At 45.2% G+C, this 70,452-nt stretch overlaps 3 protein-coding genes across 4 annotated transcripts; 2 read left to right on the top strand and 1 right to left on the bottom strand.

Moving 5' to 3' along the window:
- Positions 1 to 11,767: 11,767 nt before the first annotated feature.
- Positions 11,768 to 17,403, top strand: GFER (growth factor, augmenter of liver regeneration). Of its 2 annotated transcripts, none has more exons than XM_027863290.1 (3): positions 11,768 to 12,049; positions 13,591 to 13,787; positions 15,830 to 17,403. In XM_027863290.1, the coding sequence occupies exons 1-3, from the start codon at positions 11,828 to 11,830 to the stop codon at positions 15,990 to 15,992; spliced, it is 582 nt and encodes a 193-aa protein (XP_027719091.1). In that variant the 5' UTR covers positions 11,768 to 11,827; the 3' UTR covers positions 15,993 to 17,403. The 2 variants fall into 2 exon arrangements, with proteins under 2 accessions (XP_027719091.1, XP_027719090.1); XM_027863289.1 differs by having other exon boundaries at positions 11,770 to 12,055.
- Positions 17,404 to 25,187: 7,784 nt separating this feature from the next.
- Positions 25,188 to 34,616, top strand: SYNGR3 (synaptogyrin 3). The gene is made up of 4 exons (XM_027863089.1): positions 25,188 to 25,388; positions 32,676 to 32,913; positions 33,362 to 33,504; positions 34,172 to 34,616. The coding sequence occupies exons 1-4, from the start codon at positions 25,290 to 25,292 to the stop codon at positions 34,379 to 34,381; spliced, it is 690 nt and encodes a 229-aa protein (XP_027718890.1). The 5' UTR covers positions 25,188 to 25,289; the 3' UTR covers positions 34,382 to 34,616.
- A 4,869-nt stretch (positions 34,617 to 39,485) lies between these two features.
- ZNF598 (zinc finger protein 598) lies at positions 39,486 to 69,169 on the bottom strand. The gene is made up of 12 exons (XM_027863088.1): positions 68,939 to 69,169; positions 56,912 to 57,024; positions 56,188 to 56,317; positions 49,507 to 49,718; positions 48,270 to 48,487; positions 47,614 to 47,731; positions 45,399 to 45,580; positions 44,724 to 44,808; positions 43,452 to 44,236; positions 41,576 to 41,711; positions 40,334 to 40,478; positions 39,486 to 40,205 (listed from the first exon to the last, which is right to left on the bottom strand). The coding sequence occupies exons 1-12, from the start codon at positions 69,167 to 69,169 to the stop codon at positions 39,858 to 39,860; spliced, it is 2,703 nt and encodes a 900-aa protein (XP_027718889.1). The 3' UTR covers positions 39,486 to 39,857.
- Between the last annotated feature and the right edge of the window lie 1,283 nt (positions 69,170 to 70,452).

Raw genomic sequence — 70,452 nt, 5'->3', positions numbered from 1 at the left:
AGTTTGAAAAGGCCAAGGTCCCCCACTGCATCCTGGGCCATCTCCAGCTGTCCTGATCCATATCTGACCACTGGACCCAGATATCTCTGGAGGTAAAAGTGAGGCTGGTGACTTTGCACAGCCCTCCCTCACTTAAATCCAATTCACTTGCATGTCATGGCATCACCTCCCTGATGTCAGGGTCCTCTTCGAGAATGAAGGACAAACTGCAGCAGCAATCCAGGTCATGCCCACTAACTGCTGATGTCTCTTGGGGTGTTCTAGAACCAGATCAAACCAGCTTTTGATCATTTGTTAAACCTTATTACAAATGACAGTGTGAGCATTTACACCCTGGAAATTAGCAAATACTACAAATCAGGGCATGATTTATTGCTTTGTTGATTGTCTAGATTTAAGGATGCATGGAGATAGTGTTAATAATGCAGGTTAATTTAAACTTAAAAGCAAATTCTACTTTTTCAAAGAGTTCGCTGTTAAACATTTACCATAACCCTTCTGGGGACTTTCTGACAACCTGTCTTGGGCCCTCTTCTGTTCCCCCTCTGCTATATGGCTTGGTGATTTCATCAGCTCCCACAGGATTCCATTATCACCTCTATGCTGACGATTCTCAGATCACTTATCCAGCCCTAATCTCTTTCTTGACCTCTAGTCTCAAATCTCTAACTGACTATTAGGTATCTAGAACTGGATATGCAATCTTAAACTCAACATGCTCCCAAATGAACTCGCTCTCTTTCCCCCAATCTTTTCCCACTTCTAACTTCCAGGGTACCACTGTCCTCCCAGTCACTCAGGTTCACCACTTAACCTAGATGTCCCTCTCTATTCTCACTCTCCTCACCCCACACCCCTACATCTAATCTGTTGCTAAGTCTTATTGATTCGACCTTCCACCTTCCCAAAATCTCACCCTCTCCTCTCCTCTGACCTGGCCACCAGCTGGTGTAGGTCTTTATCACTTCATTCCTGGACTATTGCAATGGTCTTCCGGTTGGTCTGCCGGTCTCAAAGCATTCTTTATTCTAGTTCCTCTTCCACTTTCCTGTCAAATTGATCTTCCTAAATCTAAGGACTGACCATATCATAGCCCCTATCTAATAAACTGCAATGGCTCCCTATTACCTCCAAGATCAAATATGAAAATCATCTGTTTGCCTTTTAAAGTCCTTCATTAACCTGGCCCCTTCCTACCTTTCCAGTTTTCTTACACTTACTCCCACCAATACTCTTTTATCCAGTGTTACTGGCCTCTTTATTGCTTCTCATAAAAGACTTCCATCTCCCAGCTCAGGCCATTTTCACTAGTTATCCCCCATACCTGAAATTTTTTCCTTCCTCATCTCCATCTCCTGCCTTCCCTGGCATCCTTCAGGTCCCAGCTAAAATCCCACCTTCTTTAAGAAGTTTTTCCTAATTCCCCTTAATGCTAGTGTCTTCCCTTTTTTGATTATTTCCAATTTATTTTGAATATTTGTTGTTTGCTTGCCGTGAGCTCCTTGAGATCAGGGACTGCTTTTTTTTTTTTTTTTGCTTTTCTTTGAATCCTCAGTGCTTAGCCCAGTGCCTGACATGTAGTACTCACTTAATAAATGGTTTCTCTCTTATTAACTACATAGCGGAACTCACAAAAAAGATTGTATATGAAACTGTAAATCTCTATTTCATACCTTTTGCTTTAAAAAAAGAATAGTTAATTCGATGCATTATTTTCAGTTGTTTTTGATAGCAAGTATTTCTTCTTTTTTTAATCTTTTAATTTTGTTAGACTATTTCATGCTGACTCATGGAGTTACTGATTTCTCTTTGGTCTTTTCTAACTTTCAGGGAGTATGTGTCTATTACTTCAGTAAGTTTACCACTTCTTCCCCTCCCAGTTTGAATTTTTTTCTTTTCTCTTCTTTTCTTTCTTTCTTTCTTTTTTTTTTTATTAAAGGGGCCGTCCCTTGGCTCACTTCTTAAAGAGGTTTATTCACTTGAATGGCTGTTGCCTCACTCAAAGTGAGAACCTGAAAAGGCCTTAGCTTAAAAGGGCCAAGGTCTCCTACTGCATCCTGGGCCCTCTCCAGTAATCCTGATCAATATCAGGTCACTGGACCCAGATGGCTCTGGAGGAGAAGATAAGACTGGGTGACTTTATACAACCTTCCCTTACTCAAATCAAAGTCAATTGCAAGTCATCTCATCTCCCTGATGTCATGGTCTTCTTCAAGAATGAAGGACCAGGGCAGCTAGGTGGCACAGTGGATAGAGCACCGGCCCTGAAGTCAGGAGGACCTGAGTTCAAATCTGGCCTCAGACCAAACACTTGACACTTACTAGCTGTGTGACCCTGGGCAAGTCACTTAACCCCAATTGCCTTAAAAAAAAAGAATGAAGGACAAACCACACACAATCTAAATTATTTATTCTCCATCCAAGTCTTTCCTCCAGAGCTCTGATTTCGTTTTTTTGTTTCTTAGTTCATTTCTTCTAGGTATCTATGGATAAATGGAACAAATAGAAAAGTCCATTCATTCCTCTGAGTGTCTAGCTTGTAATCACTAGCATCACTGTCTCCTTCCAGGTTGAATCTATTATGATTCTTTACAGTGGTCGTATCTTGTGTTTATTCATCTTTCTTGCCTTGGTTCCTGAATTGGGGCTTTGTTCCAAGGCAAGGCTCTGCACCCTGCTGTGCTTTTGGGTTGGCCCTGCTTGGTCTCAAGTTGAGTCATGTGGGTTCACCTCCAAATCCATAGGTGAAAAGGTCCTCACATTTTTAAGGTACAGGGGGCTGAAACTTCAGGGCCCACAATGGCTTCTTAGGTTGTAATATTAAGTACCTGAACGTGGGGTGTTGTGGTCTCAGTGCTAACGTATGTGGACAAGTTGCTGAGATCAAATCCAATCTCTAACACTTACTACCTGTGTGGACTTGTGCAAATAACCTGACCTCCCTGGCCATTGGTTTCCTCATCTGTTTGAAATGAGGTGGTTGGACTAGGTGGTCTCTGTGGCTGATGAACATGATTGATTGATTATCCTATGATTCTAATTGGAGAAGTAGTATTTTCCCAGGTAGGTCATGCTCCTAGAGTGTACATAGTGATAGAGTGTTTTTCACACCTCTGTTTCACAACAACTGGTTAAGCCCTCTGCTCTGAAGCTTTTAGAGCCCCTCACAGCCTGGCCTCAACCAACCCCCTCTGCTCTTCAGCTGATTTTTCCTGTCTCCAAAGCTGCCATCTGGGCTTCTCTGCTGAGTTATTCGCTGTCATGTGCTAGTTTTCCACTAGCCTCCTGTATGCCATAGTTATGTGCCAAAGTGGATAGAATGCTAGACCTGGAATCAGGAAGACTCCAGTTCAATTCTGGCCTCAGACACTTTCTAGCTTGGGACCCTGGGCAAGTCACTTAACTCAATCTGCCTCAGTTTCCACAATTGTTAAAATTAGGATGATAATAATAGCACCTATTTCCCAGGGCTATTGTAAGGATAAAATAATATTTGTAAAATGCTGTATAAAGGCTAGTTATCACTATTAACAATAAGCTAATAATAAGAAGTCCATGGTAATAGAAGGAACTACTACACCTCTATTTCAAAATTTAGATCAAGAAAAGCTCTGGGTTGGCATTTAATAAGGCCTGAAAAATGGAAAGATTGTTTGAGGAAGAAACTCACCTTAAGGACTGGTACATCCTTAAAGCATGAGTGGGATGGGGGTTGTACCCATGGAGCAAGAGAATCCTCCTTGGTGATAAGTGGTCACAGGACATTGCCTGCTTGCAGATCAAAACCCTCAGAAACCATCTTAAGGAACTGTTTTTTTTTTTTAATTTTTTTTTTTTTTTTGGTTAGGCAATGGGGTTAAGTGACTTGCTCAGGGTCACACAGCTAGTAAGTGTTATGTGTCTGAGACCGGATTTGAACTCAGGTCCTCCTGAATCCAGAGCCAGTGCTCTATCCACCTAGCTGCCCAGGAACTGTTAGTCAATAGTGTCAGCATGGAATCCCACAATGCCTCACCCATGGTGGAGTATGAAAGGAGACTAGGAAGATCTGGTTATATTTTGACTTCTGCCCATATAACAAAAGAGCTACCAATACACCACGTCATGAGCTGAGGATGCTTTTGATTGTTTCCAAGTCAGCGGTTTTCAGCATTAGACCTACAGAGGGGATATTATCAGATTTCCATGGTAGAGGAAAAATATGAAGATAGACTTAATCTGACAAGCCAGATGCTATCAATATGAATGTATGCCCCCAGAGAATTTTGATGGTTACTGTCACTTTTAAATGACTTATGCAGAAGAATACATGAACTATCTACTTGTGTATCTGGAAGACTTTATTGTTCTGGAGATGTTGGAAGACCTTGAGAAAAAGACTGGTGAAAATGAAAATTGGTTAGAAAACATTGGTCTGAAGCTTTTAAATGCAAGTGACAGTTTAATAAAGCTTCTATGTAGGCAAGGTCACAAAATGTCTCTGCAAAGAGTGTGGACTCCATACTATTGTATCCAACTGTTTTACAATGTTACCTGTTACATATTGTATAAGATTTGTGCCTTTGGTCTAATACATCTAATCTTGTCATACATATTTGTTATTATATACAGCTACGTACTATGTTTTTCCACATGTATTGCCTGCTCACAGCATGCAAATATAATTTGAATGCCATGTATTACACAATGAGCTGGAGGGGGCCCCAGTTCTGGACTCAAGCAAACTGGGTTCAGTCTATGGAAGAAAAAAACTCTTGTACTGTGAATTTATTTAGACAATAACTGTCAGTGAAAATTTATTAGATATTTACAAGCACTGCTGCTTGAAAGGAGACCAAACCAGCAAGGTTTCCCATGCTAATTAGAATTCTCCTTGCCCTAAGCAAAGTTACATTTTATGTAACTACATTAGTCTTATATTTTATAGTATTTAAGAAACAAAAGACAAAAATTTCTTCAGCAAGATAAAACAAAGGTACAAAGTTTAAATTCAGGGCTTTTGATTTGCCTAAATGGAACAATAGCAATGTCCATAATGGTGTGCCCTGAAAGAAATATTTTCCTCAAACCAATTACTACCTCTTTAACCATTCTCTCTGAGGTTTTCCCTTCCATTCTGGTCAAGGTAAACTCAAGAGATACTGCTTAAATTTTATTAAACAAAAACATTCTCATTCTCAGACTGCTCACTACCCTAATCTTAAATTGGGCGATCAAGATTTTTACCTGAACTTAATTGATCTTTCTACTATAAGAAATTATTGGGGTTTTGTTTGGAATTTGTTATGGTTTCTATTCAAGGAAGAGATTCATAATATTTTCCATTCAAGAGAGGCCAAACTCTTCAGACACCATCATAATATTATTTCTTAATGTTTCCTAGAAAACATTAAGGCAAAAAGATGCCTTAGTGGATGTGTTTCTAAAGTCCTAAGGGAACTTGGTCTATAATGAGAATGGTCAGGCTCTTTCTCATTGCCCTTGGCTCATGTGCCCCCATCCTAGGGCCCCAAGAAAAATTCCTTAAAACTTGGGCATGACTCATGTCTAGGGTCTCCCCAAAGGGCACCACAAATATATTCAATGTACAACATGTACATCATGTATAAAACTTAATTTCCTCCACACAAAAGTAATGTTTTAAACACAAAAGACTTATGAGGATGCATTGCCAAAGATTTAAATTATGAAATTGTAAATCATGACTCCTATTATATTTTCCCAAAGGTTTATATTTAAACAAAACATGAAACAATTTCTTTAAGGTTCAAATCTTCCTGTAAACTAGGGCTGATGGCCAATTTCTCTGAGAAGGGTATAGTTGCAGAAACATCCCCCTGCTGGCAGAATGAGGAACTAAGGACTATCTGATGCCTGATAGTGTCACTCCCTAAACGTCTACTCTCATAATTACTCTTCTGTTACTTACAGGAAAGTCTGGGTAGCCCAGACTCCCCTAGGCAATAGATGTGCCCACTGACATGTGTGAACAGCTATCCAAGCTGCTGGGAGGGAAAGGGTCTCCTACCTCCTCCCTCCAACCAGAAGTCCAAGAGAGATGCTCCTTGAGTCCTCACACAATGAACAGACAGGAAGTAAGGGTCCTAAAGGGCTGAGTCACTACCCTTAAGGTCTCAGTGGGCTGCTCTTCTCAGCTCAGCCTCCAGTCCTCTTTAAGGTAGCTTCCATTGTTGTCGTCACTGGGCCTCAGGAACCAATAAGGGGATTCTTCTTCATCACAAAGCTCTTCAGCACTGAGCCACATGTGTTACCAGAACTGGTCAGGGAAACTCAACTCAACTGTATGCATGCTCCCTGGAATGGCCTCCACACACCTATCCCCACGCATGTTACTCCAGTCTAATCTCCTTCTCAATTAGATACCTGAATATACACTGTACTATGTAGCTGAAGTTACTATACGTGACTGTATCACAAATCATTTAATGATGCTTACATGTGTATTTCCAGATATTTGTCATTTTCAGGACCTGCAACTCCTTTACTGGGGATATAAAGGGAATTACATCTTGCCCCCAGGACATAGAGTCATTGTACTAGTTTGCATCTCCAGATGTTGTTGTTGTTGTTTCAGTCATTTGGGATTTTCTTGGCAAAGATACTGGAATGGTTTGCCATTTCCTTCTCCAGCTCATTTTACAGATGAGGAATGAGGCAAATAGGATTAAGTGACTTGCCCAGGGTCACACAGTAAGTATCTGAGGCCTGAATTGAACTCAGGTCCTCCTGACCCCAGGCCTGGTACTCCATCCACTGTGCCACCTAGCATTTCCAGATACATTTCATTTAAAGAGTTGGGAGATGGAGGGTAGTAACATCAAAGGCAGGATGACATGCTTTGAAGTTAAGAGAGAAGTGACTTAATAGAGCCCCAAAACACGGTAGTTCTCTAGTCTCTGTGGATGCTAGTTTTGGGCCTGTCAGGATCAAGCCATGTGAGCACTGGACCAGTATTTGACCTACACCTCATTTCAGTCTTCAGGGTGGGGATTACAGGGACAGATCAAGATCTAGCAAAACCCATTTTTCTTTTTTTGGGCAAGGCAATTGGGATTAAGTGACTTGCCCAAGGTCTGTCAAGTGTCTGAGGTCATATTTGAACTCAGGTCCTCCTGACTTCAAGGCCAGTGCTCTACCCACTGTGCCATCTAGGTCCCCCAGCAAAACTAATCTTAAGCAAACTATGTGGAGTATAGCCAAGGAAAAGCCCCAGGAAGGAGGGAATCTTGATTCCAACGGCTTCTATAGCAGGAGTTCTTAGCCTGGGGTCTGTGAGCTTGTTTTGTTTTTGATATTTTTGATAAATCCATTTCAATAGAGATTTCCTCTGTAATCCTATGTATGCATCTTATTCATTTAAAAACAACAGTCAGAAAAGGGGTCTGGGTGTTCAACAGAGGCCAAGGACACCAAGAAGCTTAAGAATCCCTGTTTCAGAATGACTGGCAAGTCTAGCTCACAGCTGGTGCTAGGCAGGGGAATGGCTGACACTTGAATACTTTCCTTTTCCTTATACTGAAGACAAAGGCATTAATCAACAGAGACTGTCCACACATGCCCTGATCTCTGAGTGAGCAGGGGCAGGTGGGGGCAAAGACAATGACTTCAGCTAAAAAAGGGTTTCATCATTTCAGATGGAATGGGGCTAGGGGCCATAAAATCATAGCTGGAAGGTTCTTCATGGACCATCTAGGCCACCTCATTTTACAGACAAAGAAACTGAGGCCCAAGGAAGTTTTGACTTACCCATGATCACAGGTAGTAATGGTCAATAAGCATTTATTAAGTGCCTACTATGTGCCTGTGCTAAGTGCTGGGCATACAAAGAAAGACAAACAATGGTCCCTGCCCTCAAGGAGCTTACAGTCTAAAGTGAGTAGTAAGCATTAGAGACAGTATTTTGTGACGGCTGAAGAAACAGTTCACCTTTTACTTCATCTAGAATTTGAACCCAGGGCCTCTGGCTTTAGAGCCAGTGCTCTTTACATGACACTATCTTCTTTAAGCATAGTATATGATCTATGTCTGCTAGAAGCTGAGAAAGGCTTCTGGTTCTGTTACCATTTTTCTAAATCCATTAAAGGTGTATTAGACTATGTCCCTGAATTAGATGTGTCAATGAGGAACACAACTGTGATGTAATGAAGGAAAGCAGACAGGAGGATGAAGGCCCAGTCCATTGCTGTGATGAGTGGAAACCCTAATCCCCACCTTACATAAAACAGAATGTTAATTAATAAGGGATGGATCTGAGGGGTGGTCAGCTCTGATGGTTAGAAAGGAGCCCCAAGAGCTTGACAGTTACTTCACAGCACCCTCTGCTTGTTAGGTAGTGCACAGGGCAGGCGAAGGTCAAGTCAAATCTACTGTGCCAGGCATTGTTCTAAGCAGTCCCCACCCCTGAGTAGCTGAGGACCTAATCGGGGATCGTAGGGTAAAGCAGAGCCCTCAACTGACAAAGCACGGATCACAGTTCTAAGGCTCTGCATCAATCACTTCCCACTCAGCTGGAGGCTGGTTCTTACACTGCTTGTGCAGTCATGCTGTTTCTCCCTCCCAAGGCCCCTGGTGATTATTCAAACAAGATTCCTGGAGGTGTTGATATGACAGCCCAGAGACCTGGGGTCATCTAGCCCCTAGCATTGACTCACTTTCGGATCTAACACCAGTTAATTTAACCATCTGTGCTTTAATTTTCCCATCTATTAAGTTGGCAAAATCACTACCTACCTCCTACCCTGGCTCCCTGGGACATCCATTCATTTGAATATCCATTGAATGAGACATTTATCGGCTACACTATGTTTGGTGCTAGGGATGAAGACAAAAGAGTAAAAAAAACTGACAGGCTCTGTCATTCCCACCATTGTGATAAAAAGAAACATAAATCAGGGTTAACACAGGATAGAATGTGCTGTGATCAAAAGAAGGATCCAAAGTACACTATCTAGAAAAACTTGAGAAGAGGTCAGTTTCAGTGGAAGAATTCAGGACAGAATTTTGTACACAGTGGTGCTTCCTAAGTTTTCCTTTGCGTTGTAAGACTTCATGCAGGAGACGGCACCTGAGTGATACTCTGAAAGAAGAGAATTTTAGACATGAGGAGTGCTATTCAGGCATGAGGAATGGCCCTTGCAAATACACAAAGAGAGGAAGATGCGCGATATGATCAGGGAACAAAACTAGCAGTCCATCATAACTTGAACACAATGTGTGAAATGGAACAATGTGCAATAAGGAGGGAAAGAAGTCAGACTGTGGAGGATCTTAAAATGTCAGAGAAAGGAGTATGCATTTTATCTTACAAGTTAAACCAAAAGTTGGACAGAAGAATGAGATGATTAGAGTGCTGCTCTGGCTGGGATGCCCTCTCTTCTTACCTGTTTTCCTTTAAAACTGAGCTCAAGCATCACCTTCAGCCTTTCTGATTCCTTCCAGTTGCTGGTGTCCTTCCTCAAAATGACCTCATTTTGTCTATGTTCCACACATACCTTATTATGTGCATGTCATTTCTGGTTAAAATGCAAGTTCTGTTAGGACAGGGCCAGTTTGACTTTTGCCATTGTATCTCTAGCAATTAGTACAGTGCTGGCATGCACTAAGTTCTTAATAGGCTTATTTTTTTTTCTTACCTAGCCTTAATCACTGATTGGGTTGTTGCCTCAGTCAAACTGAGACCTGTTAAAAGACCTTAGCTTAAAAAGGCCAAGGCCTTCCAATGCATTCAGAGTCATCCATCTCCAGTCATCCTGATCTATATCTTGCCACTGGACCCAGATGGCTCTGGAGAAGAAAGTGAGGCTGGTGACTTTGCACCGCACTCCCTCACTTAAACCCAATTCACCTGAATGTCATGGCATCACCTACCTAATGTCATGGTCCTCTTTGAGAATGAAGGACAAACAACAACAATAGGTTTGTTGATTAAGATTACTTTGGCAGATGTGTGAAAGATAGGAGAGGTGAGATATGGGAACATATTAGGAAACTTACAATAAGCCAGGGATTGAATTAGGGAGGTGGCAAGAATGGAAGAGACGAAATATAGGCGGTATCAAGGAGGAACACTGGACAGAACTTGGCATTTGAGTAGATGTGAAGGATAAAGGAGAGGGAAAAGCCAAAGATGGTGCCAAAGTTTTGAGCATGGATGATTGGAAGGATGGTAGTCTCAACAAGAGAAATAGAGTAGGTGAAAGGAAGATCAGGTTTAGAGGGGAATATAGTGAGTTCAGTTTGGGGCATGTTTGAGGTGTCAATAGAGCATTCAGGTGGTGATGTGCAGCATGCAGTGAGATATGTGGGTCTGGAGCTCAGGTTAGAGATCAGAGATGAATACATAAATAAGGGAGGCAACTAAATAGAGATGATAATTAAAGCCATGTATTGGGAGAAGAAACCCAAGGATACAGCTTTGGTAACCAGTCACACTTAGGGGGAAGGGAAAGACCATAAACCAGACAAGTAGAACTGACTGCCTCTTCAGAGATTAGGAAAGTAAGCTCCTAGAAGGTAGGGGCTCTATCAATGTTCATCTTTATAATGTTGCCTCAAATATAGTAATAATAATAGCTAATGAAATCTAATACTTTATGGTTTGCAAAGTACTTAAATATATTTTCTCATTTGATACTAGACCATAATAAATGTTTGCTAAGTTGTGCCATACTATCAATCAACCAGCAAGCACTTATTCAGCACCTACAATGTGCCCTTGCATTGTGCTGGGCGGAGGAGATACAAAGACAAAAAAATGGCAGGCCCTGCCCTCAGGTGGTTTACGTTCTTTCAGGGGTGGCAACATGAAAACATATTTAGAAATAAAAAGTAATTTTGGGGGTAGGTACCATTGGCCCAGTCCCTGCCCTCCAAGAGTCGACAATAGTTGTGGGTGGATGACAAACAGTAGGATCGTGGAATTTTGAGTTGGAAAGGCCCTTAGAGATCAAATTTAATCCAACCGTCCCTACATTACAGGTCAGGAAACTGAGGCCCTAGGTGGGAATAATGGCCCAGTCACGCGGCTATGAAATGGCAGGGATGGACTTTAGCTCAATGTTAACCAGCCCCTCTGGGAGTCACAGGACTCGTTATAGGTCGCAAAGGTCTGCGACCGAGAGAACGTTCGGAAAGAAGCCCGCGTCCATGCCCCGCCCTGCCCCGCTCGCGCTGACGTCACAGCCCCGCCCCATCGTCACGGCGGCCGTTGCCGGGCGCCTTGGGCTGCCAGGACTGAAGGCCCTCGGCTGGCCGAGGGCGTGAGGGGCTCAGTGTGCGTAGTACGATCGATCGGCCTCCGGCCTGTCGGGTCCCTAAGGTGGGACCGACCATGTCGAGGCTGGTTTCTGGAGGAGGGAAGGGCTAAGAGAGGGAAAAAGGGAAAGCGGGCCGCGTCGCCCCAGGGATGAAGGCGCGTCGGTTGCCGACGGCGGAAGGCGGGGCTCGACCCCCCAAAGCCCGGCGCTCCAAGTCCCAAGACAGGTGCCATGCCAAGGAGCGGCCTAAGGCCCCGCCCAAAACCCCAGCCCAAGCGCGCCAGCGAGGCAGGATTGGCCACCATTCCACGCTCCTCTTCTACTGGAGGAAGCAGAAGAAGGATCCTGCGTCGGGCCAGCAGGAGAATGGGGCGCCCGGGGCCTGCTCGGAGAATACCGAGGCGGGGGCGGGGCTGTGCCCGGAGGCCGGGGCGGTCTCGAAGGCGGGGCTGGGGCTGAAGCTGGGCCTGGGGCTGGCGTGGAAGTTGAGGGAGGCCGCCCGCCTGCGCGCCTACAAGGCCGCCTGTCCCAGCATTCCCAGGGTGACCAAGATGGCGGCGCCCGGCGAAGGTCGGCGTTTCTCGCCCGCCAGCTTCTTCTCCTTCCTGCCGGGTGGCGCGCGGTCACACGAACCCAAGGAGGAGGCGTCGACGGAGACGGCTAGTACCGTCGGGGAAGCCGCCGCCCGAAAGCGGCCCTGCCGGGCCTGCGTCGACTTCAAGACGTGGATGAAAGCGCAGCAGGCGCGGGAGAATTCGGAAAGCGAGACCCAGGTCGCGGTGAGGCCCTGCCGCCTGCGGGGGGGCGGGGCACTGCTGGAGGGGAAGGGAAGAGCCCTCCCCTAGGCCACGAGTCTGCAGGCTCCTCCGCCCCCACATCTGGGGGACCCCTGTTTTCCCCTCCCCAGGAGTGCTCGCCAAGCTCACATGTCAAAGCTACATTTGCCCACTTGCCCCCCCCCCCCCCCGGGGCCAAACTGCTCCTGTCACTCCCTGCCCCCATGGACACACATGTCCCCATCTCTGGACCCCTCCTCCCCAGCTCAATGTCTTTTCCCAAACGTGGATATCCCCATTCCCTCTTCTAGGGTCAGGCTTCTTTCTTCCTGCCACACCTCTTCCTAATTAAATAAACCCCACATCTGACTCATCTAGAGGGAACCTTTTCAGCCTTGTTCTTTAGAAAAGGTTTTGAGGCACCTAGTTTCCCACCCTCCCTCAGATCCCCCTACCATCAGCCCAGAAAGCCCAAATTTTCTTCTAGGTTCCCATTGGCCTGGTTCCCCATAGAATCCCAACCTAAGCAGGACACGGGAGCTGATAGAATGAGTAGAATTATCTTTTTTGTTGTTGTTATTTTTAACCCAGCCACCCCTTTTTGTCTGAAGTAGACAAAAAGAAAATAGAATTTATAGCTTGAAGTATCCTTAGACATTGAAGCAGATAGGTGGTTGGCTCAGTGCATAGAGCACTGAACCTGGAGTCAGGAAGACTTGGATTCAAATCCAGACTCACTTAGTTGCTGTGTGGCTCCGAGCAAGTCACTTAACCTCTGTCTGCCTTATTTTCCTCAACTGTACCTCGAAGGATTGTTGTGAGAATTAAATAAGATAGTATTTGTAAAGCTGTTAGCACAATGTCTGGCACAGTATATTTGCCATGTATATGCTTATTCCCTTCTCCTTCCCCTTCCACTTATACACAAAGCAGTGTGGTGTAATGAAAATCGTTGGGCCTTGGAGTCAGGAGACCAACTTTATTTCAAACATGTGCTGACTGGATAATTCGCATACTCTCAGAGCCTCAGTATCCTGTTCTGTAAAATGAGAATAATACTATTACCCCTATATTATTCAAATTATTATTACAGGAGGAAAATTGAGTTCTGAAGAGGTTAAATGACTTGCCCCAGGGGTTAGTGTGGTTTGGTGGGAAGAATGCTGCTATACTTAGAGCCTAAAGAAGCCCAAGTTCAAATCATGCCTCTCCACTCCAAGATAGGCTGGGGCCTTGGAGACCCCAAGGCCTTGCTGCCTCCCTTCCCATTATCCCTCTCAAAACAGCAAAACACTGCTAGTGGTGCTTTGAGACAAATCCCCTTAGAGTATATTTTTGGCAGTGTACTCTCTTGTTCTTTTGCTGTGCCTAAGAGTGAGTTTGCCTCAAATAAAGTAGAATGCTCTTGGCTGAGATTTTCAAGTGATTTAAAACTTTTCTGCTGGTTGTACAAAGTGGGTTGTTGTTAAAATATTGGGCCTAGGGAATTAGCCTGAAATCTCATTTCTAAGCCTTCATCTCCCTTCCTTCTTTCCCAGTTAGAAAACAAGTTGCCAGCTGATTGCCCTCTGGATCGGGAGGAGCTGGGGCGAAACAGTTGGGCTTTCTTACACACAATGGCTGCGTATTATCCAGACTGCCCTACCCTAGACCAGCAGGAAGAAATGGCCCAGTTTATACATCTATTTTCCAAGTTTTTCCCATGTGATGAGTGTGCTGAAGATATAAGGAGAAGGCAAGTTGTGTATGAATGTGCCACCAGGCTGATTTACCATGTTTTGTAGGCTGGGGGGGAGAAGGGTTTGGGAAAAGGAAGGGTTAGATACTTATGAAATACTTCAACTAGTTAGTGACGTCACGCAGAGACAACATTCTAAACCTTAACTGTAGGGGCCATGTGAATCTTATACAAGGTCTTAGTGCTACATCTGAAGGGTCCCAACTTGGACCCTAGTATAAGACAGCTCTAGCCTAAGAAAGAGTAGAAGTTTACGGGGCCCAAAATGATCACCAGTGGTAGAATTTAGGGCCCAGAATGATCACCAGTGGTAGAATTTAGGTTATCTATCTTCCTCAGGCTCTTCTTTCAAGCTTGTGTACTACCTAGGAACTGGAGGTGGGTTAAGGGGAGGTAGAGGTGATGGACTTTTGGGATCACATTTATCAAGGTTTCACTTCTTCAACCCTGGGGTCTGGTTGCCCCCTGACTCTTTAATTAAAAAAAAAAACAGTGCAGAGGAAAAACTTCCCAATGGTTAGACCTGTCCAAAAGTGAAATGGGTTGCTCTGGAAAAGTAGTGAGTTCCTCCCTCATTCAAGACCTTCAGACAGGAGGAGTTCTTGGTCCAGGTCCAAGTTGAAATAGATGACTGTTATGGTCCTTTCTAATTCTAAGATTTTGTGTTTCTGTAACCCTGTCTTCATCTTCATAACTGGTGACTATCCCAGAAAATTTCCCAGAGAAGATTTCCCTTTTCATGTCCACTTTGAAAAACAATGATATCAGGGGACCATTTAAGAATTTAGGAGATTAAGTATTAACCAGTTTCATGGTTTTAGCTGAGCCTGAAGCTATTTCCTTTAGTCTACCTATTTCCTCACTTGGATATGATTCAAATACCTGGCAGTAGAAGCCAGGAGGTGACTTTTGCTCAGTTCTTGTGAGCCCAAAGTGTTAGAGGCCTCCCTACCAGAAATGATCAGACTTTTTAAAAGCTTAGCTATTAGTAGGGATCTGCCACTGCTACTTACGCTTTTTGTAAAAGAGAATGTAGTTGGCATTGATGTGCTGGGGCAGAAGAGAGTCCACCGATGTTCAGAAAACAGAGCTTTGTTTGCTGAGTGTATGTTAACTTGACCCACCCCTTCTACTCTCTGCCTAAAGCCCCAGGGAAGAGTTTAAGAGAGGTACCTTCCTGGGGTTGGGAGCTTGTAAAGTTCTATAATATGGGCTAATGACCTGCCTGAGGCTTCATAGTTCTCTTTCCAGGGGTTTTATAAGATGCATTCTGGATACGCTTATAACATGAAGGTATTAGGAGAAAATACAGGTTTCCTAAGAGCACTCTGTGTTTTTAAAGGCCTATGGGGATATTGAATAGTGTTTTCCAATAAATCTGCCAGATTCTTTTTGCTTTGATCTATGTCTGAGGCACCTTTCCACACATTGCTTTTGTTAAAGTGCCTACAGGGGAATTGAACCTAACTGTGCAGGGTTCCTCTGTGATGTCCAAGGACTTCTTCTGCATGGGTGGCAGAAGAATCCATGAATAGCAGGGTCGATCATTGATCCAGGGAGAATTTGTCCCTTCAGAGTCCCAGAGGGCTCGGACCCAGCGTTTTTGGGTTGACCCCGCCCTCTTAAGTGAAATTTGCTATTCCATACCTAGAATAGCAAAGCTTCCGCAATATGGTAAGGGCAAAAAGTGAACTGTTGTTATCAGCCAGAGCATTTCAGTCTGTCATCTCTGTCTGTCCCCATGTGGAGAAAGGGCAAATATTGTAGCTCTAGGTACTGTTTGGGCTCCATTTTCCATTTGAAAAGCTGCATTATAGATTAGAGGATCCCAAGAAAAATTGATCTCTCCAGTGTTGTATGGGGACTGAGAATTAGGGCTTTCTTAGAGAATCAGATGGGCTGGATCATGCAGGTCCCAGTGTCTCCTGGAGGGGAGGGGTTCATATCCAAGCTGTGTCAGGGATAGCATCGGTGGGATCCAGGCTTCTGTCATACCCACTCTTTCTTGATCCTCCCTATGCTGCCCCATTCTCCTGCAGGTTGAGCAGAAACCAGCCAGATACCAGCAGTCGGAACAGGTTCACCCAGTGGCTCTGCCGCCTACACAACGAGGTGAACTTGAAGCTAGGGAAGCCTGCATTTGACTGTGCTCGTGTGGATGAGCGATGGCGGGATGGCTGGAAGGACGGCTCTTGTGATTAGAGGGGCAGGCCCCCAAGGGGAGGAAGGCATAAACCAGACTGTGGCTTCCTCCCTCAGGACTTGCTCAATGTGAGATTATTAAAGGGCAACGCATGGCGTGTTGCTGTCAGTGCCTTGGCTGACGATGTCTGTGAGCTTCGTGGGCTGACAGGTTTCTGAGGAACCTCATTCCCCAACTTACTTCCTCCTTTTTGATTCAGGAATGAACCAGTCCTTTGTTTCCCATCTCTACTGAGTCTGGTCTTTTGCTGCCAATGGTCAGTGGCAGCCCATACCCAGGGGCCTGGCTGGGATTTGTGATAACTTTCTACTAAGCAGAGCCTCTTTCCTCAAAGCTCAGCCCTCTCCTGTCCACCTCTGATAGGGGACACTACAGGTATCTATGACCTTTTTGTCCTTGTCTTCCTTCCATGTCTGTAGCGGGATCCTGAAGGGCCTGGGGCTCTGAGTCAGGATGAGTATGGCTGGCCAGAATCCTCATCAAAGCCCTTTGCTGCCAGCCTCTGTAAGTGAATTCCCTGGCTGAGCTCACAGACAGCCTTCCTCAGTCTTTGTGTATCCACAACACAGGATGATCTTAGGAGGGGCATGGAGCCTGGCCTGAGATACAACTCTCTTGTAGTTTGCTTTTTTTGGAGAGAAACCTCAGGTGAAAATGTCTCCATTCTGGTTTTTTTTTCCTCCTTAAACCATTTCAAGTTTTTCATGTCACGATTCTCCTAATGTGGTTCTCATTGCCTGCAGAGAGTCTGGCTGTCATGGAGCTGAATATGATTTATTTTCTGTAACATGATTAAGGTCTTTGTGGTTTGTATGGGCTGGTGGGTGCCAGGCTCAATTCAGATGTGCCCCAGGGCAATCTCTCTGTGGTAGAGTCAAGAATAAACTCTAAAGTTGCTCTGATTGCGGCTTTTGAAGCTACTGATATGTTATATGACAGCCTGGATTGAGAGCTTTTTGCAGGGGGAACACACATCAAGTTCCTTCTTGGTCTGCAGACATCTATATATGGGGGGCATATAGATTTTAGATCAGTCTGGTAGTAGGGTCCTCGTTAATAGGCGTTACCCTGAACAATTGTTCCCCAGGAATTGTCTGTTCCCTTAAGACTGCTGCTGTTATTCATCACAGGAACTTTAGTATTCCATAATTGTTTGGCTTCCCAGTCCTGGCAAAGCCAGTCTGGTAAGGTCCTGAGTTTGCCAGAGTGGGGGGGAGTGGGGGGGGGACGACGATGACTTTGGTGAGTGTAGGACTGCCTCAGGCAGCAAGGGATCATTGATCCCAGCCCCAGCTGAATGCCTGAGATCTGAGAAATTAGCAGGGTATTATCTCATGCCCTTCAATCTGCTGTCATCTCTGTTGACTAAAGAATAAATCAAATGCTTTATTCTCTTTAGTTCAGCCTGAATGATGTTGGAATTTTTCGTAAATCTTGGAGGAAGAGGGCCCTGCCAGGAAACAGGGACCAGTGACCAATGGCTGTGAAAGAGTTGTGTGTGTGTGTGTGTGTGTGTGTGTGTGAGAGAGAGAGAGAGAGAGATGATCAATTGATCCATTGATCAGTGTTTGGGAATTGGGCTGCTTGTGCTACCCTCCCCCCACCTGAAGTGGTGGTGGTTGATTTTTTTTTTTTTCTTAAACAAAACTTGGCTAGAAATCACAAGAATATCAAAAAATCCAAACGTCTGAGACAGAGAATCTTGACCCTGGGGTAGCTACAGATTGGTCACAGATGGATTTAGCTGGAGCAGCTTATGGCTTCTGCTTCCATCCCCAAAGACCCTCCCAGCTAGCTTGAGGATGTCCAAGGTGGGGAACTTGTCACCTTCATCCCTCCTCTAAGTACCTGCTTCCATGCCTTGCATCTACATCCTCCCCTGTCAGCTTCCTAATCATAGAATCACAGACAGTCCAAGTTAGAAGAGACCTTAGAAAATATCTAATCATAATGCCACATCTAAACCTCTCTGAGGTTTACAGAACTCTTTCCTTGTGGTGGCCACGCTATGAGATGGAGTTATGTTTGTTAGGGCCAGGAGTAGAGTCTGAGCTGTGGTTTCAGTGGTCTTGGAGGCTCAGTACAAGTCAGAGGTAGGTCTACTAGCACTGCTTTTTGTGAGTTAGGTAGTGAGAATTATCCCCATTTTACAGGTGAAGGAGCTAAGCTTTAAGAGAAGTTGTGATTTGCCCATGGGCAAAGAAGTATTTTTTGGAGCTGAGATTCAAAGACTTCTTAACTATAAATCCAACACTCCATTTTACACCCCAACATTGTCCTCTAATTTTCAGAGGAAATGGGCTCAAAGAGGGGCAGGCATTTGCCCAAGCTTACCCAGCAAGTTAAAGCTTGGCTGCTTCACCTCCGGACCTAAGAGAAGCAGAAGCTGTGTGGTGGCAGTTTGCATTGATAAGTAGATCCATTTCCCTTTCCTTAGTCTTCTGTAAGGCTCACAAAAAGACTATTGTATCCTACTTTCAAAGCCCAGGATTTTCCACTATATTTCTTTTGGGTGTCTGGGTGCCTTGAGTTCTCAGATGATTTTCAGAAAGGAGATAATAGAGACTTTGAACCCAATAGTAACTCAGACCTATCCCAGTTCAGGTTTTCTCTTAACTCACCTTTTCATAGGCCCTTTTCCCTGAGCTCCCACCACCACAGCAGAGTCTTCTCACCACAGAGTACACTAGATTTGAAGGTAGAAGACTTGAGTTTGAATCTCTGCCAATTAGTACTTGTTTCTGACCTTGAGCTAGTTACTTTATTAATTTCTTCCTCGTGCTTAAAATTAGGGAATTAGATTAGGTGATCTTTAAGTTCCCTTCCATCTTTCATACCTAATGATATGATAAAAAACATTTTTATACATAAGGTAATAAAGGAAAATTTACACTTACTGAGAGTGGTCATCAGGAGGTGACAGTGGAATTGTCCTTTAAGGAAGAGACAGTGTTGTATGCCAGAGAGAACAGTAGCAAGAGTCTAGAGGTCTTAGTTCTCGTCCAGGCTTTCCTACTGCCAGCAATTCACCTTATCTCTCTTTTGTTTAAATAAGTGTTTATTGATATTTTCTGTTTCTTACATCACTGTAGGATCCTGCATATTTCTCCCCCTCCATCTTCCAGAGAGCCATTCCATTTGACAAATAGTACTTTTTGGAGAGGGGGAAAAATTAGTATGGTTGATACATTGAAAAAGTCTGAGAATGTGCAATGTGTAACACCTGTGGACCTTCCACTTCCACAAAGGAGTGGGTTGGGTGTGTTTTCTAATATCTCGTCATTTAAGACCTGCTTGATCTTTATAATTTTGTTACATTTAATTTTGATGTTTCAGTGTGTCATTATTCTTTCCATTTACACTGTTTAGTTACTGTGTATATTATTTTCTCAATTCTGTTTCACTCTGCATCAGTTCATATAGATATTTTCTATGCTTTTCTGCCTTCACACACCATTTCGTACAGCATAGTAATATATTCTTTTACATTCAGGTGCCACTATTTGCTTACCCATTCTCCGGTTGATGGGTACCTACTTTGTTTCCAGGTTTTTGTGGGTGTGTGTGTGTGTGTGTTTTAGTTCTCAACATTCACTTCCATAAGGTTTTGAGTTTTAAATTTTCTTCCCCTCCCACTTCTCCCTCCCCCTCCCCCAGACAGCATACAATCCATGTTAAGCATATTTTCCCATTAGTCATGATGTAAAGAACAATTAGAACTAATGGGAGGAGCCACGAGAAGGAAGCAATAAAACAAAACAACAAAGGAAAAGGAGAGCAAATGGTATGCTTCCATCTGCATTCAAATTCCATATTTCTTTCTCTGCAGTTCTTATCTGTCACAAAAATTGCTGCTATAGATATTTTGGAGTATAAGGAGACTTTTTTCTTATAAGTGGCTTCCTTGTTGTATAAGCGCAGTAATGGAGTCTATAGTTCAAAGGATATGGACATTTTAGTCACTCACTTTCTCTTTATAGGTTTCAGTTTCCTTCTTTATAAAATGAAGTTGGAGTAAGTGACCTAAGGACTTTTTCAACTTTGACATTCTATGGTTATCTAGGTCGATCTCCATCCCTATTCTGAGGGCTGAAAAAGGAACTTGGCCTTCATCTATATACTCCTGATGGAACAGTGTGGGAAGACTGGCCCTATGTGACCCATATGTGCATCTGATTTTGCATCATGCAACTAATTGGGGCTAGGTTTGTGCCCTACAGAAAACATTGGGAGATCTTTTTCCTATAGGTGGAAGAAGAGAGGAAAATTACCTCCACCCAGTTGAATGCCAGGTCCCTGTGGAGTCCCGGACATAAGCAGTGTGGTATACAGAAAAACATATGACCTAGGAGTCAGGAAGGACCTGAGTGTTGATCCCAGCCCTGATATCTGGCCATGGATAATAAGTATTTCTACCTCTGAGCTTGCATTTTTATTGGAAAGTTGGATTTATAATCTTATCCTACCTCTCTAGTGGGGCTGTTATAAGGATCAAATGAGATAATGAATAGAAAAATCACTTTGTAAACTGGAGCTCTGTGTTCAAAGTAGGCTTCAGCCTCTGACTGATCTGGGAAAATCTAAGGTAGGAGCCTCATATTTTTTTGGTATGAAGGGGAACTTCCACTCAGGCTAGGGCTACCTTGAAGGGAACATTTCAACTGCCAGTTGGGGTTGGAAAACATTCTTTTGAACTCATCTTTGTTCTTCAGCCTTCCCTTTACTAAATTTCCCTGTTCCTTTTAAGGGCACCACCATCCTCAGTCCTCCAGGCTTTCCCAATGAAATCCCTTGACCCCTCACTCTCTCTCACACTTCATATCCAAGCTGTTGCCAATAACTCTGAATTTCACCTTTGCAAAATCTCTCAAATAATGCCCCCTTCTATCCTAACACTGCTACCACCTCGGTACAGGCCCTCATCATTTCATATCTGTACCACTGCAATAATTTGCTGGTGGATCTGCCTGCCTCAAGGCTTTCCTCATTCCAATCTAAATTCAGCTACCAAAGTGATTTTCCTAAAGCATAGGTCTGACTATGTCAATCCTCTATTCAGTAAACTCCAGTGACTCCCTATCACCTCCAAGATCAAATATAAAAGCCTTTTTGACATTCAGATCTCTTCATAACCTAGGTCACCTTTCCTCTCACCTTTCTAGTCCTGTTAACACTTTGTACCCTTACATGTGTCTTATCTGGTCACACCGGCCATCTTGCTGTGCCTTGCATAAGACACTCCATGTTCTGACTGGAATTTTTACTGGCCATCTCTCATACCTGGATTGTTCTCCCTCTTCATATTTGCCTCCTGACTTCTAGGTCTCACCTAAAAATCTACCTTCCAATTTATCTGCATATAGCTTGTTCATATTTGTTTGCATGTTGTCTCCCCCCATTAGACTGTGAGTCCCTTGAGGGCAGGGACTGTCTTTTTTGCCTTTCTTTGTATCTCCAGCATTTAGTACAATGCCTGGCACATAGTGTAGGTGCTTAATAAATGTTTGTTGACTGACTCTTGGCAACGGCCCTGTCAAATTCAAATTCGTAGAGGTAATAGACTTTCAGTTTTGTGTTAAGGACCTAGTAAAGCATAATATTTAATAACAGGCAACATTTATATAGTGCTTTAGGGTTTGCAGAGCAACTTTACATATCTCATTTGATGAAAGGCCTGTTTTGGATAGCAGGGAATGGGGACTTTGGTCACCTTGATTCAGTATCCATCCCTTTCCCTACAGTGCCTAGATCAGCCCACCAGACAGTTGTCCTGCTGTCCACATCCTTAACCTGTATTTGACTCTGCCTCTCAGTCTGAGGTCTAGTTTCTGGAGTACGTGAAGTACCAGATTTTTAATCAGTTTAACAAAGGTTAAGTGCTTATCACATGAAAGGCTTGGGGATACAAAGCAAAAAGGAAATGTTCCCTGCCCTCTAGGAGCTTATATTGATGGGGAGTGGGGAGAAGAGGGAGGAGACAACTTGATCACAGTTAAGTAAATATAAGATAATTTGAGGGAGAGAACACTATCACTGTAGAACATTGAGTAGCCCCTGAGCCATCTTGGAGAAAGCTAAGGGCTCTTTGAGGTGATGGCATTGGGGGGCTGCACATCCAGGCATGAGATGTGCAGCAGCATTTGGAAATGTTTAGGAAATAGTGGGCAGGTCAGTTTGGCTGAAATGTCCACAGGAGAAGGCTAATACATGAAATGTCTGGAAAAGTTCATGGGAATTAAGATTGTAGTTCATATTTTATCCTAGAGAGACTAGGGAGCCACTGAAGAATTCTGAACAAACAAGTAACATGGTCTGACTCGTCTTGGAAATACTCATTTGGCAGCTGTGTGGAGACTAGATTGGAAAAGGGAGAGAGACGAAGTAGGGAGATACATTATGAGGGTATTGCAATAATCCAGGTGATAGTCGATGCAATCCTGAACTTAGGGTAGGGTAAGTCTTGGGATTGGAGGGAAAAGGGCATGGATGCAAGAGAGGGTGCAAGGAGAACTGACATCTGATTGGATAAAGGGTGAGCAGGAAAAGGAAAATGGGCAACACTTAAATTTGCCATCTCTCCAGAAAGCCCTTTGTAAACCTTAAAGCACTATAGAAATGTGAACTCTTACTAGGATCAGGGGGAGAACAGAGGTGCAGTGACTTGCCCGGGTTACATGAGTAGTAAAAAAAAAAGCTGTAAATTTGAATTTATAAATCCAGTGCTCTTTCCACTATATCACAGTTATTAAGGACAGAGTCTGCCCTTTTGGGGCAACCTCCCACCACTGCAAGTACTCAGATCATTAGCTTCACTAGTTTCCTTTCCATCCAGAAAAGAATCAAGGGTTGGCACATCCCAGTTCGGTCAGCTCAGGGACAATCAAGAGGAATCAAAAGTAGCTTAAGATGTTCCCAGTGGGAAATCATTGGCTGGGGTCAGAGAATGGTAGACTCTTCAAGAACAGGTAAAAATGTCATTGGATAGCGTGGAGGAATAAAGGCACTGGTAAGATGCTGCTTAGCTTCAGGTGGCAGAAGGATTTCATGCCATGGCATGGTGGGCCCAGTACCAGCAGGTCCCTGTCCTGTGAAGTGTGCTGTAGAATTCAAGAGCCAAGAGATGGCTTCCCTTGGCCAGGATCAGTGCTCGTCATATTGATTCCTTCCATGGTCCCCAAAATGCTGACTCTCTGATTTTCTTCTGCCACACCCTTTCCCCTCCCAGTGTAGCCTCATGCTACAAGGACTCAGGTAAGCTCTGGAAAAACAAGGGTTAAGAGTAGTTAGAAAATTTGCCAAATGACCGGTCAGTTTGTGGAGTGATTGGTCAGTTTTCAGCCCTAAGGCTTTCGATCCCTGAAATCCCTACCCTACCTTACCTGCCTCTCAGATTTCAGGATGCCTGATCCCTTCCAGGGTGTCCATTGTCTATTCTGTTTGATCTCACCCACTTTTCCTAACTCAGATCTACTCCAGAAGCATCTTTTATAGAACTGGCATAGGGATTATCCATGCATGACCCTTCTACATATGTATGCATATATATGTGTTTGGGGGTGGGCAACCACATGTGTATGCTTTAGCCCAGCCATTCAGCATCATCCGAATTTGTTCCTGTCCCTTTGAAATGTGGAAAGTGAAAGAAGAACTGAGAAAAAACTTGGAAACCACAACTCAAATCTTTGTCATCCCTGAAGCTCTGGTCTCCTCTGAGGGCTAGTTTCATATCCCTGTTTTATTGGGTTGTAACTGAACTGGAAGATACCTCCTGGTCTCAGCCAAGCAAAAAAATTCACCCACACCATCTAAGGAAGCTAGCTTTACTTGGGATTGGAATCCCAACACACTCCCAGGACCCACCAGAAATTGCCTCAAAGGTCCAAAAAAGTCACTATCCTGGGGAATGAGATACTGGAATCTGCAAGTCCCTTAGTCGTAGTGGAAACTCCCTCCCCCAACAGGACTGAGACTTGTTATCCCAGGCACAATTGGACACCTTGCCTGCACACTTGAGACACATGTTCCCACAGACCCACACCTTGTCAGATGCCATTTCTCCCTTGCCATCCATCCACCCAGATCTCCTTTGGCTGTGTCTGAAAAGTGGAGCTAGGAAGAGAGAATGGGGATTACCCAGGACCATCTTAGGTGTAACAAGAGAGACCAAAATTGTCATTGGACTTCTGCAATTCACTTAGATGAGTCAGTTGTGGAACCTCAGAGCTTCTAAGAAATCAGCCCAAACCCCTCATTTGCAGAAGAGGAAACTGGGACTTAAGAAGTGACATTCAATCAAGGTTAGAGTTTAAGCTGCCCAGCTCCTAGCTGCATGTAGTGAGAAAGTTCTTGGCTGTGTTAGGAATACAGGTAGACTTCCAGATTTGGGGGGAGGGGCTCCAGAAGTAGAGGGTGGTCATCTGACTCCAGATACAGAGACCAAGTTGTAGGGTGCCATTTTGGAGAATGCCCAAGTAGTTAGGGGTCTGACCTGGGCCTTGCCTTGGCTCGCACTGGGCCTAAGCAAGTGCCACTTTCTTCCCATGTGAAATGAGTGGGACAGGCTCCCCTCATTTCCGATGCCCCTCTTTCCTCATTGCAGACTTCTTTCCTGTTTCCCACCTCGTCCTTTTCTGCAGAAAGGCCTGTCTCAGTTCTATCCATCACCAACCTATTTGGAAAGTGACCAGTACTAACTAAAGCTGGGTAGGGGGAAGGGAAGCAAGTGCCTTCACCTCTAAATAATAATGCAAATAAACATCTGTAGGTATGAAGGAGGAGGCTAGGGAGGGATACTTAATGGGGAATGGTTAGTAAGGAATATCCAGGGGTGGCCGGTAGGTCAATGGGGAATGGTTAACGGAATGATCAGTGGAGAATAGTAAAGGTGTCCCTTGGGGGTAGTCAGGAGCAAAGTAAGGATGGCTAGTGAGGGAGGGTCAGCAGAGGTGGTTAGGGGATAGAAAGGTGACCAATGAAGAATCGACAGAATGGCCGGGGGAGGGGGGAGCAGTGAAATTGGTTAGGGTGTTTCAGTGGGCTATGACTCAGGGAGTGGACCTGGGTGAGCGGGGCTTCCAAGACCTATGCTCAGAGCAGGCCGGGGGGGCGGGGGAGGGGGCGGTTCTCCCTCCGCACGCTCCCGTGGTCTTTGTGCGCACGCCCGCGGAAGGGGGCGCGCGCCAGGTTGGGGACTCGCGCTGCTCTGCTCGGGCGGCGGCGGCGGCACTGTCGGCGGCATCCTTAGGGGCTCTGTCAAGGGCCGGCAAGACTGACCGACTGACACACACAGAGTCGAGATGGAGGGGGCTTCTTTCGGAGCCGGCCGGGCTGGAGCCGCCCTGGACCCCATAAGCTTCATCAAACGTCCCCAGACCATCTTGCGGATCACGGCCTGGGTAAGGGCGCTCACTGCCAAGCCAGGAGGGCCCCCTGGAAGAGGTTGGGGTAAATGGACCTGGGCGGGGGCGGCGGGACAGATGGAGTGAGCCCAGGATCTGACTTCCCCGGGGTTGGTGCTGTCCTGCCCCGGAGAAGACACTGGAGGGGGTGGGGGGGGGGAGAGACAGAGACTAGCGTTCACTTTGCCCCGTAATGCGTAGGGGGAAGGGGGGGGGGGGTGGAACATTTGAGGGGTCATTGAGCCTCTAAATGGAGAGTCAAGTGTGAGCAGGTACCGAGTCGCTGAACCTGGGGTGGAAGGACCCTGAGCGCCCCCCTCCCCCCCGCCCCTTTCCTCATTTCCTAACCAACCTGGCTGTCCCTCCCCACCCAAGCCCTCCTTTTCTGGATTCGGGGGGCGGGCGGGGGGGGGGGGGGGGCGGTGAAGGACCGGCAGACATTTTTTCTTTCCTTTCCCATCCTGGCCCATGCACACATACATGTGATGAGGATTGGGGGTGGTGCACCGAATACATGGGTCCTTGTAACACCGGGTGACTCCCCCACTACCTCCCACCACCACCGGTACACCTAGCAAGAAATGATCTACCTTTCCCCTCTTCCAAGCAAAGCCAGGGATGCCCTCACTGAGATCCCAGATCCCTCTGAGACCCTTTGGGAGGGGCCCTCAGAGGTTCTGATGACGTCACCACCCAAGGGCTAGACCCAGGACTTGGGGGCGGGGGCAGCTGCTGGTCCAAGGGTGAGCTGTCCGCCAGCTTCAGGAAGAGGCAGAGAGAAAAAGGGAGGGAGGGTATTTGGTGTCACTTAGTACTCTAGGACCCTAAGGAGAGATCTCATTCACCCCACTACCTCTCTCTTAAAACCTTTAGTTCCCTCTTCCTAATGGATGGTCGGCATCTTACCACCTCCCCACCCTTCACCCCCATCCCCTAGATGTACCTATGTTGGTAAGCTCCGTCAGCAGGTTCCAGATTCATGTGTCTGAATGATCTCCTCCCCCTGACTTTCTGGTTTAAGTCTCTCCCTCTGGACAATAGGCAGGGTTTATCTCCTTGAAAGGTGAGCAACCTTCTTCCTCAGGTAAGCCAGAATTGACCTCACTGAGCACTTCAGGATGAGGCAGAGGAACATCTGACAGCTTTTCATCGTCCCCTCCTCCCCCCACAAAGGAATAGACAGAATCCTCACTATATCTCCTCATTCCCACCCTTCCTTGTTCCCAAGCCATGTGTTAAAACATGTATGTGTCCATGAGTTGCATGTGTGTTCATACTTACGGAAACTTGGTATTGAGATCCAGAGTAAATTAGGAAGTGGGTAGTTTTTCATGTAGCCCCACCCTTCCCCTTCTCTCAGGTTCCTGTTTTCTGAGAGCCTTTAAGGGAAACAGAAGCTGAAGGAATATTAGAAAATTCCCTGAGCTGCTAGGGAAGTGAAGAGGGGAAGGTGACTGATCCTGTCTCTTTGGCAAGATATTTCTGGGTTGAGGTGTCCAGGCCAGGGCTGGATAGAAGGGTAGTGATTGGTAAAGTGTATGCTACCTCTTCCCCAAAAGGGGATCATCCCTGAGGGTCAGGGCCATGTCTCTCCGTCAGAATGGGTACTCCTAAATCTTTTCCTTTTCCCTCTACATTTCCCACCTTCCTACCTCCAACAAGGTCATTCCCACTGAAGTGGGCCTGTCTATAAAGTAAAAACACAATTACTTGGAATAAATATTTATGAAATCCAGGTATAATGTCCTCGGCTAGGTGCTGGGAGGAATACAAAGAGAAAACAGAACATAGTCTACTTTTAACGAACTTACAATTTAGAAGGAGACATGGGACAGGAAGATAACCAAAAAGCCAACAGTAACAGGTGTATGAGAGTGCAAATGGAAAAACAGGAGTCATTAAGAAGGGAATAACTTCTCCCAGCTGGTGGAATCAGAGAAGACCTCTTAGAGGAAGAGGCCCCTGAGCCTTGAAGGAAGGGACTGAGGAATGGTGTGTACAAAGGCCTGGTTTGACTGATGTGTGTGAAGGGGGGGGAGGCAATGGGTCTCAAAGGTAAGTTGGGACCTTGAATGCAAGGCTAAGGAGTTGGTAGGTAATCGTGTAAGCAGTAGGGATCCATTGAGGAATTTTGAGCAGGGCAGTGATCAGACCTCTGCCTTCGGAGGATTATCCTGGCATCAGTGTTAAAGAAGGATTGGGGAGGAGGACACTTTTGGGAAACATTACAGCAGTGCAAGCAAGGGATAATTAGGGCTTGATTTGGGGTGGGGTCTGTGGGAATGAAAAGGAGGGGAAAGATGAAAGGACATTGCCAACTCAGACTCCCTAAGACCTAAGATCTGTGCCTTGGGAGCTGCTGAGAAGTGATCAGGGCATTTGGAGGAAGGATCAGAAGTATAAATGCCTTCCCTAGCTAGGGACTTAAGAGACGGGGTAGCTCTAGGACTTCTGAAGGAAAATCCATTCAGCCTTGAGTTTTGTTCTGCTCCAGGTGGTCCAATGACAAATTCCAACATTCATTTCTATCCTTGATCCTTGATCACCAGGGCAAATTTTGCCTCAGAACTACTAGCATCCTTGGTTTCTAACATCTTGTGATTTTTGACTGCCATTTTTCTCAGAATCTCAGGGACTTGCCCCTTCCCCCTTGGGAAGTTTCTGAGGAAGATTATCATTTCTCCATCCTGTTCTAGTCAGCTGAAGACCTATCCCTTAGATGTTTTGATAGGTCTAGGCTGCAGATTTGTATCAGAAGTGCCTGGTTTTAGAAGTTCCTGGTTTAATGAATGTTAAAAATAAATAAATAAATAAAAATTCCTACTTGGCAAAGGGCCTGATGACATAGCTTTTTCCTGTAACCAGACAGTAAAATGAGGGCATGAAATTTATGTCAGAAGCTAGTGCAGTTTGGTGGTCAAGGTCCTTGGAGTAGATGCATAGCTATTGATTTCAGGCGAAGGAAGGGGGAATAGAGTTCTGAGTTCAACTGGAATGGGATTGCTTGATCAAGGAGGCCATCATAGAAGAGATAGAAAAGGACCTCCCAGGCGAAGGGTTCTACCTACTTCTGCTGCCCAGGTTAGGCCAGATGCCATTTGTGTCAAACAGGGCAGAGGACTGGGGAGGAAACGACAGGGTTGGAGTTTCCCGGAATCAGCTTTGCTGGGTCTGTCCAGGCAGGGATGCCATCTTACCTTGGCAACAGTAACCTTTCATGCAGGGAGGCTGTTTGGGATAAATCTAACCCTAACCCTTTCCACCTCTTGCAGAAAGTCCTCTCAGATAGGAAGTTGGGTTGACAGAGGCTGAAACATTTGGGTGCAAGTATTTGCATAACCAATTACAAAGTTTTCTATCTTTTCAAGGGTCCAAGGGTGGGGCTATCTACTCCAATCCCACCCCCTCAACCTAATTGCTTTGGATTGGGGATGAATGGGAGGACAGAGCCATGGGGAATTATGAGGGTTCACACGCACAGAGACAGACAGACAGACACACACACACACACACACACACACACAAACACACACACACACACACAGAGGTCAAGGGCCAGGAATCAGAAGACCGACCTGATTTCTAATCCCACTTCTGCCACCTTTGGACAAGTCACTTTCCCCTCCCCTTCCCCAGATCTTAGTTTATCTGTTTGTAAAATGAGGGATGTCCTTTCTAACTCAAATATTCTATGGGTGAACAAGAGAATGAACAGAGAGGGAAGGATAAGTGTATCATCCTTTGGAGCTTTCTGGAGACACCTGGTTTGGATAAGGACCACTATTTCCCATCTCCCCACATACCTAAATGTTCTTCTAGAAAAATCCAGTGGTTTCATTCTACTCAGTACCAGGCAACAGGGACATTTTCAGATGTCAGAGATTACAAATACAGATTCTAGAGATAGTAAATTCAAATATTAGCCAAGAAGAATCCATGTGACAGAGATAGTGAAGCAAAATGTTAGAGATGAAGAATCCAGGTGTCCAAGAGAGTTCATCCAGATGGCATCATGGCATCCAGAATGCCCCCATCAGGGGCAGTTAGGTCAGATGTCAGACACTAAGGATCCAAAAATCTGAGATTAACAGTCCAGATGTTGGGGACAAAATTCAGATGTCATTGTCAGCTGCAAGGGAGGGCCATGTGCTATAGCATCACAGAATCACAAAATTAGAAGGGACCTCAAGAGGCATCTAATCCAAAAAAAGGATCCCTCCTACACCATACTCAACAAGTGGTCATTCACATTTTGCTTAAAGTGAGAATGGGGAAACCCACTCCCTCCTGAGGAAGGAGTCCTACAATGGATAGCTCTAATGGATAGGAAGTGATCCCTTATATTCAGCCTAAATATACTTCTCCACAACCACCCATTATCCTTCGTTCTGCCCATCCTGGCTCCACATAAAAGTACACAAAATATTTCAAGACAGATATGTTGATTTCAATTTAATAAATACTTATTAAATGCCACTGTGATACAAAGACAAAGCTATCCGTACCTTCAAAGAGGCTTACGTTTTGTTGGGGATAGGGGAAGTATGTATGTTGTTCAGTCCAGTTTTACTCTTCATGATCCCATTTGAGGTTTTCTTGGCAAAGATGGTGAACTGGTTTGCCGTTTCCTTCTCCAGCTCATTTTACAGATGAGGAAACTGAGGCAAATGGTTAAGTGACTTGCCCAGGGTCACATAGCTAGTGTCTGAGGCCTGACTCCAGGCCTGGCATTCAATCCACTGTACCACCTAGCTGCCCCCAAAGCATGAATACTGTATAGTAAATATGAAGTAATTTCCAGAGGTTGAGAGTACTAATAACTGGTGGGGGGAGGGGAGGGTAAGATGAGGAGATCATATAGGAGAAGGCACTTGAGTACCTGTGCTTTGAAGGAAGCAGGGAGGGAAAGTGCATCTAAGAGGTAGAATGTATGTAGGGGAAATAGCCAGTATGCCAGATTGGCTAGAAAGAGACAGTGTATAAAGACAGGCGAACCCATTCAATTCTAAAGGTGTGGTATGACTAGGACAGAGTAGAACTATCACCACCTTTCTGCCTATCGTTACAGCCAAAGATTGCATTAGCTTTCTCCTGCCTTTTGCTAGCATTGCTACTGACTGATCAGATATTGAGCTTGAGGACCACTAAAGTCCCTAGATTTTCTTTCAGATGAACTGCTATCTAATCATGCTGTCTTCCTCTTATACTTATGCAACTAATTTTTTTAATCCAATGGCATTTGTCCCCACTAAAGTTTATCTTATTAGAACTAGCCTATTGAGATTTATTTTTTATTTTACTTCCGACTCTTCCAATATATTACTGTTCCCTCTAAGTTTTGTGTTACTGGGAAATCTAATACACGTGCCAGCTGTACCTTTAGCCAAGTCATTGATAAGAATGTTAAACAGTGTAGGGTCAGAGTCCTAGGGGCACTCTACTAGATACCACCTTGATATAAATCCATTAATGACCATTGTAGGGGTCTGGTCATTCAACCAGTTCTCCTTGCACCTAATTCCACTCCAGCCCATGACTCCATCTTGTCCATTGATAATAGCATGAGACACTTTGTCAAAAACTTTGCTAAAATCTGAGTAAACTATGTCTCCTGTAAGCCAGTTGCTACATACCAGTTTAGTAGTCCTGTCAAGAAAAAGGAAGGGAGGTTAGCCTGGTATGATTTTTTCTTGGAGCCATGAAGGCTCTTTATTATCATCTCCATCTCTAGATAGATGTTCAGTAACCATCCTCTTGAGAAATGCATTCTAGAATCTTGCCAGATTTCCAAGTCAAGCTCGCTGTCTCATAGTGCTTTCTCTTGAGTGCGAGAGTTCTCTCTCTCTCTAATTGGAACATTTGCCCTTCATTATTCTCCACATCTCCCATACTCCATGATTTTTTTTCTTTAATTTTTTAATTAAATCAATTAGTTCAGATTTTCTCTTCCCTCCAATCCACCCCACCACTGAAATAGAGGAGAAAAGAAAAAAACAAAACCCTTGTAACATGCCTAGCTATGCAAAACAAATTCCTGTGTTGGTTGTGTCCAATAAGTACGTCTTATTGTGCAGTCTTGAGTTCTATCATCACTCTGTCAAGAGGTAGGTAGCATGCTTCATCATTAATCCTCTGGAATTATGGACACTTAATTGTGTTGATCAGAATTCTTACAGCTTTCAAAGTTGTTTGTCACTCTATAAATTGTCCTCCTGGTTCTGTTCCCTTCATTCTGCATCACTTCATACAAGTCTTCCCAGGTTTCTCTGAAACTGACTCCTTCACCATTTCTTATGGCACAGTAGTATTCCATTCCATTCACATATCATAATTTGTTCAGCCCTTTCCATATTGATGGGATGTGTTTCCAGTTCTTCGATACTACAAAAAAAGTGGCTATAAATACTGCTTTCCAGAATGGCTCCAATTCACAGATCTGCTAACGGTGCACTGGTGTGTTGCTCCAACATTTGTCATTCCTACCCCCAACTTCCAAGATTTTTCAGAGATCACTGACAGTGGCCCAGCAATCACATCCAACAGTTACTTCAGTACCATAAACCACAATTCATCTTGGCCTGATGACTTGAACTTATTGAGGACAATGTCTCACCATCTCCTCAGTTGTCTGGGGTTTTGACTTCCTATGTCATTTTTGTCCTATCCCTTTCAGTCTGGATATCAATCTCCTTGGCAGAGAAAGCAAACAAAAGAGTCCAGGAGGGAGGGAGCACAAGGTTAAGAGAAGATTGTTGTGGAAGGCATGGCAAGGAGTCAGGTCAGGCAGGAGAGGGAGGGAATAAGGCAGGAGAGAGAGGAGATCCGCTCGACAGGGAACAAAGCTTCCTTTGGGACACTGTCCTATCTAATCATTAGCAGCTAGGTGGCCCAGTGGTCCGTCCACTGGGCCTGGGGTAGCTCGGAGTAAGACTTGGAGCCTTACCTATTGGCAGCACTGACAAGGTGCTTCAGCTACCTCCTTCTCAAAGGCTTCACAAGCTAAGGAGAAATGCCCAGCCAATAGGGTTCTTGAGTTAGGAAGCCTTAGAGGGGCTAGCAGGTGGATGGATAGCAAGGCTGGTCTGAGTATGAAGAGAAGGTACACTACCATCTTAATCACCCCAAACTTGGGGTGTACCTCCCCACCAGCCACATAAGGCTCCAAGGGCACCCTTCTCCATGTCTTTGGGTCACTCTGGGCCAGGAGCCAGGCTGGAGAGAGCCTCACACTTGCCCAATGGGCATGGGCCTTGCCCTTCAGCCAGCCTGCTCTTTCACCCTCAGGTGTTCTCCATTGTGGTGTTTGGCTCCATTGTGAATGAGGGCTATGTGAACAGTGAAAGCACCCCAGAGCTGCACTGCATCTACAACAAGAATGAAGGTGCTTGTAACTATGGAATCGCCATTGGCATCATTGCCTTCTTTGCCTGCATCTTCTTCTTGGTCCTTGACCTCAACTTCCAGGAGATCAGCAGCGTCAAGGACCGGCGGCGGGCAGTGCTTCTGGACCTGGCCTTCTCAGGTGGGAGTCAGGAGGTCTTGATAAGGACTTCTTTTTGAATACGGCATGAGGGAGTCTTGGGGTTCAGGAGTCAAGGTGGGATATTTGGATTATGGAAATCAAGATGAGGACTTGGAAAGAGGTTAAACATTCTGGGGTTGGGTAGTCAGAGTGAGGATTTGAATTGGAAGTTTGAGATGGCAGTTTTGGGTTGGGGTGTGTGTCAAGATGGAGGTCTTCGGGGTCAAATTAGGGGATTTGAGGACTTCTGAGAGGTAGGCATTTAGGTTTGGAATTCAGGGTGAAGGGCTTGGGGTCATTGTGAGAGTTGAGGTATCTGGGGGATGGTTTGCAAGAGGTGGGGATTTGGAGTGGTCACAGTTGGGGTTGGGGGGACAGAGTGGGGAAAGGAAAGGGGAGAAAGCTCCATCAGCTGCCCCCATCTGAGTTATTCCCACTTTGGCTTCAGGGCTCTGGTCCTTCCTGTGGTTTGTATGTTTCTGTTTCCTGGCAAACCAATGGCAGCAGACCAAGAAGAGTGAGGCAGTAAGCCAGGGGGCAGATGCAGCCCGGGCAGGCATTGCTTTCTCTTTCTTCTCTATCATCACCTGGGTGAGTACGGGACCAACATCCCCCAGCCTTCCATCACTAAGAAACCAAGGCTGATGTGGGACTTTTGTGTGGTGCCAGAGATAGGGCCTGGGGCTGTGGGATGGGGATAGGGGCTTGGGGCTTGCCCACAGCACCATCAGGAAAGCCACTCAGCTTACCCCATAGGGACCAGTGAGTCACAATTGCCTCACCACCATCTCTCTTCCTATCCTCTCCATCTGTTTCTTGGTCTTCTGCCACTATATTCTCTGGATGTCTCACGGTTTTTCTATATCGTAGCGAGCACCTAATCTAACCCATCTTACAGATGGAGAAATTGGGGGATGGGTAGTGATTTACCTAAGGCTAAACAAAGAGAACCAGGACTAAATCTCAGATGTCTTGACTACTACCCATCGAACAATTCTTTCCACTAATCACTGCCCAATTTCTATCTTTTGCTTTCTCCGCCTCTTTTTGTTTTGGTATCTAGTCTCTCTCCATCTCTCATGATCTCCATTTTCCCTTATCATTATAGCGGTTCCCTACCTGACAGCTATGTTTCCTTTTGCTGTTCTGGGTTTCCTAAGGGGGCTGACCCCCTTTCTTTGGAGTCCTTTGTGGCCCATTCAGGGGTTCTGGCTGCTGCTGTTACATTAACCATCTGCATTCTGGACCTCCCCCACAGGTGGCCCTCATGGTGAAGGCGCTGCAGAGATATCGTTTGGGCACCGATATGTCACTCTTTGCCACGGACCAGCTTAGTGCAGCCCCTGGCACCGGCTACCCTGGATATCCAGCAGGCAGTGGCGTCGAGGGCACTGAGACCTACCAGAGCCCCCCATTCACTGAGACGCTAGACACCAGCCCCAAGGGCTACCAGGTGCCAGCCTATTAGTAGAGCTGCCCACCCCGTGCCAGGGCCTCGGGGTACCGTGAGCATGTTTGGGCTACAGCTATGGCCTGTCCTTGTGGGCCAGTCTTGTGGACTCTGTACAGTGGTCTCGGTTCTTGTCTCACCTCTAAGGGTTAAGTAAACAAAATAATCACACAGTGTTCCCTCTAAGTCTGAAAAGGAAGGAAGGAAAGAAGGGAGTTGGGGAAGGAAAGGCCAGGGGGTGGGAGGGAGGGAAAGGAGAAAGGAATAAAAATGTATATAGGAAGGAAAGAGGCACGAAAAAGAAGGCTGAGAAAGAAGGCAAGAAGAAAGGAGCAGGAAGGTGGGAAATTAAGTGAGGAAAAGAGAATTAGGTGCATGCTGGAAGGGAAGAAAGCGGCCAAGTATGTTCCAGGAGGTAAGAAAAGGTGGAAAGAGGGAGAAATGAAGAACCGTACTCTGAATACAGAATGGCCTTAACAATTAAAGTTAGAAAGTGAGGAGGGCAAAAGGGAAGCAGTAAGCATTTTGTCAACATTGAAGGAAGGAAACATAGGAGAGGAAGTTAAGATAGCATGGAATCATGAGCTCTCATTGGGAACTGCTGAGCCCAAAGCTCCCTGGATCTGTGTAGGATGGGTGCTACTTGCCTCCTTACCCCACCCGCAACTGTGCCCCTCTAGGGGGCAGGCCTCTGAGTCTTAGTACCTTCTGCTCAGGGCCAGCTTCCACCCACAGGCTTTGAATCAGGACAACCTGCTGAGTTGGACATTCTGAATTTCCCCAACTCCAGTCCCTGGCTAGAAGGGGCTGACCCTTCTTCCCCCACCCTGATCTTATCTCCTTTGGCCTTCTCTAATAAGTTATCAGAATGAACCAAACCCACCTGGGCCCCCAAACCCTGCCCTGCTGGGGAGAAGACTCAGGGTTTCCAGGGTGCTCTGTCCCATCCCTCCCCCACAGGCTAAGGTGTCTGTTCCCCATACTGTGCCAGGCCCCACGGCTTCTCATTCCCAAGTCTGAAGGAAAAGGTCCAGCTGAGGAAGGGGAGCCCCATGACCCCTACCCAGGGAAAATCAATTGCAGCAATATTTTCCTTAGAGGGAACACTGACCCATTTTAGCAGCACAAAAGGTACATGTGTCAATATTTTAGCCAATAATCAATTTAAACGGTTCCTTAAATTGATTGTATGTGTGAGATACTGTCCATTGGGTATATTGTATTTTTCTATCTTGCTCTCTGTGTATTACGGTGATCGCAATGGGCTTTCTATGGATGTCAGGGCCATTCTCAGTGCCCCTGAGCTCACTCCCCCAGATCCCCAGGTCACTTGGTAGTGACGTAAAAGTTGGGGCTGCTGCAGAAATGTGTGCATGCCCCCAGAAAAGGTAGGAGTCCAGGTTCCTGGGAGGGTATTCCTGTTAGTGCCTCAGGGATACCTTCCTCATGTCCTCCTTTGCTGGGCTAGGGATTCTGCTCCCCAACTAGCCTCCCTGCCAAACCAGGCCTAGGGCCACAACAGAGCTGGGGAATGGGAGGTGGCCAAGAAGAGAAGTTGAACATGGTGGTTAAGCACTTGGCCTTCTATCAAGGCCAGCCTGCCTGGGATAGCACTGACCTGTCACCTGCCCAGTGCTTTCTGGGAGGGGGGAAATCATCTAGGGCTTTCTGCCTGAACTTAACACCCCAGACCCCTGCAGATGGGTCTGAGTTGACAATATGGTGAGATGTACCAAAGGTGGTGGCAGCAGCAAGAGCCCTGCCCCTAGGCCTGGCCCAATCCCTACTGCATGACCTGGACAATGTCCAGCCCTACAGAGTGCCCAAGTTTCCATCCAGGGGATCCTTATAGCAATTTTGGGTGTGGGTAGTACTGTTAAATAGTGTCTGTTATAGTCTGTCTTATGTGCCAGTGGTTTGTCAGGTAGAGTAGTATGCCCAGCGATATGGAATGTAATTTACTATATTCTTATGGACTCATTAGAGAAATCCTAGAGTTGTTGGTGTTATAGCTATAGAACATGCTTTAGCCTTCCTGTATTAATTCCCCAGATCCTTGCCTTTCTTCCCAAATTAAGTACCCCACCCCCACCCTCCATCCATTTTCCCTTGGTCAGTAGGGGCCAGTGTTCATCTTTAGTCAGGGCCCGGCTCTACCATCTGAAGCAAAGCATGTCTACATACCGCTGCAATTCTGAGCATCACGCCAACATTCCCATTATTGGCTTCTGCTCTCACAAGCTGCTGGAGATCCTCTAAGGGGACCTTCTCTGAAAGGAACAAGGAGTCAGACGTCGACACCGACACTCCTCTTGCCTCCCTTGACAGCTACAAATAAATTCCCAAGTCCAGGCTTTGTGGGAGCAATCACTTTACAGAGAGGATGCAAGTGGAACCACAGGCCCCTATGAGTGACATACACGCCCATTGCCTGGCCTGGGTGGGGAAAGTGTGAGAGTGCTTGTGGAGGGTGGGAGGAAATAAGGACATAAGAGAAAAAGGAAGGCGAGGGGTCCAGATTTAAATGAAAAATTTGACATTTAAATGAAAAATGCATTTGACACATCTACAGAATGTCCAAGGAAGGCCCCCTTCCTTTTCTGCTTCCCAGCCCTGTAAACAGTGCATGCACATACCAACTGTACCTACCATACTCTCAGGTTGAGAACTGTGTCCCTGGCTCAGCAACGTCTCTTCCCCACAGAGAAGCAAGCATTCACAGAAACTTTCTCAACAGCAGGTGCCAACAGGTTCAGATGATGAACTCTGTTTACGTGAGAATGATTTTATGGGCTAAGTCACCTCATTCCCATCTCAAAGAACCCATCTCTACCTTCAACTTCCATTCCCATCTAAAAGAACCCATCTCTACCTTTAACTTCCACCAACTGTCCCCCACAGCAGGTGGGCTGGTTGGTCACTGGCAAGCAACCAGGGGGTGCTCCCTCCCAGCCCACCCTCCTGGCCTCTTCCCTCCCTGTCACACACAGAGTTCATTAGAGGGACCACTCACTCTTTGCTGGAGCTCAGCAGCCTGGACTCTGTTGCATTTAACCCTTCAATTCTCTACTAGTTTTTAATATCAAATGGATACCAAATGTGGTTTGCCCATTTAAGTTTTGCAGATACCTCTCTTCAAAGGCAGGCTGCTTCCCAAAGCTGCTGTTGTAAGTAAAACTATGTACATTCTAGTTTAGAGTGGACTGTGTATGGAACCGTCAGAAAAAAAAAATGTTTACAATTTTTTTGTATATATATCTCTTCTGAAAGAACAATCCGTGATAGTGTATTTTCAGTGTCTGTGTCCCAACTGCAACTTATTTTCAATAAAGAGTGCAAATGAACTGTGTGGCCTGGAGACACTAGGAATGCATTTTTCAGCAAGCAGAGCAGCAAAGTGAAGTGGTCATGAGCTCTGGACTGGGGTTCTAGCCATAGCTCCATCACCAACTTGCTATCCTGACCTTCATTTGGCAAGACCCTAAAATGAGGGGGGTTGGGCAAACTGGGCTCCAAGTCCCCTGTTCTCCAGCCCTTGGGCTCTGTAGTACCCAGTGATTCCAGGTAGCACCAGCAGGGACTGTGGGGGTTCTGCGGAGCCCCTCCCCCTCTGCCTCTTTGCTCAGAATCTTTGTGGGAGGAGGATAGGAGGCCTATTTTTTAGTAAATGGGAAAAAACGACAGGATAGTGCAGTAACTTTCAAGGGGAAAACACTGTTTTAAAAATGAAGGTGGCTTTTATAATCAAGAACTAGGCTAAGAAAAATTGGTGTTGTCCTAGATAATCTAGAATGGGAGAAAAACCACAGGAAATAGTGTCCATTTCATGGAATGGTTAAGTCTGAGACTTCTCTGACTTAGCACAGACGGGTCCTTGGCCAGGCTAGGAGACCCTGCTCATGGAGTACTCATCCTTCCTTCTCAGCTACTTGCTGGACTCCTATTGAACCCCCGCATGCCTCCCCCCCAGGCCTGTAAGAAATGAAGCCTCAGCAAAGTAATGCTCATTAGTGGATATAAGAAGCATCTCTCAGAAGACAGCCCAGCCTTGCACCAGGTCTGCAGCCAACTATATCAGCACCAAAAAGATGGAGCTGGAAATATTACTAAGACCCCTTCGTCACAGCAGTCTCACACATGACCACTTTTATTAGCAGTGGATGGGGATAATCTGGGCCCAATGAAAACAAGTTCTCAACTCACCTATCTCTAAGCAATGGCCAAAGACATGGTATAGAGTGGGGCCTCACAGAATTTGCTACAAATGCTACTGCTCTATCTCACGGTGGGTGGGCCTGTGTCCTGCCTAGGAACACTAGAGGAGAATAGGTCAGGAATCACTCTGTTCTGATGGGCCAGATCTTGGTCTTCCCCAGCAGAGAACCTATGACCTGACCTGGGGATGCCTGGGAAGAAGAACCAGGAGCCACCAGCTCTGACCAACCAGGGTTCTTCATTCTAGCACAGACTTCACAACCTGGGAATATCCATACTCTCTTAGTGAAAAGGAGAGACTAGGACCACCAGGCAACAATGTGCAGCAGTTTTTAATGTTCCAACTCAACCGCAGCAATACATCCAATAATCAGAAAGATGGCTGTTTTTAAATACAAATTAAAATAATCATGACCACTGCTGAAAGAGAAAAAGAGAGACGGAGAGAAAGAAAAGAGAGAAAGAAAGAAAGCTCAGAACAAATATTCTACATGCTGTACTGCAAAATAAATGGATTTGAAGATAAACTGTCTTATTATAAAAGGTCAAAGAGGTTTTTCGATCCCGCATTTGGCTAATCCTGTAAAGATTATCTCAATTCAAGTAGCACAATTTTATTCCTGCTTTCCATTCTGAATGTTCTTTAATCACAAAATTACCAACTGTTTACACACTGCACAGTCTCACTCCCTCAACATAAACCCCACTTCTCTCTCCTCACGGAAGCTCCTCCAATCTGTGTGACTGCAGGTGGTTTCTAGGTCTGCCCCAGTGTGGCAACAACGCAGGCTTCAACCCCAGGGATAGGCCCCCAGGCTACAAGAACTATTTCCCCTCACCCCCCCCCCCCCCGCCCCCAGTCACTTGATAAAAAGTAAAAGAATAAAGAGCAAGATCATCCCCATTCTGGGAGGAAGGCAGTCTTTACTTGGCTCCAAAGAAACCCAACTGTATTCCTGAACGGCGGGTGGTGGCGGTGTACTGAGTGGTGCAAGGTAAACCTGGCAGATGACCCCATCTGACTCTCCCTCCCCTGCCCAACCTGCTAACCACTCCGAGTGGCCTGGTCTACTTCTCCTGAGGCATTTAGTACTCTGGCGTTTTGGTTTCTGCAAAGGGGAGGAGAGTGTGTGTGTAGGGGGTGTGCACTGGCCCTGTGTGGGACTGTCCCTGGGGACAGACAGCCAGCCACACCCCTGGCAGCTGTGGCTTACCAGACCTTACTTCAAAAAAGTGCAAATAGGTGGTGTGGAGATTGTTCCGCTGGTCTTGATGAAAGCTAACTGATAATTCTGCTGATGGCTTGCAAGGAGGGGAACTCTTCATCTTCAATATGCAAGGCTCTGTGGGTGCCCAGGTCATCCTGGGTCAGCACCTGATGGCAAATGGGGCAGATGCAGCAGTCCAGTTCAGAAGGGGTGCTAGCTGGCCAAGCACTCTTCTTGTTCTTTCTAGATTTGGGTGCCCCCTGCTTCTCCTGGACCCGGAAATCATTGTGTGCTGACAGCAGCTCCTGCTGCTTGGCTGTGTCAGGCAGAAGCACCAGGAGCTCACTGAAGATTTTTCTGAAGTTCTCCCCAAGGAGTTCCCGGCAGCTCTTATAATACTGTGCTGCAGAAATACGACCCTAAAGTCCAGGAAAAAACAAAAAACAAAAAACAACCCAGCACAATTTCATTTTGTTCCTAGACATCAGACCAACCTAATTCCCCACTTCTCTCCTCCCTCACCCCAACAACTTCATTGCCCACTCACCTGTCGGAATTGCCCTGAATGGCTTTTAAACTTGTTGAATCTGGACTCATCACTCTGAAGGAGCTCCTTTATGGACTGGATGAGCTGCATGTTCCTTTGTTGGAAATTCTCAGGTATCAAATAAGTCCCTTGACAGGGACCTTGCCTGATATAGAAAGGGAAGAGGGACAGGGAAGGGAGAGGAGAGAGATGAGGGGAGAAGAAAGAGGAAAGGAAGAGATAGGAGGAGCAGGAGTAAACATTAATCTCTGCCTATTATCCCTGGCCTCACCCTGGAAAATAAATGAAAAGAATTGTTTTTTAAGAGCTGGAAGACCATCTCCTTCATTTTAAGGAGGAGAAGTTATGAGAGGCACAGAGACGCTAGGTGACTGACTCCCCAAGCTCTCACCCAGTGAGTTGGTGGCAAAGCTGGGACTAGAACCCAGGTCTCCTGCTTCCCAGGCCAGGGCTCTTCCCCTTCCATGCCATGGCCCTGCTTCAGGGGCCCTGCAGTGGGGCCTAAGGCAGCTGCATCTGTGTCCAGCACATCTGTGTCACAGCCTTCCCACCCCACAGTGGTCTGGTGACGACTGAGGGCCTGTGTCCTCCTCTAATGGGAACAGCTGGTGAGCATTTCCCTGCTGAGCATGCGGGAGGGAGGGCCCAGGGGAATACTATCAGAAGAGTGACAGCACCTGAGAACACAGCTGCTGCAGCTACTTCTGGGGCATTTCCTTCATCCGAAGGGCGGACCGAGGAGCCAGAAGTAGGAATGTACATCCGGGGCTTCCTCTGAGTCACACAGACCCCACACCAAGAATCACTGAGCAAAATGAAATCGGTCCTCTCCAGGAGAGCTTCCAGCGACAGGGCTGGGGACAGCAACATCCCAAATGAAAAGGTTTAGTGGAAGCTGCGTTCTGACACAGAGTACAAGTCTGTTACAAATGACAGCGAGGAGAAGGAAACAGGACCTGTTTGGCAGAGCAGCTGTGACTCCACCTCCCCAGCCCCTATGGGTGGGCCAGCCCTGCCTGGGTGGCAAGGACAACACTTCAGGGACACTCAGAGATGAGATGTGTTCCCTTGGGCGGCAGCAGGAGTAGCACACCTCAAGCGCTCCCTGCCCACTCATTCACAGTGAGTCGTACGGTGACCCCACGGTCTCAGTTCCCTGCCCACCTCCTCCCTCCCTTGACACACAGGCTCAGCTGAATGTGGAGTGAGCAGGATGGAGCACTCCTAACACCTGTAACTTACTCTTTCATGGAAGTGGTGATGGGCTCGGAGATGCTGTTGGATGGGATGATGGTAAAGCCCGGAGGAGGCTTACTAATGGGTGGTGACAGTCCTGGAGGTGGTGGGGGGCTCTTTAATAGCACCACAGAGTTAAAGCCTAGAAAACCACAAGAGAAGAGGAAGACAATATGAAATACACCATAGGGCACAAATGGGTGGGGGTGGGAACATTTGCTTCCCCCTTCCCCCACCTGCTGCCACCAGAGCAGGAAATGCCAGATTTCTGGGACTGACAGGTAACAAAGCAGGCAGAACACACTGGAGCCCAGAGAAAGGTCCCATAGCAGCAAAATGACTATTAGTACAAGAAAGCCAACAAATGGCACCATGAGGTCACAACAGAGTCTCATGGATGTCTCCAAAACACAGCGGTAAAAGCTACCCCTTCTTTTAACCAAGCTAAATGTACAGCTGGGAGAGGCACCAGGTAGTGAGACTGTCTTCAGTGTGGTCCTCTACCCCATGTTCTGCGTTATTATGGAATGACAGGGAGGTCAGGCCTCTTTCAGGCTCCACCAAGATGTTATATGGGCCTCTGCTGTGGAGAAACAGAGGTCACTTTCTCAAAGAAGTTCTGGGGATAGCGCAGGCCTCTTCAGCAAGCAGAGAAGGAACCCATTCCACTGGTCATGGCTTATCAGTATTTTTTTAAGCAAATACTAACTTGCTGTTCTGAGCTGTAGCATGTCCTCAAGTACACAATATTTTTGTTACAGAGCTTGTAACCTGTAGGCAGTGTCTATGCCCACTGTCCCCACCACATAACAGAGCTGCCTCCCTCTAAAAATGAAAACAGCAACAGACTCACACCAAGGCCCAACCTCTCACTACCAAAAAGAGAGACTCTGCATCTCAAAGTGACATCCTGGTGGGGAGCCAGCTACTTCTGCCCTACTAATTCCTCTTACTTAGTGAGGCTTCCATAAGAGGCAGAAACACATGGAACTCCCCCCAACTCTTCATTTCCATTAAACAGCATTTCTTTTTAAAATCCCCATAACCTCCCACAAACATCTTACTGCATACTCCCCTACCAGAAAAACTCACTGACATGCCCAAAGCCCCCACCCCAGATAAAAGGATCTAACATTGTGTGTGTGTGTGTGTGTGTGTAGGTATGTGAGTGCACACACACCTGGATGCACACAGGATCATGGAGGTGGGAGTGTAACACATCTCCTTGCGCCTTCTTGGGCACACACAGCCCTTCCTTTCATGCTGAACTAAAATGGAGAATTTGGGCCCCAGTGGGCTTCTGTAACCTGGCAAAATGTTCTGCAGCAACCCAACCATCATGAGCCAATGTGATGAAAGAAAGAAACGTGGAGATAGTTACAAATGGGAGGTGACCCAAGGTCAGCACAGAGGCCACGGCAGAGGTGTCCTTTGCCATGCCTGCAGGGCTCCAGGACCACAACTTTAAAGACGGCAAGAACGTCAGGAGTCACCTGGTCTACCCTCTTCCTATTCCAGGTGAGGAAACTACGAGCCTCAGAGAAGTGACTCCCCAGGTTACACTCACTGCTAGACTACCAGGTGGGACTTGTGAGACCAGGGCATATCTGTCATTCCTTAGCTGGAATTCTCCATCTAGACAGAACAAATCTGCCATTCTGCTGGGAACACACCCAGTAGGTCCCAATGTTCCAGGTTTCAAACATGGCGCTGAAACGAAGCAGCTCTGCTATCCAAGTGACAGGCACTGACTAACAGATGAATTTCTTGACCCCAGAGGCCCTCAGGACTAACCCAGCACCCTGGCCAACTCCAACTCCTCCTCCTCTTCCTCCTCCCACCCGCTCCTGCCCAGGCGGGACCACTGCCTGACTACTGTTACCTGGTGGAGGTTGCATTCGGGGAGGCCCCGCACTGCAGAGAGCTGGGAAGTCTTCCTGAGGTAAAGGGCACTGGTTAGTCACTGGTGGCTTTGTGAGCCCTGGAGGCTCCCTGGGGACGCTGCCAACATGGGCTGCCTTTTCTGAATGACCATTCACAATGGCCACAGGCTTCTCTGACCCATTAGCTGTGAATGCAGGAGCCGGTGCGTGTTCAGGGCTGGGCGCTTTTTCTCGCCAAGCTGGCTTGGCAGTCGCCTCCAGCATCGGTGGCTGGGGTGGGGGCGATGCCGAGTTCTGTTTCTCAGCTCCTGTCTTCTTCTTCTTGCTCACCTTTATAAAAGGCTGAGAGGAAGAGGCAGCCAGCAAGGAGGAGACATCAAACATGGTGGGTGCGTTCCTGATCTCTTGGGTGGTCAGCCCAATGCTGTCATCCTCATCATCAGAGACCAGGGCTTTGTTGTTCTTCTTGCTTGCTTTACCACTTCCTTTGGTGATCAAAGAGGGTTTCTTTGTGAGCTGGCTGGAAGTGGCCTGGACAGGTGCCACTGGCCGAACAACACTCTTACTGGAGTTATTGTTCCAGGCTGAAGTGATGCTGGACACAGCTTTGCTGGGCCTCATTTTTGACACGAGGGCTGGAAAGTCCTCTTCTTGGAAGGCTGAGGTCTTCTTGGCAGTGACTGTATAGGTAAGTGACATCCCCGAGGAGACAGTGGGGGCTGAGGAGGAGGAGAGGCTTGGAAAGTCTTCTTCTTTAAGTTTGACTGAAGCTGGCTGGAGGGAACTGGGGCAGAGCGAGAGATAAGATGTCACATGACCCACTCAGGCCTTCGTCAGGGAGGAGGGAGTTGGGAAATAGCCTGAACTTGGTTTGCTCCACAGAGGGGAGGAGACCCACTACAAATCCCTTTTTATGCAAGGCAGGAGGCAGCAGAAGGCAATCACCTGTCTAAGCAAACCTTCACTCCCCAGATGGGACCCTACAGAGAGGAGAGATCCCAAAGCAGAGACCCCTTGGATGGGACTCAGGCGGAAAAGGGACCAAAGGAGTCATGTGCAAGTCAGACTTCACATCTCCTTTAGAAATCCTGTAGGAATCTAGTCATTAAACAAAGAGCTCATGTTTAGGCCCCACCCCCCAGCTCTTGGTCAGCTACCAGATCCCGGCTGTTAGAGGCAAACCCTAACAGGCACCAACCCATCCCTCTATACCCCAGGACCTTAACTAATGCTTCTGACAAGCGAGAACAGACTCCAGCTGCCCCACATACCTCTGCAGAGCTCCCCCTGCTGACGAGCTAAACGAGACAAAGTCCTCTTGGCTTGCAGGACCATTAGCAGTGGCCTCTTTGGGAGCTAGGATCAAGGACAATGACTTGTAACATGAAATTATGGCAAGTGCCAAAAACCAGAAACTGTTCCTATGAAAATCTCTTAAGTGGTGTGCACCAGTCTTGGGACCTTAAAATATACCCTTCTCCTCAAAGACTCTCATGCAACAGATGTCAGACTCATCAGGAATCATGACTCAGAAAGGTTCATGAAGAACCTATTCTGAACTTCTATTTCAGGTAGAAAGGTTACATACATAACCTAATTTTACATTTCACATTGTATTGGTTTTAAAAATAAAAATAAAGGATGGCCGCACATTAGACTATATTTGACTTAACACCTCTTCCTCAGAGGAATGTAATCCCTTTGCTGAGTCTTTTTAAAAAGCCTAAAATTTCAGCTTCACATAATAAGATTTCCCATCCTGGATCAAGCAACTTGACTGCAATTCATTCAAAATCTATTTTCTGCTACACAGCAGAAAAGCTGTCCCTGCCTGTGGAAAATGTTCCCAACCAAGGGCCAATGCCACGAGTTCTCCTCTTTATGCTGAGAAGCCCAGGCAAAGGAGGGAGTGGTGCAGGACCTGCCTGCTGGCCACCACTGATCACCTGGGGCCTCAGCAGAAGGCTTGGGGGCTCTCCTCGAGCTCCGAGTTTCTTCCGAGTCCTTCCCCTCGTCCTTCTTCACTTTGCCGCCATCCTCTTTATCCTCAACCCATTTCTTTTCTTCTTGCCTACGTGCAGCTACTGATGCCCTCACTGCAGCTGCTACATCTCTGTCTTCTTCTTCCCTGAGGTGCAGGAGAAGGAAAAGGAGAGCCCTTTAGGGTCACGAAAAGAACCTGAGGGCTGCTATGAAACACGTCTCCAGACAAGGCCTGAGCTGTGGCACCATCTGCTGGAAAAGATTGGGAACTGAGATTCTAAAAAACTTCTCAGGTGTTCCCCTGCCCTCCTTCGAGAACATGGGAGGATGTGGCTAGGACCCCAGATAGGAAAGGGACAGGAACGTGTAGCCATACTTGAGATTCCAGGCCAGACCTCCTTGTGGGTCTGGTCTTTTTCCTCTTTCTCTGCCTCATTCCATCCTTTAGTCAATGACTCCCCAAGTTGCCAGGTGATAGCACCTCCTGTGTCTCTACCACTGTTGCCAGTCCTTGCCCAGATGGCCCTTAGCTCGTGCTAAGACAAAAATGGGGTTTTTTCTCAAAAGGGCTTTTGTAGTCCTTTTGGGGAAAAGTAACACCAGCTCCAAATCCAATGAACTGATGAAAATATACAAATATACAGAGCCCAGAAGTGCCAAGTTACCAAGACCCAAGTCCATATCCTAAGATCCCACAGCTTGGCCTGCTGGGCTGCACAGACTTCTCAGATGCAGCTCTTATGTGGCCCTGTGACAGAACACCACTAGCCCATGCTTTCCCTAGATGGACCACCTCTCAGCTCCAGGTATCTCTTTCCTGTCAAAGCTGATGTCTTTTCTGCCCCACCCTCAATTCCAGAGCATTGGTGCTTAGGCTTTATCCACACTCCAATGACTTCTCACTCACCTCCCCTACAAAAGAGGTATTTATTTAGCTGAAAATCCTCTACTGTACAAAACTGTACATGTGTTAACATAGGCCCATAAACACTTCTCAACAATAGTAAGGGAAAGGTTGTATGTACAGGCCCTATACAGAAGTGGGAAGGACTGATGGTTAACAAAAAGGGACTTCCACTCCTACAGGTCTCAGTGTGTCTATCCAACAGTCAAGAAGTCAAGACCCTCCTGGAGAAGGTTGGAGCTTAACCTGTGAGTGGTGTCATTCTTTTTACCTAGAATGTTTCTTCAGGGTGTTAGGGAGAAAGCAAGCAGTAGTCTGATTCTCCTCATAAGCACACCGTCCGTGGAAGGACAAGAAGCGCTCAGAAACCTTCCTGGTGGGTGTGCCCACAGGTGGTCTGCATCAACACCAACAGCAACTTATTCCAGGAATGAAGCACTGGGCAAAGAAAGACTCTTGAGGAAATGAGGTACAACAGACAGAGCAATGGCTCTGTAGACAAGAGAAACTGGGTTCAAATCCTGGCTCCAATGCTCACTAGCTGAGTTCCTTTGGGCAAGTCACAATCTCATCCGTAAAATGAGGGGGAAGGACCACATGAGAACCCCTCCAGCTCTGCAGCTACGATCCTATGGCCCGAATTCAAATCTTCGTCTGTCACTTACTGCCTGTGTGACACTGGGCAAGTCATTTACTCTCTCTTGGTCTGTTTCCCTGTATGAAAACTGAGAGGGCTAAACTAGAGGTAGGTTTCTGAGGTCCTTTCCCACTCAAGTCTATCATCAAAAGTCATCAGTTGTCAAAAAGCAGTGGTTCTGTGGCTGGTGTTCTTGCTTAACTGTTTTTCTTTAACAAAGGGGAGGCTTCAATTGGGGAGAAGAGAAGGCACATGTCCAAAAAATTAATGCTGTAAAAACAAAATGCAATCAATAAAACTTAGTATTTTTTTTTAAGGCAGGGGCTCTACTAGAGACAGAAACTCATGTATTTGGGGATTTACGATTTACTATGAATCTATTCACAAAACTATTGTGGTTAGCCTGGTTGCTAACTTGCCATTTAACCACAGGTCAAGTCATCTCACTTCTGTGAATTTGTTTTCTCATCTATACAAGGAAAGGATGGAGCCAGTCTCTACATGCCGTCCGAGTCTAGGATTCTCTCAGTTTGTACAACATGGAGCCAAAGTGGCCTTTTAGAGTCAGAGCCCCTTAAACAATACACCCAGGGGGCTGCCAAGAGAAGAACTTCAACAGAGAGCAAAAGCCTCCCACCTCTTATACCTCCAGCTTCCTCGGCGGTTCTGCTGAGCTCCACGCCCCCCCGGCCTGTTGGCCCGGCTCTGCCTGTTATGCCTGTCCACTTCTTCATAGTCATCCCCACCGACAACACCTGAAAGAAGGCAGAGGGCCTGTCACTCCATCTCTTCACCCTGGCCAGAACCGGCCCCTCCCCATCTCTCACCTGGTTCCCCAGAATAGCCCAGCAAACTCTATGGGCCTGTTTGCAAGGCCTCCTCTCCACTCCCTCCCTCAGATACTATGGATAGCAGATGGTCCTTTATAACAGCTCCAGGAGAGCAAGAAGATGAAACCCACCCACCCCTAAACAGAGACTAAAGACATTCTGAATCGCTGCTTTAGTCTGAGAATATGCTCTCCTGTGGTGGGGCTGATAGGCTGCAAAAACCATGATAACAGAGAGATGATTGCACTGCTTCTTCCAGTTCATTTTAAAGGCTTATGAAGACAGTAAACTAAATCTAATTGTCTTCCTATGAACATAGCATGAAAACCTAGGTCATAATTATCATGCTAGAAAAATGTAGAACCAGACCCCATGCAATGAAGCTCTGATCCTGTAGGCCAGGACCCCCAGTGGGCCCCGAGCTCCAGGACCCTCTGAAGGACAGACAGCCAGGCACACTCACCCTCACCCCTCCGAGCGTGCCTGGGGGCATAGCTAAATTGCAGGTCAATCTGCCGGTTCTGCCTGGCCTCTGCTCGGCTCTTGCTGTGGCACGAAGTCTTATGCGCCTTGTAGTCGATTTCTGTACGGAAGGCGTGAGTGAACTGCTCAGTGTTGCACCTTCCCTCCTCACAGAGGAAGTGCTTCTCACGGAAATGCTCACGAAGGTATTCATAGTCACTGAAGAAAAGTAAAAAATGGGGATTGATAGGGTCACTATATCAATCCCCAACAGCACACCATGGCACCAACTAAGGCAACATGCAAGCAGCCCCTGCACGAGCTTTTCCTATGCATCTCAAGGAGGGAGTTCTACTCAACTTACTCCCAATCACGTAGGTACATCAGCACCCAAACACACAGCGGAAGAAGTAATAATAATTATGGGGAGCTTATTCTATCCTCAACATATCAAGAAGACCATAAATATTCCTGCAACAGACCAGATGGGACCGGTCTGAGCTCTTCTCATCTTAACTGCAAAAATAACACTGGACATTTACACAGCTTCCCTCTACCACAAGGACCACAGAAATGTTTTATAAGCACAAGCTCGTTATTTTCCACAAGACTTTCACAGAAACAATGCTAAAACATATCCATGTGCATCTTCAGGAGGAAAAAACTTTTCCCTTTCCCCTAAACCTCAAGGCTCTCGTGCTGGAGCTAGTCCAACTACATGAATTAATGGATCTAGGTTTAATTCTTTTTAGTCCTGTTCATAAATCTGAATAGAAAGAAATTTGGGGTTTTTTTTTTCTTTTCTTTTTTTTTTTTTAAAAACACACTAGGAAAAGACAGGGGACTGACAGAAAGTAATTCTGTTCTCTGAACTCACAACTCAGTTACAAAAAGCAGTTTCAGCCTTAAAACATTTTATATTCCCAACAGAAATAAACATCAAAGGATCCTGACTTATGACTAAAGTGGAATCAGTCAGGGATAACTTGGCTCAGCTGCTCAAATTTCTAAAGACAAAGACTTCAGGAAACACTAAAGCCACTCACCCTTCTAGACTCTGGGTACACCAAACCCTAACTTCTGCACTAAGTAGGAAAGAGAATACAAGAGATGCCAATTCCTCATAATTAATCTTCAGCGTAGAGCCCTTACACATCTAGTTCATATTCATGCTCCCTGCCTCCCTCCAATCCTATCTGTGCTCAGTCAGTCCCTGATGGGGCTGCTTTTTCACCAACCTGTAATACTCCTGAGCGCCATCTGAATCACAGAAATGGCAGAAATAGTGGTCTCTCCTCAGGTGTTTCAGGAGCTCATCGTTGTCCAAATAACGCTCATCACAAAATTTACACAGAGGATGTCCCCGGTGGGATGTGTCATCTGGGTCCCCATGGATCCGATGCCGGGCAAGGTCCTTGCGGGAATACCATTTGCGCTCATAGGTAAAGATCTTGGGGAAGAAGAGTGAAGGCATGTGAGGGCAGAAGAAAGGACCGGGAATGCCTTGCAGAATCACCTGGCAGAAGGAGCCAAATAGCCTCTCACCTTCACCACTGATTGCTCAAGCTCTCAAAAAACGTTTTTGAAGACCATCTTCTAATCTCCGTTCATCACAGACTTCAGAAAGAACGCGTGGCTGAATACAGATATAATTTTCTCCAAGAAGTAACATAGAAATCCCCACTCTACGTGCTCCCAGTGCATGACGTGGAGCCTAGAATGGTCTAGGCTTTGGGCGACATCCATCTAGATACTAAAGAATTTTTGTATCTGAACTGGCCAGCTTTAAATCAAGAGTATGTTCTATCAAGCATCTCCCAGTAATCCAACTCCCTGCCCAAAAGTAAACTACCACACATTAAAGCCAGAATGGTACACTATGCAAAAGGTTGGTTTTATAAGCTACATCAAGGAAGCATATGCTCAATTCAGAGAAGGATTCTGAATGACAACTATATTGGACTTGAAAAGACCATGGTCATCTACATGGTATATGGCCCACACTTCCGTTTTCCAACTAAACTCACGCTAAATGAGCCAGTGTAATGAGAACTCAGAGAGAGCAGCACAGGCAAGATCTACAATCAACCCCATGACAGAGAAGGGCTATGTAATACAAGACATCTGCTGGAGGAGCCAAGGGGTCATTCAGTGGCCAGCAGGTGGCCTGTGTTCACAATGATTTGTCACAAATAAGAAATAACTCAGTAAAGGCGGTGGAGCAAGGGCTTTCTTTGGTCCAAATCAGTCTATCTAATGGGGAGTAGTGAGAGATAAGTCTGAAGGTTATTACAATACTCCAGGTAAGAAGTTATAAGCAAGGATGGTAGTTATGTGAGTGGAGAGAAGAAAATGTATACGAGAAATGCTGTGGAGGCAAAACTGAAAGGACTCGGCAAACGACTGGGGATGGGAAGGCAGAGTTAAGGGAGAATGGAGGGATCCTAAACAAGAAGGCTGGGAAAAGGAACAAGTTGATGAAGACTTCAGTTTGGGACTGGCAGCTGAGAGCAGTTAACAGCACAACCAGGTGGAGATGTGCTTCTGCACAGTACGAGGTAACAGGGCCAGAGTTCAGGCATTTTTTTTTTTTTTTTGCGGCTGCCTTACGTTCCTGTGGAAGTATCAATTCATCAAAGGGGCAATGCTGTATGGTATGAGTCACTACAGCCCAAATCTCCAGTCCTACTGCCTACGCTGACCATAAGCACTCACATTCCTAAGATCAGCATGATCTATTTCAGGATCTACCCCTCAGCACCCACTTCTGGGGTGGGGTGAGGTGGGTGCTGCAGTATTCCTCTTCCATCACGAAGCTGGGCTCCCCATCGCCGCCATGAGAGTGTGTCAATGGCACCCCTTTGTTTCTCTTTTAGGGTTCCAATTCTTTTACAGTATGACTAATGTGAAAATGTGTTTATCAAGATTGTACATACACAAGCTATATCAGATTGCTAGCTGGCTTGGGGAGGGAGGAAGGAAGGGAGAAAAATTTGGAACTTAAAGTCTTATGAAAACTATTTTTATAAGTAATTGGAAAAAATAAAATACTATTAAGTGGGGGAAAAATAAAGAAATGACAAACAGGATGATTTCAGAAAAACCTGGGAAGACTTAATTGAACTGATGCAAAATGAACAGAACCAGTAGAACATTATACACATTATAAACAGCAATACTGTAATGATGATCAACTCTGAAAGATTTAGTTACTCTAAATCAATACAATTATCCAAGACAATTTCAAAGGACCCATAATGAAAAATGCTCTCCACCTGTAGAGAGATTTAATGAACTCGTGAGTGCAGACCGAAGCGCTTTTTATTGTTGTTTTTTTTTCCCCCCAACACGGCTAACGTGGAAATGTGTTTTGCATGGCTTCACTATCACTGCTTACTTTCTCAATGTGTGAAGGGAATAGGATAGGGACAGAATTTGCAATTCAAAATTTAAAAAAAAAAATGAATGTTAAAAAATAAGTATTTTAAAAATTAAAAAAGAAAGTTCTACTTTTCAATCTAATTTCCATTGCAATAGTATCATTTAAAAGTTTTATTTCTTTTTTAAATCATCCCAAGTTTCTTGTTATAGTTCTAGGATTTCGAGGCAATCTGCAGAATTTACTATCTTGTTCTGTTTTTTGTTGAGGGTTTTGGCTCACATTCCTTTAAAGTAGAAGCTCTTAATCTAGGGCCCATTTGGTTTCTTTCGTAATTTTGGGCATTTTATTTTATGCATTTAAGAACGTTATTTTAAGAAGGAGTCCACTGGCTTCACCAGACTGCTGGAGGGGTTCAGGACAAGAAAAAAAGTCAAGAAAGCTAAACAAAAACATCATTCCTTTCTGGGGAAATTCTTACTTATTTCTCCTTGTCTTTATAAGCTTGGAAACTAGGCTAATGACAAGCCCTATTCCCTTTTCAATACATTTATTTTCTTCTTAGCTTCCTTGGATTGGGGGACATAGGAGTTCAGCTGGGTCCTTGCACTGTATAAACTCCATCAGGAAGATTCTTTCTCTTAACTAGCTCTGAATTATGGCATCTCTATGCCCCACTGAAATCAACAATGCACACCCTACCTCCATCCTATGTCTGGGCACAGGGTGGAAGGGGGAGAAGTATGATTTCCCACTTCTTCTGGAGCACAGGGGTGGGGGAGGGGGAGCGCTCGAGGTGGTGTGGAATACCATGGGGGGAGAGAAGGAGGGAATTCAACAGACGGGCAGTCCTAAGGGGACAGACTAGACGCAGGGATGGAGATCCTGCGGCCTTGAGGCCACATGTGGCCTTCTAGGTCCTCTAGTGCAGCCTTTTGACTGAGTCCAAGTTTTACAGAACAAATCCTTTTACGAAGGGGATTTGTTCTGTGAAGTTTGGATTTAGTCAAAGGTTCACACTTGAGGACTTACAGGGACACGCATGGCCTTGAAGCTGCAGGTTCCCCACCCCTGGACTAGAGGCTACCACAGCCCATAGCTTGAAACACAAACTCATCAGGTTGTCTGCTCTGGTCACACCCAGAATGCAGGGTGAACTTGGAGTAAGAAGTGACTTTAGAAATTTTGATTCTGGGCTGTTATTTCAGAGGATTTTTACCTGGAGTAGAGATGCTTCCATCTTCTCCATGTTGAAACAACTAAGAAAATATTCTTTTAGAGTATTTCTTTTTTTTAAGATTGTTGGAGTAGGAGAGTTATGTTGAAAACAACTACTAAAACAACAATACAATTACTGTGATCAAGGCAATGAGCCAAGATAATTCCAAAGAACCCATGATGAAAAATATTATCCACTCCAGAGAGAGAAGTGATTTACTCTGAGTATAGACTGAAGCGTACTTTTTTCATTTTCTTTGTTTCTTGTGTTTTTGTGTGTTTTCTTTTGCAACATGGCTAATATGGAAATGTTTTGCACAACTTGGACATCTATAATTGATGTCATATTGCTTGTCTTCTCGAGGAGCACAGGAGGGAAAGAATTTGGGATTCAAAATTTAAAAAAAAAGTTAAAATTTTTAAAAATGCAATTGGGAAATAGTTAACATATTAAAAACTACTAAGCCAACTTGTTAATTGGGTGGCCTCTGAATACACAGAGATTTGGGAGTCTTCTGATCAGAGAGAACTAATGCTGTGGGAAGGGATGAGAGATGACCGACGACTCAGGGAGCACTGCTAATCAGGGTGCGGAAGAAGGAAGAATGGTGAGACAGGAAAGGGGAAGATCCAGGAGAAGAAAGAACACTGTCCAAGAATCGAAAAATCAGGATCGAGGAGGAAAGAGTAACTTTCAGGGCCAAATCCTAGGGAAAGATCAAAGATAAAGATGGAGAAAAGGCCACCAGAGGTAGAAATGAAGTTCACTTCTAACCCTGAAGAGACTGGCCGTAATAGAGGAGTTGGGCTAGCCCAGCCCAAGAGGTTGAGAAGTGAAAAGGCAGGGAAGTGGAGGAGGAGAGGGCACACTACTCTTTCTCTAAGCACGAAAAGCAGCAAGATAATGATCAATGGCATGAAGGAACAGCAGGGTCAAGGGAAAAGGTTTTTTAATAACAAAAACATGAAGAAGTCTGTAGGAAGCAGGAAAGAAGCCTGAGAACAGCGAGCCTGAAGATGAGAGGGAATACTCAACACGGCAAATGCCTGATGATCTGGAGGGTGTGGGAGAACGAAGAGCTCAAGCGGAGGGACCAGTTTTGACAAGTAAGAACTTTCTCTTCTGAGACTGGAGCAAAGTAGGCAAAAAATGGGTGAAGATAAAGAAGTTTTGAGGTGTGGAAGATGGGAGCTAGGTGGCACAGTGGATAGAGCACTAGAACTGGAAAACAGGAAGACCTCAGTTTGAATCTAATCTCAGACATTCAACTCACTAGCTACGTGACCCCCAGCAAGTCACTTAACCTCTGTTTGCCTTAGTTTTCTCATCTGTAAAATGGGAATCATAACAGCACATACCTTCCAGAATTGTTTTGAGGACAAAATGAGATAAAATGTGTACACTGCTTTATAAATTTTAAAGAGTAAAATAAATGCTAGCTTTCTATTATTATTATGGAAGATGAGGGAGATGACAGAAAGCCTCAATTTCAGAAAAGTAATAAATAAGTGGATCTACTGAAATGGGTATGTGTAGAGGAGCTAAAATCTTAAAGAAAGAAGGTCTGACCCAACTACCGTAGGGAATGTGGATCAGAGATGAAATAAAGGATTTCTGTGCAGTAATAAGTCTGGGTTAGATAACATGAATATGTACTGGACCCAGTCTACTAAGGGCAGCTAGGTGGTGTAAGGATAGAGTGCTGAGCCTGAGGTCAGGAAAACTTGGGTTCAAATCCAGCCTCGATACTTGCTAGCTTTGTGACTTTGGGGGGGCAAGTCATTTAATTTCTGTTTGCCTCAGATTCTTCATCTGTAAAATAAGGATAATAGTAGCATCTACCTTCCCCTCTTATTGTGAAGATCAAGTGGGATAACGGTAAAGCACTCAGCACAATGCCTGGCTATTATCGGTTACTATGATTATTACTATGTCATTCTGTGCCTTCCCTCAACAGGGTTCAACGATTCAGGAATAGGAACAGAGAAAGTAGACAATATAGGAGAGGGTCATAGAAGTTGAAACTGATAGATGTGGGGGTCAAGGTGCTCAAAGTTACTAGATATTCAATCACCAAAGACGAAGGCAAATGTTAGGATGAAGAAGCAATGATATAAGACAAAGAGGTACTGAACTCATAAAGGAAGGAGGGAGAATGCCTCAAAGATTAGTGAATGACATCAGGAAGGACCTGGACAACGTGAAAAAGTCAGAATACCTTGCTTTGGTTTTCTCCCCCCCCCCCAAATATAAGTCTTTTTATTATTCTTTTGTACATAATGATGTTTTTGCTGATGATTAAGTTCACAATTTAAAAAAAAAATTAAACCCTGACCCTACACATTTCTCCTCACTGAAATTCAACACATCCTTCAAGTTCAAATGATACCCCCGTGGTGAAGTCTTTCCTGAATTCCTAGAGTTGGAAATGATTTCCAGAGGACTCCCTACAATACCAGTAGCACTTCCCTAAGGCACTTAACGATCTCTTAACTTTATCCCAGTTGTGTGTGATATCCTACTAGACTATAAACTCAATCAATAACCATTAATTAAGAGCCAACTATGTATCAGGAACTGTGATGGGGCCAGGGATACAAAGACAGACAAAAATTAAACAATCCTTGACCTTCAGAAGCTAACATTCCATCAGGGAAGACAAGAATACATATATTATGTACAGGTGTATACAAAATAAATGATAAAGCTATTCGGGTGGGGAGGCACCAGCAGCCAGAGTGAAGCGGAAAAGCCTCATAAAAGTGATAGTGTTTGAACTGGAGATTTGAAGAAAAATGAAGATAATCATGCATATTTTAACCTAATTTTTATGGATAACTTTTGTTTTTACATCACTTTCATTTCTGAATATATTTCTTCTTACTGTCATAAAGAAAGCCAACACTGACAAATATTTAAAAAGAAATAAAAAAAAAAAGGCAAAACCAACACATCAACTTATGCCTGTAACAGTTCATACCCACAATCCCCCCTTCTGCAAAGAAAATAGGGAGATGCACATTCTCAACTCTTCTCCAAGGCCAAGTTGGACATTATAGTCACACGGCATTCAGTTCCATTTACTATCTTGCTCGAACTTAGGTAAATCAACTTCCTGTGGCCTTAGCTTACCCAACAGCACAATGACGTCACAGGAGGCACTTTTCTGGAGTCATCTAGGGCGGCTACTGAGTCTGCGTTCCAGAATACCACCTTTTTGTATATGAAGTGACTGATCAAGGGAGGAGGAAGCCCTTGCTTTGCTTCCAAGGACACTGTCCTCTTTTCCCTCCTTGCCCAGCCTCTATCATCCCCACTCACCTTTAGGTGTTTCACACACAGCTTACAGCAGAAAAGCTCATGCTGTTTCCTCATGTGCTGCTCTAAGTCAACAAAGAGGCTGAAAGGTCGCTGTTCTGGACATAAGGGACATTCATGTTGGAGCAACTTCCTAAAAGGAAAACCAGCACCTGCGTCACTGCTTACTAGTTTTACTGACACTAAATGAGAAATGGGGGGGAGGGGGTAAAGGAAAGTTGCTTTATACAGGTATTAACAATATTAGACTGAGGTCAATGGAGCTAGAGGAGGCCTTAAAGATCATCTTGTCTTGTGTCCTCTCACTTCAGAAATAGAGAATCTTAAATTATGCCTGCAAGATGAGGTTCTCATTGTGTTCAAGGCAAGGGGGCAACCAGAATAGGGCTTGGAAATAGCCCTTTATTATATGAGGACATGATCTGGATTTTAGTTAAGTGAGGATAAAATATTTTTTTAAAACCCACTTATTGCTTTACGTAGTACAATCGAGAGAGTTAGGAGTCAGGAGGCCTGGATTCAGTCCCAACTCTGTGTTGTCACTGTGGGCAAGCTGAGTGCCCTCTCGGGACCTCAGTTTTCTCATTTGCACAATGTATCTCTATCTCACAGGATTATAGGTAAGAGAAAGTGAAAGTGAATATATACATGATTTGAAAAATTATAAAATGCCATAGAACATGAGGGACTTTAGAAATTCTAAAGGAGCAAAGAATTTTCATCTCACCTGTATAAAGCATAAACCTTTCCATCAGCAAAATAGATGTCATATTTTTTCTCATACTGCAATTGATGAATCGGGATTGTTGCAAATGCTGGAAGCTTCTTTCCAAAGACCACCTGAAAACCACACAATAGCATGATTACGAGACAAGGACTTACACACTACAGGGCAAGTTCTGGAACAGACTGCTCTATGAAGTGCGAATTTTAACCCTAAAACATAGATACCTCTTTATCCAGAGTGGGCTCAGGTAGCACAGTAATTCCCCATGACAGTGAAGGGGAGGCTTTAGGAATCTTGCCAAAGGAACTTCCTCCCTGGGATAAAAAAATGACAGAATACCACCCCTGTTTCCTCCCTTTTCTCTTCCCAGCTCAGCCACTGGATGATGCCTCAAGCCCTCCTAATCAAAGCACTGCCTAGCACCTACCCTGCAATTCCCAAACAAAGCTAAAGAGGAACTAAAAAAGACCAATCATGAAGTGCTAGGCTTTTATCTGTTTTGGTTTTGTTCCCTGCCCCCAGGGTTGGAATAACTGATCCATCCACCTATTCTTTTCTTGTCCTACTTGTAACATGCATTAGAGAAAAAGCAGAGGACGGAGCATAGCCACCTGAACCATCTACTTGGAGACGGAACTTTAAGCACAAACTGAAGTTACACTGCTTTCATAAGCACCTGAGCTGACAACTTGCTCTACAGCTGCTGAAATAATTTTTTTTAGGAGGAGAAAAGCAGTTCAGTAAAATTAATAAAGTCAAAACAACCAAGGATGACAGCATAGAGAATATTTTCCACCTACAGTCCCCCACCTCCGTAACACTGTTCTCAAAGAATGCTGTTTTTCCATGTTTTTCCCCTTTGTTTTTCCTGCTTATGTTTATTTCTATATCTTAAGACTCTGGTTGGCCAGAGCCAAGTCTTTGTAAGTAATTTTTTTTTTTTTTTTTTTTTGCTTTTTGGTGAGGCAAATGGTGTTAAGTGACTTGCCCAGGGTCACACAGGCAGTAAGTGTCATGTGTCTGAGGCCGCATTTGAACTCAGGTCTTCCTGACTCCAAAGCCAGAGCTCTATCTACTTTGCCACCTAGCTGTCCCTGTAAGTAACTTTTATATGGTACCTAGCAAAGTGCTGCATCAGTGAAGACTCAATGAATAGGAGATAATTCAATCCAATTTGACAAATATGTATTATTAAGTACTTACTTTGTGCAGAGCCCTGTGCTCAGTGCTTGGCACAAAGACAAATAAGTAAGGCAAGACCCTCATGGGACTTAAAATCTAGTATGGAAGAAAAGACATCAACACAAATAACAAGCAACACAGGACAGAACTGGAGAGAGGCACAGAGAAGGTTAAGTGTTCATGGAAATGGAAAAGGAACAAAAGATCAGTTCTTCCTGAGTGGGAAGTGCTTGACACTCACGCCTCATCAGTACCCTTTGCCCCTCAGATTAAAGGATGAGCTCTTTCACTTCCATTTAAGAAGAGGGATAAGGACTGACATCTCTTAGGCAGCTTCTCTTTCCACCTGGCTGCACTCATTTGGGACTTTCCCAGCTTCTCTACTCTCACTCGTCTTTCAGTTTTCTTTTGTGTGCTGTCTTCCCCCATTAGATTGCAAGCTCCATGAGGGCAGGGACTGTCTTTCTTTTTCATATTTGTATCCTCAGCACTTAGCACAGCCTGGAACATAGCAGGTGCTTAACAAATGTTTACTGACTATATCTAGGAATCCAACCAAGAGTAATGAGAGGGAAAGGATAAAGGCATTGCAGAATAAATAAGCTGATGCACACTCCTTCCTCTAGGGCCTCCCCCCCATTTATTAAGTGTCTATGATGTACCAGGTACTGTGTGCTAAGTGCTTTACAGAGATTGTCTTATCTGAGCCTCAACAATCACCCTATAAGATAGGTGCTATTATTACGGTCCCAATTGCATATTTAGGGAAACTGAGATAATCACAGTTGCGGGTGAGGTGCTTTCCAACACATAAAACCAGGGAAGAATATTACTACTACCTCATCTAATAGCGTGGAAAGCCTGTCTCACTAGTTTTTGGAAAGAGGGGATGTGTGGGTGGCTAAACACGATAAAATTAGAAAGCCAATGAGTTATATTAGACAGTGGCTCTAGAGTCCCAGAATCATGACCCTTCAAGTCATTAGTGATTTAACTGACTTGGTCATTCTAGCTTGGAGTAAAGCTCACCGTACAGCTGCACAACTCTGACATTCCACTTCCCTAGACAATGGCACACAGGTGTAACTGCCCCCAATATCAGCATATAAGGCTGCCCAACCAGAGCTCTCTAGAGAAAAGCTGGAATCTAGGCATATCCAATAGTCTTAGTACCCTAAATGTCCATCACCACTGGGGGAACAAGGGGAGGGGAACACAACGGGAAGACAATCGAGCTGGGTATATGTGTGGCTGAAAAGTGGAGTCTTTTTGAAGAGAGGTGTTATCTACTTACATTTATTTTCATTAAATAATCATGAAGGCCAAAAAATACCCAAATGTAACAAAAAATTAGAACTATTTGCAATAACATATTAACATATAAACAATAGCTTGTTTCACATCTCCTCTTTATCTCTTTTTACCTTTTACAATCTGTACACTGAAGCTTCAAGTTTACAGTCTTAGTTCTAGCTGGCTACTTTAAGATAAGGGAGACTTTGGGCCCTCAAGGAATTTACAAAGTAGTAGGAGGGGATCAGACGCATAAATAGCCGCAACGCGGACTGAAATGTAAGTGTAAAAGAAAGATCTGAAGGAGCATGAAAAATTGGGGGTGGAGAGATTTCCATCTAGGAGATCAAAAAGGACTTATAGAGGAGAAGACAACTGACTTAGTCCATGAAGTTAGAAACAACTGGAGGGGAAAGAGAGGAATCCATTCCAGAAATCAGGGAAAGAAAGAGAAAAGGCACAAAGAAGCAAGTAGTAAAGAGAACAGGAGATGGTGAATAATCCAGTTTGGTAAGAACAAAAGATATGTAAAGAACAGCAGAATGAATAGTGTAAGATAAGACTGGAAATGTAAATTGGAGGCAAAATGTGGAGGGACTTTGAAGACCATGCTAAGAAATTTGAACAATTTTCTATGAACCAATGTTAGGATAATTATTTTTAAAATCTATTTCAGATACTTATTAGCTTCGCCACCCTACTAGGCAAGTAATTTAACTTCTCTGAGCCCTCAAGTTTCCTCAATCTGTAATCAGCCAACTAGCATTTATTAAGAAGACAGTCAAGGGGCAGCTAGGTGGCTCAGTAGGTAGAGCATCGGCCCTGGAGGCAGAGGGACCTGAGTTCAAATCCAGCCTCAGACACATAATACTTCCTAGCTGTATGACTCTGGGCAAGTCACTTAACCCCAACTGCCTCACTTAAAAAAAAAAAAAAAGGCAAAAAGTGAAACAATTTCTCTCAGGGAAATTATCAGGGGAGACAATATATAAAATGTATACAGAATAATACAAAGTAATTATGAGATAGAGTCACTAAAAGCTAGAGGAATCGGGAAAGGGTTCCTTTAGAAAAAGGTGGTCCTGGGAAAGGTAGGTGGTACAGTGGATAGAGCACAGGCCCCGGAATCAGAAGGACCTGAAGTCAATTCAGCCTCAGACACTTAACTAGTTGTGTGACTTTGGGTAGGCAACAAAAGAAAGAGTGAAAGAGAGAGAGAGAGAGAAAGACAGACAGAAAGGTGGTTCAAGACCTGAATTTTGAAAGAAGCTAAAGATTCTAAGAAGAAAAGGTAGAGAATATACTTCAGGCCTGGGAGACAGGACAACCTATGCAAAGGTCAAAAAGGCAGGCAATGGAATGTCCTGGAGCAGGAGTAGGAAGCAGGCTAGCCCAAGAAGAATAACACCTAATAGAGCTGGGGCCATGTTGTCAAGGGCTTTAAAAATGCCAAATAAAATAATTTAGATTTGACCCTGGAGGTAGTAACAAGTAGGGAAGTGACATAGTCAGAGTTATGCCTTAGGAAAATCACCGGCAGCTATGTGAAGCACGGATTTGACCAGGGAAATCAGTTGGGAGCCTATTATAAGAGTCCAGGCAAGAGGAGTAGTGGCCATGTGAGTCAAGAGAAGGGAATACATGTAAGAGATTGTATGGAGGTAAACATCAGTAAGACTTGGAAAATGATTGGCTATGTGGGGCAAAGAAGTGAGGAGTCATGGGTGACACTAAGGATGTGAAACAGGGCAAACTGAAGGATGAGGATATCCTCAACAGAAGATAGAAGACTAGAAGAGGAGTAGGTTTGGGGAGAAAGAGAAGCAGCTCTGTTTTAGACATGCTGAGTTTGAGATGCTGACAGGACAGCCAATTCAAAATATTCAAGAAGCTGTTCAGTTGGTGAGGCAGGGACTGGAGATCAGGAAGAGAAACTGGGGTTGGGGCCCTTCCACCTGAGAGTCATCTGCACAAAGATGATAAGTGAACTGATAGGAGCTGATGAAGTCATGGAGAAGGAGAGAAGAGGCCTAGGATGGAACACTGGGGTACGCTCAGAGTTATCAAGCAGGAAATGGAAGATGAGCTAGCAAAGGAGATGGAGAGGAAGTAGTCAGAAGAAGAGAAATCGAACCAAGAGACAACAGCGTTCCTCAAACTCAAGAGAAGGTGTTCCAAAGTGCTGAATGCTGCAGAAAGGTCAAGAACGATGAAGCCTGGTAAAAGATCATCAGAATTCATTGATAACCTGAAGAGGGCTATTTTGAGTTCAGTGACAGTCAAAGGACTGAGAAGTGAGAGGAAAGGAAACATATATTACTATTGTAACTATTAGCATTTTAATTGCTAAATGGAACTAGCAGTACCTACATTAGAGTTGTTAGAACAAGATAACATATTTACAGCTCTTAGTAAATCTTAAAAGTACTCTTTAAATCTTAGCTGCTATACGCAAATGGAAAGCCCCAGAAGGTTTTTGAGCTGGAGAGTGACGAGAACAGAATGTACATTAGCCAGATTAATCTGGCAGCAGGGTAAACATAATAAGCCCTCTGGTGAATGCAGTGATGGAATAAATCTTCTCAGAAAGTGAGGAGGGGCTTGTCTCCTCAATTTATTTCAATACTGCCCTCAAGAAGCAAATGCACCATTCTGCCTCAGGTGATGGCTATACTCATGGAGCAAAACTTTATTTGCATTTGCAATCTCAGAAGAGCCAATGAAGATAGTGACCAAAATAAGTTGGATTACTCATCACATTTCCCTTCCCCTGCAGTTTGTGACGGTTTCCCATTTCTCCCTCCCTCCAGGAATCCCTTCCTTAGTTGCTCACCAATCCATGGGAGGTCCCATGGCTGATCCCCAAAGGGGAGGCAGGTAAAAACACACTTTCAGTTTTTCCCTTGAGTCTTACTCAGAATAGACCTTTTACTTTCTTACTCTAGTCAGGTAAGGAGAGTACCTCATCTGGACAAACACACCAATTCAATTGCTGTTTCAAATGGACAATTACCAAATTATCAATTCAAGAAACAGACCACCAACCACTTTCCAGCAGTTTCCAAATCATCCACATTCTTTACATTCTTATTCCAGTTTCCCAGGGGGCATCCTTCCTCTCTTCGCCCCAGGCCCTGAGGAATTAAAGTTCTTACTAATCTTTATTCAAATATAGGGATTCACAGGTCTTCTCTAGCCCAGAGCACAACACCCCCAGTACCAAGAGAATAGAGAGCTCAAGGAGGGGAGGAACTTTATTGGCCCCTTCCTCTAGCTGGTAAATTTTGTGATTGTCCTTTCTAACATCTCTCCCTACTGCATAGTCATTTAACTACCTGTACAGTGTTTTTAGGCTACCATTCTTTGCCCACCTGCTTGGCCAGCATGAAGAACTGTCAGCTCCTCCTTATTCCTCATCTTACTCAATAGAAGATACCACAGAGGCCCTGTTCTTTCTTCTCCTTTACACAGCACAATCTTTTACCTTGTTTGTACCTTACTGATTTCTTTCCTACTTCTTCCTCTTGTCCCTACCATTCCTAATCTTGGGTTCCCAGGAGTTCAGACCTAGGCCTTCTGTCCTTCTTTCTGTATCCTCAGTCATTCCTATAGCTACTACCAGTTGTCTCCAATTTCTAGATAGATAACTTCTGACTCTCAAGTATCTCTCTGATGCTGATACCACCTCTACACTCTGCACTCATATTTCTTGCTGTCAAAACATTACCACTTTGGTGTTCTGTCACTACCTCAAATTATGCATATTAAAGTCTGAAGAGATGACCTTTAAGGTCCCTTCCAATTCTTACTCTATGATTCTTGGTCTCAAATTTTCCTCAAATTTATCCCCCCTTTCTTCTAGCAGGTAAATTTTGTTATTGTTCTTTCTAACATTTCTCCCTACTGCACAGTCATTTAACAACCTATTCAGTGTCTTTAGGCTACCCTTTAGGCTACCATTTTTTGCTTGCCTGCTTTCCCATCTATGTGCTAAAGGAACCTTCTAAAGGAAAACAGATTAATCCTAACAGCAGTAATAAAACAAAATCAGGAAACTGAATATATTGGCGGTAAAATCACAGCCCATATTTAAAGGTTAAAAATGTACCTTTTGGGGGGCAGCTAGGTGGTGCAGTGGATACAGCACCGGCCCTGAAGTCAGGAGGACCTGAGTTCAAATACGGCCTCAGACGAAACACCTGACACTTACTAGTTGTGTGACCCTGGGCAGGTCACTTAGCTCCCATTGCCAAAAAAAATAAAATAAAATAAAAATGTACCTTTGTCATAGAATAGGTTACTACTTCCTTCAAGTGACATGCAAAATGGAGATGTGACTTTTGTGGTTGACTGTGAGCTCCTATAAAGCAGGAATCATATAAAGCAGGAATCACATCTTCCCTAAGTCAATTAACACTTACTGCAGGTACCCTGGTAAGAGGAAGAGTGTGCAGAAAAATGAAGACATAGCTTAGCTCCTAATAAAGAGGTCTCTCTGCTCAATCAGTGGTGATGACTACTGTTGCCTTTACCATTGAAATGCCGTCTCCTTCTGGTCTTCTTCCTAATTTCTGGTCCTTGACTCATCTATTTCCTGCACCAGATCCTGGCCCTGACCACCTGCATTGTCAATTAAGTCACTAGAAAAAGAAGGTATCTTCTCCTTGCTCTTCAGAATCACTACCACTCAACTCAAATGGCATTTCTCCCCAAGAAATGTCTTCAGTATGCTTTAGTCTTATATAATTCCTATTTTCCTAAGATAGCAAGCCTAGGGCTGGACCATAGTAGATATTCAGTACACATTTGTTGGCTGAACTGATGACACTGTTTAAAAATAGGGCTCTCACTCCATATGCACCAAAATATTTATAGCACCACTTTTTGTGGTAGTAAAGAATTGAAAATACAGTACATGCCTATCGACTGGGTAATTGCTAAAGAAGTATGGTACATGTGCTATAAGAAACAAATATGATGAATAAAAAGAAGCATGGAAAGCCACATAAACAACTCTGAAATGGCTGCAACAATGTAAATGAAAAGAACATAAACAAAAGAAATTAAGTGCTATAAAATCGTAATGAACAAGCCTGGTCCCAAAAGAACAGGTATCAGAAGACACTTATCCCAACTTCTTTGCAGAGGTGGAAGGCTATGGATGTAGAACGCTGCATATAATAAATATTATACTTTTTCAATGTGTTGGTTTTGCTGAACTTTTTTTTTTTTGGTTCCTTGTTATAAAGAATGGATCTCTGGGAGGGGTGAGGGACAGGGATACAGTGGGAAATGAAAGTGACATAAACACAAGAGGAACAGAAGCACTCTCAAAATTCTGATTTGGAACTAGAACTTTAAAAAGAAAAACAAGCCTACATTCTCATTGCTAAGAAATATATTCACTAGAAAAATAACATAAACAGCAGATTTTTGGCTTCTCCCAAAGTCTGCCTCACAGACAGCCAAAAGATCATCACATTACGAAACTTAATATAATCACAAAAAAGCATGTAAATGGATTTTACATGAAAGGAATTCTTCCAATGGGAAAAAAACTATGACAGCAGGACAGTCCTTCCTTACAACTTCCAATTCCCACCCAGATACATTAGAGCTTGTAAACAATACTGAGACCACTGGTCTCACCTTCAGTCTTTAAGGCAAATGCCACCAAAGAACTGCAAGAATCTTCATTCTCATCTTCCTAATTAATGTGGGAGCAGAGAGGAATCATTTTCAAAGTGATTTCAGGGCAGGGTCAAGAAAAACATTCTAAATTCTTAGCTCCCTATTTGTGGTCTCTTAGTTCAAAGATTGTACTTTCTCCCTCTGCATTCTAATACTGTCCACTCTAGACTGTGAGTAGTCAGAGGCTGATCATCCCAACTGGGCATTTCTAGACCTCTTTTTCTCCTGTTGTCATTTCAGTAATCTAATTCTTTTTTTTTTTTTTAAACTTGTGAGCAGCTCACCTAAGAAAGATCTAGTAGCTGATGTGGTAGAAATAACTGATTTAAGTTTGGTGATTAGTCCCCTTAACTCTGTCCTGGTCATCATGAATAACAGAACATTCTTTGTACTTGAAGCCTCAGAGATGCTGAAGATGCTGATCAAAAACCACCTTAAAACCTGACCATTTTTCCAGACACAAAGTCAAATAAATGAGTACCTAGAGCCATCAGAATCCTTTGCCTACAGACACAGTAATGGCTGGGCTTCTAAAGAAGCCCAATGGGGTGGCATGAATAAAAAAAAACTTCATTGATGCAGGAGTACTCACATAATACTAAGATATTTTGTATAGGAAAACGGCCCAGACAGTGGAGTTCATCAAAGCTGCAACTCTGAGAGGAAGAAACCAAGCCAACTAAAAAACAGAGAATAGAAGTAGGTAGAATAGAGATAGATCAAAACTAACCAAAATCACAAGCGCAAACAACTACAGTGTTTGGGGGTGGGTGGGGGGAGGGAGAGAGCAGAGGGGTATTTTCACATAAAGCACAAAATGGGTAGAGTCTTTTGAAAGTTAAGGATTAAACTGAAGCTACTTAGTGATGACTAAGGCTATTTTGAAGCACCATTATTCAAATATCTACTTGCTACAAAGACTGGAAAGTCCAGCAAAATTTAGGAAAACTTCTCATGTTAATTCAGTACTCTGTGTCTCCCCCCTTCCCCAAACTTCACATGCTGACACACAAAGGTTTGCACAATACAGTAACATGCATAGAGTTACTAAATACAACATACGGAACAGGAAAATACAAATCTGCTATGATACCATCCCCAAAATATGGAAAATCCTGTATTTGAGAATCCTGGCCTGAGATAGTCAGCCAGCAAAACTGGACTTCTCTCTCACATTCTTGCCATCCCCTCTTAAATATCCCTGTCCTAGTTCCTGCCTCAAATGAACTCCTCTAGTGAAGTCCCTTCCTTCCCATAAGATCTAACTCAGGTCGAATCTCCCTCCTCCATCTTCCTAAAAATGATCTCTCCTCCCTGAAATTTCTCCTAGCACTGTGCCTGTACCTATCCTTTCTTTGCACCTATCACTCTCTCGTAGCACAGTTATTTGTGTCTATGTCTTTCACTCCTATAAGACTGTAAGCTTCTTGGAAGCAAGGTCTGCAGCACACATATTTTTGTATCACCTGAACCTAGCAGAGAACTCTACACACAGCAGGAAGCAGAACCAGGTTAGAAAAGGTTGAAATGACAATTCTATCCTTGCACAGGTATTGTTCATTGTTGTTTGAGATGTTTTGTCTCCCCATAGGACTTTACAAAGGACAGCTCGTTTACCAAAGGTTCCCATAAGAGGCTCTCAAGGATTTGACTATAATCTTTATATAAATAATTCCCATATGTACATATCCAGACCTCACCTCTCTCCTGAGGTCCAGGTCTCTTATTTCTAAATACCAGCTGGATATCTCTACCTACATATCCCACAGTCATCTCAAATTTAACATGCCCAAAACAAAACTCTTCTCTTTTCCCCTAAATTTCTGATAAGGGCACCACCTTCTGGTAATTCAATTTCACAGCCTCAGAGACATTTTCAAACCTTCAAACAACTCATCCCCCACATACAGTTGCTAAGTACTGTTTTTCCACCTCCTCAACTTCACTGAAATAAGTTTCTTCCTCTAGTCACTTAACTACCATCCTAGTCTAAGGTTTTTATCACCTTACCTTGACTACTGTTGCAGTCCTAACTGGTCTCCCTGCATCCTCTCTTCCCTCTTTAATCCATCCTCATGCAACCGCCAAATTTATATTCCTAAAGTACAGGCATGACCCTAGCATTCCTCTCTGTTAAGAAACACCACTGGTTCCCTTTGGTATTTAGAATAAGATACAAATTCTTCTCTTTAGCACTTAAAGCCCCTCTGATTTTGCTCTGGCCGATCTTTCTAGAAAGGCTGATAACATCACTCTAGTTCATAGTGACAAAGCTTCAGCCAAATTTGCCTTCTTGCTATTCACCAGTCATTCTATCTTCCTACCTCCACACCTTTGCACAGGCTATCCCCCATGTCTAGAATGTCCTGCCTTGATTTTTGGACCCCTTGGCTCCCCCTCAAAGGCCTTTCCCAGTTCCCCCAGTTGTTAAATGTCACTTCTACTCCAATCACTCTTCATTTATTTTGGACATATCTTGTATTTACTTATCTGTGAACAGGCTGTATCATAATAATAGAATGTAAGCACTGAGAGCGCAGGGGATATCTCCCTTCTATCTTTGTATCCCCAAAGTCTGGCACAGTGCTTTTCGCACATAGTAGGCATTTAATATATTGGCTGGTTGATTGCTGGGCACAAAGTCAGTGCTCAATAAATCTTTGTGTCATTAATTCACTTACACACAGACTGCTCCTCTTTTGATTCTCTTGCAATAAGAGTTCCCACATTAAAAAAAAAAAATTACACACATACCATCTCTGATTTACTTTTCGATGAGAAAGCTTGGGCTGACCTGCTGGGACTCACCCAAAGCTTCCCATTAATGATTGGGCGGGATTTCACAAAACTAAAAGTAAGTTTTAAAGAACAGTAAATGAGAGAGATCAAATATGTTTTTGTTTTCGTGGCTCAGAACGGGCACATCATAGAGTCATGCTGTGAAAACGTGGCTGAGAAATTGAAGCTAGTCATCACCCTCCACCTCTGTACTGTGCCATCCATACAAGTCCAGACAGAGTAAAATGTTTCCACTAAACTCAGAAACCGAGCCAGAGAGCAGAAAACTTATGGAATACTTTGCATTTATGCAGTACCTTTCTTCTGGCCCCTCAAAGCATTTCCACTCCTTAATTATTCTTTCAACACCTCCGTCGGATAGGTCAGATTAACACCCCCACCCCACCCCACTTTACTACAGGAAAAGATCCAGTCTCAGAGAAGTTAAGTAATTCGCCCAAGGTCACAAAACGACCTAGACGCAGGACCAGATTAGATATTGACAAATTCTAACCCTGGCCCCGAGATCAAAATCACTTGAATCGGGTTCTCCCCCTCCTCTCTATCTTTATTGCCGCCAAGGTGGAGAAGGAAGCTCTTGGCAGTTGAGTCTATTTCTTTCTGCATTAGTATTCCCTTCTCCCTTGCACAACCGGGATGCTATCCCTCCTCCTCCTCCTGCTCCTCTTGGGAGCGGCGAGCTCACTCCTCACACTCACGCCCAGCGAGTCTATTCTTCTTGTCCCCTCCCCAAAGGAGAAAGAAAGACCTCTCGCTGCCCGTTCGCTCCTCACCCACCCGCCTCACCCTTCTCCAACTTTTCCACCATCAGTGTCTTGGCCCTGCCCGGGCCAACCAAACTTGGGGACTGCGCCCGGCCCCACGCCGAAGGTCCCGCGGGCCACGGGCCCCACCCGGCCCTCCCCAGTCCAGTCCGGACGGGCCCAGCCAACTCCAGCCGGGGCCGCAGACTTACTCAGCGCGGCCCCGGGGAAGGGCAGAGATGGGGGTCCTCCCGCATCCTGTCCCGCCCCCCGCCCCCCGACCCCCCAAGGGCCGGGCTGGGTCCGGGCCACCGCTCACCTGGCGCAGCTCCTCGCGGCACACGGCGCAGTACCGCTGCTCGCACAGGACTCGCATCTTGGTGGAGCAGCGGAAGCACACCGGGTGGTCGCACCTCCCCAACGCCGTGGCCTCCAAGTCCCCGCAGCACAGAACGCAGCTCCCACCGCCCCGCTCCGGAGGGGCGGCCGCCGGCGCGGCCCGAGGCCTCCCAGGCCTCCCCGGCGCCGCGCTGCCCGCCGAGGCCGCCATGGTCCCGGAACGGGCGCGTCGGGCGGCGCCGCGCGGCCTCCGTCCCCGTTCCGTTCTGTCCCGTCCCGTCCCGCCCCGCCCGGGCTGGTCCCTCCTTCTCTGCGTCGACGTCACCGCCCTCCTAGCAACCATGCCGCCTGGCGGAACTGAGCACTGCCCCTTCCGGCTGCCAGCGAGGCTCCGACCAGAGCGGCTCCGAAGTCACGAAGTGTTCTGGTTCCGTCTCCGCCCCTCCCTCGACCTGCCTGAGGCCTCGCCCCTCGCACGTGTCCCCGCCCCGCCCAGGGGACTGTGGGGCTCGGGAGCTGGTTTGCGTGACCTCAGCCTCTGTGACCCCAGCCCGAATGACCTCAGGCCCCATGTCCCCAGACCCCACGTCCTCAGTCCCCAACAGTCCCAGCCTCCACAGTCCCAAACCCCATATCCCTAGTCCCCACTTCCCCAGTCTCCCACAATCCCAATCCCTATGTCACCAATTTCCCATTGTCCTAGTCTAAATAGCCCTAGTCCCTGCGTCCCTATAATCTCCTACAGCCCTAGTCTACTTAGCCTACTGTGTCCCCAAACACTAGTTCCTATGTCACCAGTCCCTCACAGTCCAATCCCAGTTGCTATATATCTAATCCCATCGAAGAGTCATAGCCCCCCCACAATCCGGGCCCCAAATCCCTAATCCCCCACGTCTCTAATCTTTCCATTTCTCATATTCCCCGTCTCCCCAAACCCCAGTTCCCATGTTCCAGTCACTGTTATTCCAGCCTCTACAATTCGAGTTCTTATATCCCAAATTCTTGAAAACCACAATCTCCTACACTTCCAATTCCCCACAGTCCCAGGTCCTGTGACCCTCCTCGAGTCAACAGGCATTAAGAATTTACGGAGTATTAACATTGTTACTGAGTAGGAGTACAAACCCCAGCAGAAAGGAATACAAATCCAAGCAAAATCCTTGCACTAAAGGAATTTATGTCCTAATGGGGGAAGATACACAAAAGGAAGCTGGAAAGGGGTGGGGGAGGAAGAGAGATGAAGCTACCCATTGGTAACATTGTAGAGAAAGTCTGTGGCAAGAGTCGGGAGTGAAGCCTGATACGGAATGAAGATGTGGGTAACCTAGGTATCTTCCTTAAAATAAAGGTACTAGGAGGACCCAGCCAATCAGAGGGCTGGGCCACAGGGTACCTGCAGTGTGTCAAGTCCAGGGCTGGGGTTAGCTTTCAAGACGGAGAAGTTTCTGGGGCCAATTGTAGGATTGTGGTTTGTCCTTCTTTCTCAAAGAGGAC

This window comes from Vombatus ursinus, unplaced genomic scaffold (genome assembly GCF_900497805.2).
Source record: "Vombatus ursinus unplaced genomic scaffold, bare-nosed wombat genome assembly UNPS02014770.1, whole genome shotgun sequence".
NCBI lineage: Eukaryota > Metazoa > Chordata > Mammalia > Diprotodontia > Vombatidae > Vombatus > Vombatus ursinus.
The sequence above is the reverse complement of the archived record's forward strand: the minus strand, read 5'-3'. Positions and strand labels throughout refer to the sequence as shown.

Coding starts and splice junctions, on each gene's coding strand:
- GFER (XM_027863289.1), top strand. CDS start 11,828: ATGGCGGCGCCCGGCGAAGGTCGGCGTTTCTCGCCCGCCAGCTTCTTC. Junction 12,056..13,590: donor AAAGCGAGACCCAGGTCGCG/GTGAGGCCCTGC, acceptor CTTCTTTCCCAG/TTAGAAAACAAGTTGCCAGC. Junction 13,788..15,829: donor GCTGAAGATATAAGGAGAAG/GCAAGTTGTGTA, acceptor ATTCTCCTGCAG/GTTGAGCAGAAACCAGCCAG.
- SYNGR3 (XM_027863089.1), top strand. CDS start 25,290: ATGGAGGGGGCTTCTTTCGGAGCCGGCCGGGCTGGAGCCGCCCTGGAC. Junction 32,914..33,361: donor TCTGGACCTGGCCTTCTCAG/GTGGGAGTCAGG, acceptor CTTTGGCTTCAG/GGCTCTGGTCCTTCCTGTGG. Junction 33,505..34,171: donor TCTTCTCTATCATCACCTGG/GTGAGTACGGGA, acceptor CCTCCCCCACAG/GTGGCCCTCATGGTGAAGGC.
- ZNF598 (XM_027863088.1), bottom strand. CDS start 69,169: ATGGCGGCCTCGGCGGGCAGCGCGGCGCCGGGGAGGCCTGGGAGGCCT. Junction 57,025..68,938: donor GCCGCGAGGAGCTGCGCCAG/GTGAGCGGTGGC, acceptor TGTGGTTTTCAG/GTGGTCTTTGGAAAGAAGCT. Junction 40,206..40,333: donor ATTCAGGGCAATTCCGACAG/GTGAGTGGGCAA, acceptor CCTGGACTTTAG/GGTCGTATTTCTGCAGCACA.